The sequence below is a fragment of the Centroberyx affinis genome, unplaced genomic scaffold (genome assembly GCF_046629955.1).
Source record: "Centroberyx affinis isolate AG114_WGS23_722 - 3 ecotype Tasmania unplaced genomic scaffold, CSIRO-AGI_Caff_v1 ptg005299l_1, whole genome shotgun sequence".
Classification (NCBI taxonomy): Eukaryota; Metazoa; Chordata; class Actinopteri; order Beryciformes; family Berycidae; genus Centroberyx; species Centroberyx affinis.
Window position 1 is genome coordinate 39,505 of NW_027282641.1, and position 59,850 is coordinate 99,354.

Below are 59,850 nucleotides of genomic sequence, written 5' to 3' on the forward strand. Positions count from 1 at the left end.
GGTTAAGTATGGGAGTTATTACTGTGTTTATGTGATATAGCCAGGCATTTGCAACATGCAGGACCTATTCTCACTTTACCTTTCAAGATTTATGGACAAAGGGATCGAACTGAATCTGTAAGGCATCCGCTCATTATCATCCTTTGCTCTATAAAAGCTGTAATTTGTTGTTTTTTTTTGTTAATAATCAGCATTCAAAATGTAAAATGACTGTTTGAAAAACCTGTAAATAAATATCTTATGAAAGACGGCGTTGCCTGAGTGTGTGGTGTTTCAACTGGGAATCCTCATTTAAAATCAGGCACCATAGGCCTCCATAGAATATTACATATCATACTTATTTCCCCTTTAAAACAAGCATTCGCCTTGATAAAGCATCTCACCGTTCCTCTTATACCGTCTGTATCTTTCCCCTCTCTCCACCAGCCTTCAGCCATACTTCACCATCACCACCACCACCATTGTTGGTCTCCCATAGCGACCGGTCTGTTGGAAAATCACCCTCTCCTCAGCGCTGCGGTTGCCATGGCGATATGCTGCGACAGCAACCCGTCAGCATCGGACGAGTAATTGTAGATGGACGGCATTATCCCCTTTTATAGAGCAGACATGTTGAAGGCCTACAGTGAGAGAAAACAGCCCCGTATGGTGTGATACTACACATACTGGCATTAGTGGTGGTGTTATGTTAATGAGGCCAGCATGGATAGGCTACCACTCACAGGACAAGCTGGTTTCTTTCAGGTCCTCAGTAGACGGGATCTGCCAGTGCTGTTCATCGAAAGGCTGAACTGGATCTCAGTGGATGAGATTTTCAAGACAAATATGACTTTACTCTTTCTACAGTTACTTAGTTCTATAATGAATCTATGCCTTCTGCCCAGTGCATGCTGGGATAGAAAGTCTATTTGTGGAATGAATGTGACAGAATACAGCAGGCCTGAACTCACCAGAGGAAGTGATGAAAGCTCTGCATACTGTCCATGTTTTCATAAATGTATTATCATAAATACTACAGTGTGAGTCATGGCTGGTGTCCTTCGACTTCACTCATTCACTTCAGTGTGAATGGATCTCTGCTGTCCTCCACTGCCTTGAATGACAGTCAGGATCTACTGTACAGAACAAAATATTCTCACAGGAATAATCTCAATTTAAACCATATTCAAATTAATATGTATTATTTTAAATTACAATAATATAATGATAGATAATAACAGTTGTATTTGTATTTTTCATATTATTTTATTTTCACAATAAGTATACATAATATAGACGTTATATTAAAATATATAATACAATTTCTAATAATAAAATATTTAAAGTATAGTATAGTAGTATGCATAGTATAGTTTCATAGTATGCCTTGCTTTCTGGAGAATATTATCCATACATACCTTTTTAAATTAAGTATTTCTAACTTTTTTATTTTTTTTATTAAGTATACGTTAATATATAGGCTAATAATAAAATGTTTACAATTTAATATTAATTTTAATTTATTTTTTCATATTATTATTTGTCTTTAGGCTTCCTGTGGATCATATATTATCCACAAATATCCTCATTTTTTTCCAAATGAAGAATAGCCCACAACACAAAATTGTAACAAAATCATATAATAATAATGATAATAATAATCACAATCATAAGAATAAGAATAATAAATTAGTAGCCTATTTATTAATATTAATTTTAATTTTCCAAATGATGTCTCATATTTATGCTTCATGAATTATACATGATCTATAAATATTCCTTTATATATTTTATTGATTTACAGAACTGACTTTGGGTTTTCAGATTCCCTTTCTTACCATTGAACCATTTCACAGTTTTGGGGTTTATTTCTTTTTGACGCAAATACTCTTCCATATCTTTTCAAACGAGTCGGACACCGCGTCTCCTGTCAGGAAGAAAAACATGAATGTGGTGGTACAGTCCTCTTCCTCCTCTTCCTCATCTTCCTCCTCCTCCTCCTCCTGTCAGCATCAGTCCCAGTGAGGACAACACACCGATCGACCATGTCTGAATCCACGGACCTTCCGCGGCTTTTCCATACGCAGTGAATCCCGAGATAAAATGCAACCTTTACCTTTCTCTGGACCGGTGAGTGCGTTTCTTTCCTATCCGCCTATCGTCAATACAATACTGATCGATACTGACATGTATGACGCTGTGCGGTGCGTTTTTAGTACAAATAACAGACAATCATGCCAGCAGCTGTGGCGGAATATCACCGGTTATTCGTCTTTGTGATGGTTTCATCATCTGATTTTTTTTTTTAACATCAGTTATCCATAACAGTGAATCAGAATCAGGAGAAATGATGAAGCCTATTATAGGCCGATGGATGTTTTTTTTCCCCTCCTTCCCCTGCTTTGCCTTCCATGGTGTGAAATGATGAAATGGCTTGTTGGGCATCTTGGTGATGTGGGTTTATCTCAGATGGATGGATTATTATATGATATTGTATGATGCTTTAAGGTAAACATGAAGCCTATAAGACAACTAGCCTAATGCCCACTACATATTTAAAAACGTAGACCTATTTTTTTTATCATTACCCAGTAATGGCATTTGACCAGTTAAGGGTTTTTAATAGGCTATTTGTCAATGCATTATTTTTAAATGTCGTCTACAGTCATGTGTACAGTAAATGTGGCAGATAAAGGCTCCATGCTGCAGGTTGATATATAGTGTTGTGTTGTCCAATAATATATCCTATAGGTTACTATGACAGCATGGTATCCTGCAATGGTGGAAGTAACTACTTGCATTACTGTTGCATTAGATTTTTTGTGAACTGAGTATGTTTTGAAGTCAGTAATTTTACTTTCACTTAACTACATTTTGAAGTATCTGCTACATTGTAAATCACAGAGTAGGCTAATTTTGTAGTCTCTCCATAAGCACAAACATCTGAATAAAAACCTAATAAAGCAACTAACTCTAACATTATTAGGCTAATGTAAATTTAATATCATAAAATCCTCAAATTTATCCATGATAGCATTAGTTAATGTACATCCAGCCACAGTATTATTGGTTTGTGTTGGTCTGTAATTGTTATTTGCTAGCCTTGCTAGCAGCAAAACAAAATGTCAGTGTAGCTGCTAACAAGGATGGCCATTTTCAGTTAATTTTTATTACAGGTTAAATAATGACGTGGATTTCTGATAAATTTCAGAAAGTTCTTTTTTATAAAGCACATTACAGTCTATAAAACATGTAGAATATCACATCTGTAATATAAGTCAGTAACTTTTACTCTGAGTAGGCTACATTTTACATTAGCTACTTTTTTAAAACTTTAAGTCGATTTTTACACCAGAAATTTTACTTAAAGCCGACTAAAATTACTTACTAGTACTTGAGTAGGATTTTTTTATACTCTTTCCACCCACAGTGTCCAATATATGACTACATATGACTAGTTTTTTATTGCCCAATATGTAGCCTATATGACTACAGTGTTGTGCTGACCAATATATGAATATGACTACAGTGTTTTGTTATCTAACATATGAATATTACTACAGTGTTTCGTTATCCAATATATGAATATGACTACAGTGTTTTGTTATCTAATATATGAATATTACTACAGTGTTTCGTTATCCAATATATGAATATGACTATAGTGTTTCGTTATCCAATATATAAATATGACTACAGTGTTTTGTTATCCAATATATGAATATGACTATAGTGTTTCGTTATCCAATATATGAATATTACTATAGTGTTTTGTTATCCAATATATGAATATGACTACAGTATTTTGTTATCCAATATATGAATATGACTTGTTGTGTTGTCCAGTATATGACTACAGTATTGTGTTATCCACTATATGAATATGACTACAGTTTTGTGTCGCTCTGGTTCACGGAGGCCTGCTAACCAGCAGACAGACCTGGGTGGATCAGGTTGCTAAGGGGAAAAGCCACCAGAGTAAACACGAAGGCAACGATAAGCAGAAAGCTTTTCCCATGCGAGCTCCTTCAGATCCTTAATGGCCGACCCCAGAGAACAGCTGGATCTCTATGGACGCCAAGCTAGATCCCTGTGAAGGATTAATGAAATCAACTGGCAGCGCAGGTTGTGACTGTAAATTAGCCGCCGCTGAGGGTTTGCTGACGTTTCAGGCGGTTAACCTCAATTCATTCCTCGTCAGTGAATAAAGTCACATGAATGTTTCCAGGACATTTAAGAAAGCAGTTTCCACACAGTCACTATTGCTAAATAAATGCATCCATAGAAAGTCCTTAATGAAGCCTTCAGTTTCTTGTGAACTGCCATGCATGAAGATGGTGAGCGCAATCCACGTTTTCCCCAGAAGTGATTTCTCAAGTGTGCAAGTATGACTTCATTAGACATTTCCCTGTGTTATTTCGGAGTCATTCCTATGTTCCCAGGGTCCTATGTTCCCCAGATTTATATGGCACATAATGGGAACATGACAAAGGGTCCTATGTTCCCAGGGTCCTATGTTCCCTAGCTCTATATAGCACATAATGGGAACCTGAAAAAGATGTTCCCCAGCTCTGTATTCGCTTAATATGGTTAGTTAGGGTTAGGGTTAGGGTTTAGGGTTAGGGTTGGGGTTAAACATAGGACCCTGGCAACATAGGACCCTGGGAGAGCACATATGTAGATCTTGGGAACATATGACCCTGGGAACATAGGACCCTTTGTCATGTTCCCATTATGTGCTATATAAATCTGAGGAACATAGGACCTTGGGAACATAGGATCCTGGGAACATTGATACGCTCCCGTTATTTCAAGTCCCTGACAGCTAAGGCGTTTTGGTGGCTCAATCAACAATGTTAGGATTCTTAATTAGTAGACAATCCTGTCATCCCCTGTTAATATCTCCATAAAAGCTCTGCTCTAACCCACAGACATGTAGAGATAATCTCATAAGTGTTAGCATGGAGTCTACTACCACTCAACATAGTGTACGCTAAAGTATTAGCATGGAGCTACTATCACTCAACATAGTGTAGGCCTATGGTAAAGTGTTTGGTGTCTATGTTCTCATCACTTAACAGGGATTAAGCTGAATATTGGTGTATTCCTTAAGATCTCATAAATAACTAGAAGGGCACTCGGAGAGCGCAGACCTCCGCCAAGGTTTGTGCTCAGATCCGCTCTAAAAATTTAATGGGTTCTTCCTTTGCCCATGCTACACCCTTCCATGAAGTTTCATGAAAATTGGGCCAGTAGTTTTTCCGTAATCCTGCTAACAGACAAACAAACATACAAACGGCACCGAAAACATAACCTCCTTGGCGGAGGTAATAACCCTGGTACAATGTGCTAGTCATTCTGAGTGCAGGCTGCCACTAACACGTTTGAAACCCAGGTCAGATGGGGCTTCAGCTTGACCTCATCACCATTGTATTGAATCAGAGACCATCATGGCCCAAGGGCAGGCATCCTCACCAGGGTCCTTTCAGCAATTACATTACTTTGAGGTTATGTAACCAGCAGATATTACAGCCAATGTGTGTTTCTCATGGGAACAGAGACATCTTGGTCTTTGTTAGAACAACATTATGCAGTTACACAGATATGTGCAGATAACAGAGCTCTCTAATACCAGTATAACTTCATGACCATATCTGTTTTTTAGAAGATATTCTATCTATTTATCCATCTATCCATCTATCCATCTATCTATCTATCTATCTATCTATCTATCTATCTATCTATCTAGAAAAGACAGAGAATCACAGTTCTGAAAGTTACAATTTCAAGGAATCAAATATTTCACCACACAGAGAGGATTGCTGTAGGGGGGTTTAGTGTCAGCAACCTTACAACCTCTTACAAAATAAAACCTTACAACAATGATCTTATTAATGACAAATATGCATTTATCTGTTTCTGTCTCCACAGCTCCTCTCTGTGGCAGTATAGCCATGGTGTATGCCCAGTCAACGGATACAGTCGGTGTCAATCCCTCCCTTTACTCCCCATCTTTCGCGTATCACATGTCCTTTAACTTCTCCGAGAGGGAAAACTCGACTGTCCTGGCAACCTTACCCACAACTCCCCTCTGCGACCAAGATGGCTCGTCCGGCAGCCAGCAGAACAGGACCTCAGTCCCTTACGAGCTGACTCCAGGTGAGGTAGCCGTCCTGGGCTTGGTGTTCGGATTTCTCTGGCTGGTCTCCATCCTCGGCAATGCCCTCGTCTGCCTGGTCATCCACCGGAGCCGGCGGACTCAGTCCACCACCAACTACTTTGTGGTGTCCATGGCCTGCGCAGACCTGCTGCTGAGCCTGGGCTGCGCCCCCTTCGTCCTTCTGCAGGTCATCTCCGGCCGATGGCCTCTGAGCGCCGCTGCCTGTAAGGCCGTGCGCTATCTGCAGCACCTTTGCCCCGGTGTGCAGATCTATGTCCTGCTCTCCATCTGTGTAGACCGCTTCTATACAATAGTCTATCCCCTCAGCTTCAAGGTCTCCAGGGAGAAAGCCAAGAAGATGATCCTGGCCTCCTGGCTGTTCGATGCAGCCTTCGTCTCACCCTGCCTCTTCTTCTACGGCTCTACATCCACAGACGGCAGCGCTGGTCATTGTGACTTTTTCCTCCCGGACAGCTGGGGCAGTATAGCCTATGCTGTGGCTCACCTCCTCTTCGGCTTTGTGACCCCAGCAGCGCTGATAGTGTCCTTCTACCAGCGGGTGGTCCGCTACATCTGGAGGATCAGCGCTGATGGCCACACGGTGCGCCGGACAATGAACATCGTCCCAAGGACTAAAGTCAAGACCATCAAGATGTTCCTCATGCTCAATTCTGTGTTCCTCCTCACCTGGACACCCTTCTATGTGGCCCAGCTGTGGCACCCAAGGGAGTCTAATGGCCTGAGCAGGCAAGGGGCGCTGTTCTTTACAGCCATTGCCTGGATCTCCTTCAGCTCCACAGCATCCAAACCCACCCTGTACTCTGTCTACAATGCAAACTTCAGAAGGGGCATGAGGGAGACCTTCTGCATGTCGTCCATGAAATGCTACCGCAGTAACGCTTACACCATCACAGCAAGCTCTCGCATGGCCAAAAAGAACTATGTCGGGGTGGTGGACATCCCGGTGCCAGCAAAGACCCTCACTAAGGACTCTGTTTATGACACCTTTGACCGCGAGGCAAAGGAAAAGAAGCTAGCCTGGCCCATCAACGCTAATCCTCCTAACACTTTTGTGTAAGCGAGCCAGGTTTTGAAACTGTGAACATACAAAGATGAATTAATCAGATACTTTGTTAAAAAACTATTCAACAGCACAGTATCAATGTCGGGTGAGTTAGCTGGGGTGCTAACATATTAGCTCTGTATATTCAGTTGTAACTTAGAGCCAAGCCCCCAACAGAATAAGTGTTTAATTTGTATAGAGGGCTTTCTGGTGATGTAACGCACTCTCTGGCAGCCATATTGGAGGTCCACAGTTCTTTGCTCTTGAAACTGACAACTCAACATCATTCCATAGATGTGGTTCATTTCTGAGCAGTTTTTGAACTGATCATTAGCTAGCTAACCACAGTATCTGGTCAGCTAAACACATCTGATCTAGGGCTAAGGACAAAACAGTTTACTCTGTCACAGTGACCTAAATTTGGAATGTACCATATCAAACTATTAAGTTTTACTTCTAACATTACTGAATTGGCCTACATCCACACCACAACAGTCTTTTTCAGGTGTGTCTCTTTTATATATACATTCAGACAGTGTTTGGGTACAGCTAATTCTCCAGTGGACCTCCATGATGGCACCAGACGTGGTTGCTGGGAGATTTGTGACACAACTGTAAAGCCTCTACATGTTGGATCACCAGCCGAATCTCAAATACAGTACATGTAGATTTAATGTGTATATTGCAGTTTAAGGGATTTCTCAGGTAGTGCAGTCTGTGTTCAGTAGCCTACCCTTTTCCAAATGTTGCCACCAGAGATGTGGCGATATGGAAAAGACAAAGGGAATTCATTTGTAACATTTGTCGCCCATAAACGTTATGTTCACTTGTATTCTGTTTTATTCTTGTGATTCCCGACTGAGCGAGGGCTAAAGCCTGTATAAGTCACATATTACAGAGTGAGAGAGCTGAGATCTGCACACTTGTGATGTCTATGCCAGATCCATCTGCCTGAAGAGGACACTGCCATTCCCTCATTTTCTCACCTTTTATAATGCTATACCCGCTTGTAAAAAGATATCTAACATTGTGTAATGATACACTTGTGAAATGCCTAATTTCTGTATACTGTCAACTACTGTGATTTCAAGGTCCATGCTTTATACAGAAGTGAAAATAAATTCAATTAAAATATATGATGCATATACTATCCATATGTGGGTCTAATGTTTTAAACTATAGCCAGAGAACATGCTATGAGAAAAAGATTATTTGAAATATGCTTAGTAAGATGACCAAAAAGCAAAGACACAAATGGCTTGAATGCAGCGTACATGTCTGTTTTATTATATCACCATTGTTGCTCTTACATGCTTTGTCTTTAAAGGAAGCAGAGACAAATTTACATGAATATGGAGTTAGAAAATACCCAATACTTCCCATTCGTTGATTTCCATTTGTGTTCTGGTGCGTGAAACCTAGGGGCTCTTAAGACAGCCATAATTAATATTGTTGTTTGCAAGTTTCATCGAATTAAATTTAAGACTCTTCAAGACCTTTTAATGCCAGTTACAATGAAATATAAAACTAAAATTTTGCAAAAATGAAAACTGGGGGTCTATGAGAATATAGGTCTGACTGGACTGATTTCTCACTGGAAAAACAGCGCACAGAGAAACCTCCTAAAATTGATTTTAAGATTTAAAATCCTATATTGAACTGTACTTAAGACTTTTTAAAGCCTTGAGTTTAGATAACAGCTTCTCAACCCAATCATCTCAAGGGTCTTTTTTTTTCTATTCTTTCTTTCATTTAAATAAATTCTAAATTCTTTATTCGTTGTGCGTACAGAGCAGGGTTACAGAAGTAGAGGGATTGCTGCAAAGTAAGTGCCACAGAAAGAAACCAAACCCCTGATCTACCTGCATTACACTCTCAGTTACTTTACTTATGACTGCGTGAAACAGAAAAGTGGAATTCGGACAAACATCATGATGCACACCTAGACCCAGAATCAGTTAAGTTGACCTATTACTTCTGCCCAATTTAACAAGGTGCAAATATTTTGATGGGGCTGAAGATTAGCTCAATTTGTATCCCGGGAACACAGACAATTCTGTTGATTGTATATAAATGAGTAATCCCCAGTGAAAGAGATCTTCCGCGCTCTTAGATCCAGAGGTGGTTTTAGTTTTACCATTAGGCATAGGGCAGCCAGGGTCCCACAAAAGACAAGATTCTCATTAAAAGACGGACTGAAAAGGGTGACGGTTGGGATTCAGGGGGCCCCGTGCTTGCCTTTCCTAGGGCCCCCAAATCACTACGTTCGCCCCTGCTATGATCCATTCAATTTCCGGAAGCTTAGCTGGGATCTAAGTGAGCGGAAGATCTTTTTTAACGGTGGATTCGACTGGTAACTCCAGCGCATTAACAAAAAATCCCAGGCTAGTAAACGGTAGACACTCTACTTACATAAAAGTAATACAATAACATTAATTTTGCTGATCTAAATACAAAATAATGAGAAGGCTGTGAGCCACCAGATGACTGAATCATATCAACTGGGTACAAAGGACTTTCTTGGTCAAGGAAGGAATTTTGTAAAACAGTCTTGCAGTTTATGCAACTGTATAATTCATAACTCTGTAATAATTGCGTTCACAAAAAGCAGAAGCTATTGCATGAACAAAATAAAGTGAAAGCACAACTTGCTCTGCTAAACCAACAGATCCGATCTAGACAATACATTCATGAACACAGTAATCCACAAAGTGCTTTCTCTGAGCCGATATAAAATACAAATACAAAAATATATCCAACATATATCCAATCGACATATCAACATTACTGTACATTTTGATTCCTGATGCATGTTTGGATATACTGTATATCCAGCACTTAGGCAATCTTGGCCTTGCATGCCCCGACCTCTTTGCTTCATTTTAATGCTACACCAGGAGGGCCATCTTTTGTTTGGCAAGCACTTCTAGGCATAATTCATTCATTTAAAAAAGAATCGTATTCGTAAACTACGTCCCTTTGGGCATTTTCTCATCTATAATCATCTAAAATGTTGTATAAATAAACTGATAAGGGCAGGAGCAGAGTGAGAGAGAATGGCTTCTTGATTAGACGCCTGAGCAAACTAAACCCACTCGCATGTATAACAACATACTTGATTTCCTGTTTGACATAAAAACGTCAAAATGAAGAATTTTAGGGGTTATTTAGGAGTTGGGTTCCTGACATAAATACAGCTTCATTCTATATTGGTGAAACGACAATCAAATCTAAGTTTAGATAAAGAAAGATGTGTACATATCTAGGTTGCATCTGAATAACTAGTAAATTTAGGCAATATGTAAATAAGGAATAATCATGAGCCTCTTGCGTTCTTTACTGTAACGACGTGCATGTTCCTGTGAGTCACTTCAAACAAAACCTTTTTTTTTTTTCTAAACCAGATGAAGATCGTATGGACTGAAGATGACGGACACCCCGACAGTTCTGCTCTAAAGCCTTCTTCTTGTCGTCAGTCTTTGGCCTCCTTCAGGGTGGAGGTTTTTCCGTTACTGAGGGCCTGGAGAGCTCTTCGGGCCGACTTAGCCTTGGCCATTGCTGGTTATGTTGTTTTTCCCGTTCTTGGATGCCTTGGTGCTGCTGCCTTGGGGCATTTTCTGCTCGTCGCCTGTGAGGAGGGCCTTGATTTCTGACGGGATCTTCCCCTGGTCCATGGCTGAGCACCACTGTTTGTACTGGCGGGGGAAAGAACAACACGGGTTTGTGAGGAGAATATGCGTAAGCACTGCAACCGGGGGGCTGAAATCACCAGCACCAAATGCCACTACATTTTTTTTTTTTGAGATGATAACATTTGAACACTTCCCGTTATGGAGTTATTCCTATGTTCCCAGGGTCTTATGTTCCCAGGGTCCCATGTTCCCCAGATTTATATGGCACATAATAGCAACATGACAAAGGGTCCTATGTTCCCAGGGTCCTATGTTCCCCAGTTCTAGGGTCAGGGTTAGGGTTAGGGTTAGAGACCTTCAAAATCAAATAAAATGATAACCATTGGTTTTGTTGTGTTTATATAGCTGTTTTGAAGCCTTTTTCCAATAAAAAAAAAACTGGATAATATTAATGAAATATTTTAACTTGAAACGGGTCAAATTTGACCCGAACACAATAGTTGAACTGGGGAACATAGGACCCTGGGAACATAGGACCTTGGGAACTTAGGACCCTGGGAACTTAGGACCCTGGGAACATAGGACCCTGGGAACTTAGGACCCTGGGAACATAGGACCCTGGGAACATAGATACGCTCCCTTGGTTATACAGTCTTTGGTCTGCCTGTTCTAAAACTTTGTCCCTGCTGACAACTGCACACTCTCTCAAACTGTGAGCCAATCAAAGCAAAGCAAAACAATAGCTCTGTATCAGCCATGGCTCCCGATTGGCTGCCTCTTATTCAAAGCAGTAGCATCTAAACTTCCTGGATGGTTAACTAATTTAACATTCACGTTACTCCCATGTGGTGAGTCACTTCATAATGAATGACAAACTTGATCCACTGTATAAGTGAAATTACCTGATTCTAGACACAAAGTAGCATTGAAAACGGGTAGGGTGACATACAGTATATCTATGAAAAATGTATATTTAGGTGAGATAATATGTTAATTTCAGACACTGACTACAACATTTGCTGATTAACCAAAGCACTAAAGTTCAGTCAATATCAGCTTCTATCTGTCTGGCTGGGAAGGTAATGGCTGAGGAACTAGTTACCATCTCCAGCTCCTCCCGCAGAGCACAGATGGCTCTCTCCTTACTGGAAACCAGCTCCTCCAGGTACTGGTACCGCAGCTTCTTTCTGGCTCTGCATTCCCGCGCGCTTTGTCTGCTCCGTTCCAGCTTGGCCTTCAGATCGATCTTTGCAGGTTTGCGGCCTCGCTTACCGGGTTTTTTCACTTTGCCGCCCACCATCTGTCAACAAAATAGGTCCATAAATTACTCATTAGGGTTCGGCCGATATAGAGGCTTGTCGATATTGACAATACTGGCCTTTTATTAAATACAGTATCAGATATTGACCAGTTAGTATCATCCACCTCTGGCTCCTCACTGACTACAACTGCATAAAACTCCGGGAAAAACTGCAATGACATCTTATTTTTGTACATTTTATTTATTAATTTAATTGTTCAATAATGTTTTTTGTAATTTAATTCTTCATTTAAAAAGGCAGCAATGTATCCCATTGTTTCCCCAAGCATGAGGGTCAACCTACACGTCCCTATTATTGATAATATGAAATGCATTGAATGTATCCTGTCTGCCTAACCTAGTCAGCCTCCAATTCACTTTGAGCAGAGTGACTCATCCTGATGACAGAGTCTTGGTTCTGGGTTTTGAAAGACGGTTGTTTTGTTTACAAGTATAATTTAACTGTCTTAGAAATAAGGGTTATGCAACACCTTAAACTGGAAAAACTCTGATTCACTTTATGAGATTCCATTGAGATGTTCCATAAGACCTGGCAACCCTTCATTGATTATGTAGAGACTAGGCAATAAACATCCTCTAACTCTTTGCTACAATAACTAGGTTATACCTAATGTAAGATGTCAATAATCACCATGTAAAGCAGCTTGGTACCTTGATTGATATTTATACTGTATACTGTATATGTTCTGTACGTGTCTTTTTTTATGTGTGTCTGTGTATGCAAATTCTGTACTGTTTTTGTAATATTTTATATAACTTGTATACACTGCTTACTGTTTGTTTGTTAACTAAAATACCAATAAACACACGTTAAAAAAAAGAAATAACATAAGTATTAACATGCCATTTCCCACAGTACTCAGCGTATGAATACATGAGGTTAACATCCCAAAGCATTTGTATACAAATTCACACCCTCTGAAGGTAATAACGTAGCGGATCTCTGGTTTGATTTAGACCTAAGTTATTGTTAAGTAACGAATTCAGTTCATGGTCCGATTAGCAATCATGAACATACAGTATATCTGGCCTAGTTACAGGCCCGGGTACTCTACAACTGATAAGGCTCCGTCAATCAGTAATATATTCTACCAAAACTAGGTTAGCAAGGCAACGTTAGGGAAGTTATTAGCTTTACCACAAAGCTTTCCGTCCTCAAATGAGACTGTTCGGAGTGTAGAACAAAACAAAAATGTAGCTTCAGAGCAGCGGCTCGCCTTCTTACCTTGTTGTCATCCATTTTGGTCAATCCTGACGTTTTGTTGGTTAACGTTAGCTAAGGTTAGCCAACAGCACAAAGAGAAAGGGTTACTGCGGACCAAAGTGTTGATATAAAGAAACCTCAAGTCAACCCGTGTGTTTCTTAACATGCATCACATTGTCCTAAAGACGAGTTTCATAGCTAGATAATCCGTTGTTGTGTTTCTGTCCAGTGTTTACATCATGTCGTGTTTCCTGTTGACGCACGCCAATTCGTCTCGTCCGCTGAGCTCGCGATACTACCCAGCCAGCCCAAACTGTTAAGTGAAATGATAGGACAGGATATAGCGTGATAGGTTTATCCATACATTGTGAAATCTGGTAAATGACGCCGCGCGGCCAGGAACGATCCCTATGAATTCTGGGACTTGGTGTTTTTAATTGGTGTCAACATCATATTAGGAGAACTAACCTACCAACACCTTTTTATCAACACCTTTTTATCTAAGTCTCTTAAGTCTTGCCCATTTTTATAGCTTCTATCATGTATACAATCTGGATAGCACTTCACGTTTTGGTCATATTGAAAATAGTTGGCCTACAGATATTCACAAACAATGGTTGCATCAAGCTGGAATTGCATTTGTATATTAAAGGAGACAGTTATTTGTGATATTGTTATATATAGGCCTATTTGGCAAAGGCTTTTTAATCAAGACACTGTCAAAAATAAATATTTGTTTTATAGTTGTTACATTTATTTAAAAAAAAAAAAAAAAAAAAAAAAATCCAGTCTGGCATTTTTTAGTGTCTAAGTTCAATTCAGGACTCCACAGTGTCCACTCATCAGGTTCCTGCATTGTTACTGTTCAAATTCATTCAATAAGTGAACCGTATTTGGTTGAACAACACCATTAAGCAGACTATTCTCACTGTGAGACATAGTAGCTTTCACAAAGGCTTCATTGTATCATTATTTCATGTGACCTGCCACCTGCCATAGCACTTTCCTAGAAACATTATCTTCATTTTAGCAAAAGTACGGGACGACAAATATTTCAGGCACGCTGCCGAGTCATTGAGGTTTGGGAGAAAAAAAAATTGTCAGCGATCGCGACCGTCGCGTGTGTACACAGAAATATGAAAGGTCACGCAGAGCCGAACGGATGAGCGTGGGTATTATGTGGACCACAAACAACTGGCAGGCGAATAAAAACCCGCCATTGTTGTTTCAGATCAGGGGCGGCAGCGGTGGGGAAACTGTGGGCAGCTGATGTGGCATCTATGGAATATCTAGCTCCCCCGATGAGAGTCACAATACAGTGCTAGGTGGCTCATTGATGCTCTGGATGCTTCTATTATCACTCAGACAGCATTCACTACCACAATGGCTGGGGCGAGATCTTGTGTGGGCAACATTTTCATTGATTTAGCAAAGGCTTTATTGGCACCTCCAGACACGAGACAATAGAACCTGTAAATGTTAAAAGTTAAAGTCGCAATGAAACGGCATTTTGAGAGCATCTCGCTTCCTTGATGTGATGTATTTCCTGTTGAAACAGGATGTTGGGGTTGAACATAACGCGGGGAGGCATCGTTTAAAAGCGTAACACTATGGGAGATCAGTTAGGGAGAGAAAGGCAGTTTTGTTGGATGGGTGTGGCAGAGGGGCGGGACTGTTCAAAAATCGGTGATGTTTTATTGGTTGGAATTTTTTGGTACACAGTGATGTCACCACTAAAGATTTTCCATTTCCAAGGACATAAAAGCACTGAGATTTTGTTATAGAAATACAAGAAAATTAAGTTTGTCTTTTTTTTGGGGGCATAAATAATGAATCAAATAGGTGTACAGTATGATAGAATGAGCTTTTTTTTTTTTTTTTATTTCAATGTGACTTTAAGTTCTGCCACTGTGTTTTCCATTTCCACCAGTAACAAACATAACAATCAGTAGGGAGTTCTTTCATGAATTTTTATGTAGAATACATGGTTTTGTACTCAGTTTGCCTCCATCACAGAATCTGTTGCTTTCAGGATAAAAATATGATTTTTGTTGCATTCCTCTGGCTTTTGCGGTCCTCGAGGACAAGGTCATGTGATTCGGCAGGAAGTCCCAAAAGCAACACTTTTCCCGGGACACTGAATATGACATGACATGCATAAATGATTCCACATCTTGCCAAATGATTATGTTAATTTATGGAATATGAGGACATTTGATTACAGACACCATTACAGTTGATAATACGCAAGGGAGAGCTGCAAGTTTGGAGTTCGCAGCAGTCCCACTGGTGTCTTCCAGCCCGGCAGCCGCTCTCCGGGCTTTGATCGTTTCATTCAGATTCAGCAGTCTGGGTTAACCATGCATGCTAATTGCTCCAGTATGAAAAACCTTTCTGTTTTCTTCTGCTCTTGTCACGTCCATTGTTCTCAACCTGCTTGCCCTCGTATCGCATGCTCACTACAGGGAAGTGACATGTTGCCCCTCAAAAAGCTGCATGAGAGTCAGCTGATTCTAAAAACCCATCCACCAGGAACTTCATGATTAATTATTAACTTAATGATTAATGAGACCGACCAATATTTGCTCAGGGTGAATCACCGAATAGCTGCAATCAAAAGTTCAATAGAGGAAAAAAGGTGCCGACTGCAATCATACCAGGATATAGTAAAGTGCATGCTGATTTCAGATACAGAACACTCTTTTGCACAAAAAGTTCCTGTAATGTGTTTTCCTTTTTATTATAATGTATAAGTTGTGATTTCAAATCAAACATAGCAGAATGACAGAATATGACAAAAGGATTTGTGTAGCACAGAGATTCTCAACCTTTTACATATCAAGGACCCTAATATAGTGTCTCTCTACCCAAATCTGAGAATATTTTTATTGTCAGATATGATTTTGTCCAGAACTCCATGACTATCTGTATTGTAGGTAGAGAGATAACAGAGAAACTATGATCAAAATAGTCATTCTTCTACATTGCCTAATTGTGTTAACTTAAATGAAATAATGGTGAAGTTTAACAATTCATCAATTTGCTGGGGACCGCCTGGAACCCCCTCAAGGACCCCTGGTGGTCCCCGGACCCCACGTTGAGAACCACTGGTGTAGCACATGTTTCCATGTATGCTGTGTGAATTAGACCCAAGCACAACTTATTATTTGAATCCCACTATATACTGTATATATAGATACAAATATGATTCAATCCTCAACTCCACTCCACCATCTTTAATGTTAAAGGTGCTATGTCAGTCTTTCCCAGCATGCATTGCAACATAATATGAAACTTAGGTTGTTGTAGCAGCAAATAAATAGTAATGGAAGTCAACAGGGAAAATGAAAATAGAATAGAGGTAGATGATATAATAAGAAATAAAAAACAAAATAGAAATAAAATAAATAAAAAATAGGAATAATTAGAAATGAAAACAATACAAAAATATTCCATCGATTTAGTTCAAGTAAAAAAATGTTGATATGTTCAAACATTTGCATTTATGAATGAAAAAAACAATCAAGAAGTTCATAAAAGATTCAATAGTATGGAAGAGAATTAGGGCCACCTGTGAAAAATGTATTTGAGTTCTGACTTTAAAGTCATAATTCTGACTTTAAACTCATAACGCAAATACATTTTTCACACGTGGCCCTAATCCTCTTCCGTACAAGTTTTTTCTTTGTGATGAAAAAACGATGTGACCCAAAATATGCAAATTTTGGGTCACATAAACCTGGATAGGAAGTATAGAAGAGGCCTGAGGTCGGTTAGTTAGCAGTGTGTCCTCCGCCCGGAGCTTGTACTCTACCTAATAACCAGGCCTTCAGAACAACATGTGCGATTATACGTAAGTAGACATGACAGTTTATGACATTTCTTTTTTATTCGTCAAACCAGCGGAGAGTTTGTATTGGACTGCAGGCCGGTGCGGGAAGGCTGCGTGTGCCTTTAAGAAGCCTGTTGAGTTCATTTGACTGGAGCTTCAATGACGGCATCCTTTTATTTTTATCGCAGTGACCTCATCTCTTATGGCAGGACTTTACCAAGCAGTCAGCCTCTTTCTTCCACAACTTTACTGCTCCTAGCTTCTCCCTTTTACCGCTTTTTCATCGTGAAACCAAGCCGACCGTGTCTTTAAACCAGCCCGGACGGCGAAACGGTGTTTTTTGTTCGGCAAAATTCTCTAACGGTGAGTTTCCGAAATTTCTCGCTAGTTAAAGACCAAGTCAGCAGCGGCAGCAGCATCTGGTTAACGGGGCCTAAGTTAAAGTTTTGCCCATGTGTCTCTTAACACGAAGTAACACCATGTACAAATGTTACGCGACAATACGCCGAAATAGTAAAACGACACTTTAGACTGTCTTCATATGAATCGGCCTGACAGTCGGCTGTTTGCCTTCGATACAGACTTAACAAAATGTCACGGAATAGAGAAAATGTGTCTGCAAATGTCGCGCAAACTCCATTTAACTCCTATAAACCGATATTGAAGGTTATAAACGTGAAGAGGGTCAACCTAAATCTCAGTTTACACTCCGTTTTTACTTGTGGAATAGAGTTTAACCACCATTTTAACGGCTGACATAAATCTTTAAGCGGTCAATTCGGAGTATACATCAAAGCAAGTTGCGTCAAACTAATGTAAGCTATATGTGGATATGGTCTTGTAAGGGGGGAAAGCATAAATTTATGTTTTTTCTGAACATTTTTACTCCTGTTGGTGGTGGTTTGCCTTTTGATAATCACCAACTGAAAGTCAAGAGTTTACCCTCCTTTTTATGTACTGGATGTAGGCTTTTAACAGTTTATTTTCACTACCTAGTTATGAAGTAATAATACACCATTATGTTAACCATAAGGCTCAAACCCAAGCCTTCCCATATTATGTAGCTTTATTTTCACTTTCACAATGAAGCAATGAGGATGTTCTCCTGTGGTTTAGATACAATTCAGTTGAAGTGTAGATTGATGTGATCAAACAGTCAGTGAGTCAGCTGTCATGTCACGTACACTCTGGACAAGTTTAGGTTGGTCTGGCTTACTTTGACAGATTTCCATTCCACAGCCTGGTAACAGTATGAAAGACTTCTGCTGTTTAGTATATGAGTGTTTGCTCCAAACCCTCAGAACTACATCATAACCATAACAACATTTTATAGTATCCTGTGATTTTATTGTCTCTGCTGATTGAGGAAGTCTATCTAGAGTTCTGAAAACTTATGGTTTGGGGATAATAAACCCTGGTCCATGTTAAGGATCATACTGATTGTAAAGTCTACACAGCAAACAAGAGAGTGATGAAGATTGGCTGTTGGAAGTTGTTATATCTGGTTGTATGTGATGAGGTAGGTAGATTAGTCTTACAGCAGTGGCTCTCTGTCATAACACACTTAAAGGAATACTTCACATTTTGGTAGATTGTCCCTTTGATCAACTTAGCCACCAAAATCCTCCATGTGTCCCCAGTAAAACGTTCAGGCTCTGATGCTCCATACTAACACTTAAGCATATACTATGTTGAATGATAGGAGGCCATGAGCATTATCCAAAGTAAGTAGTAATAGTAATACAAATTGTTTTCATTAGGCTTTATTCCACAGCTTTGTTGAATACTCCATTCTGATTGGCCAGTGAACACATTTCTTAATAACAGGCTGCTGTTTGACATCTAATCACATCACTACACACTCAAGAAGTCCGGTAGATTTCGTTAATTTCTAATCAAAATCACATTACTCTTCGTTTACTACAGATTAACACTTGGCTAACCAAGTTTAGAAACATGGAGAATTTTTTACAATATTTTCATTTATTTGGAGAGCGCAAAACTTTCCATTGCTGATTAGAGGCTGAACAACAATCTTACCGGATTTGTTTATGTTTCTATGGTTACAGTTCTGCTACAGTGTAGCTGTGGATGCTAGCTACAGACGTTTCTATGGTTACAGTCCTGCTGAACTATTTTTTGGAATAAAATCATTAAAATCAAAATCTTGTGTCAAATGACAAATGTCTGTCATAAGTAGCTGGGTAATAAGCAGGATAATGTCTTCCTTCGTGTCGGGGTCTTGATTCACCCTGTTTATTTTAATGACCGGCTTGCTGTACATTATCCCATAAATGTTGATAGCTGTAGATTCACAAAATGAAAAATCATTAACTCAATAAAGCGGATGTTGCCAGGTTTATTTTTGGAACTGCTACAAGTTCTCATTTTCTTACTTTTGAGATAACGCTAGTGGCCTGCTATCACTCAACATGTGTTAGCATGGATCTACCAGGGACACAAGGATGATTTTGGTTCATATGTTCTCATCACAATGGGTAAATGACAATCTACCAAAAATTTGGTGTATTCCTTTAATGTCTCAGACAGATGGATCACAGTATGGCCTAGTGATTTAAATTAGACTAAGCTGTAGTACATGTGGTTTGGTAGGGTAGACGTGTGTGCGAGGTATTTTCCATTGAGTTGAGTGTGATCTCACTGCGACACACAAGGAGGAAGTGTCTAGAGCCATACAATACGTGTCATTGTGATATCACACCTATTGTAGACATGAACAACCTCAGGTCATTATAGCAGACAGAGGGTGATGGAGGCATGTAGCAACTGATGACATCATAACTGCTGGATAATGTAATACCTTGTCAAAATGTAATCAGAATGTCCCTCAAAATGGGTTAAAAATGTAATAAAACTTGTTAATGTTATAAATTACCAGACATTGTAATAATGTGTTGAGACTGATATTGTAATATATTTTTCTCTGATAATATATAAAATAGTTACATTATACGGGGGTGTAATATTATAACATGCACATGAATGCCTTTGACATTGCTGATGATTTTTATGACTTGTAATGATTGACTTGTTATGATTTGACTTGTTATGATTAAGTCAATAACATCATAATTTAAAAAGACAGTATCTTACACCTCTTTTATAAAGAAATAATCACTTCATGTAATACTGGGATGTTATTGCATCATCCGGAAATTCATTACATCAGTGTGGATTATTGCATTTTTTAGAGGGACAATTTACATTTTGACAAATATTGTTACTGTCCAGTAAAAAACACCTATCTGCAAAAATATGCTTCTAAGAAATGAGGATAAAATGCTTATTCTCTCATTGGAGGCCATGTGTTTTTTTTTTTTTACACAATAATATTTTTAACCAGTTTCAAGGGTCAACTCACTCACTCAACACGTAAATGAGCATGTAAGCTTTGATGTTTTGATGGTATTTAGTTTTGTTATAGTGTTGTGTAACCCAGCTATACTCAGCTTTCCCACCTTTTTTAGGCTGACATAAATCTTAATGATATAAATTTACAGTAAACATCATAGTAAATAGTATCAAACTGATGCTAAGTTATATGAGGATAGTGTCTTTTGAAGGGGAAAAAGCATAAATGCTGAATGAATGCTTTTCTGAAAATATTTGCCTCATGATGATCACCGACTGGAGGTCATAGTTTACCTTCCTTTTTATTTACCACTACATCACCGGTTATTGTAGTATTAGAGTTATTCGAATCTTCACAAATGCAACTTTCTTTGGAAAAGTGGTGTGTCGGTGCATAAAAAGGGGCTTTTTTGTGTCTTTGAATACTAACTACCCACATAAATATATACGACATGCAACACATTGTGTCGCACATAGAACTGTAGGTGTTTCAGATTTCAAAAGGCTCATGTTTCCTGCTAAACATCAGCTTTGTTCGAATGTGAAACTCATAAAAGAGGCTTTTAAACCGGAGTAAAAGGCTCATGTCACCTATTTTGCGCCCACTTGAGACCCAAAAGGATCTTTCTCTCGCGAAACACCTCGGATTTCCATCTAATTCTCTCAAAAGCGCACCGATCAGACGACAGAAATCTAGTTTCTAGCCTACGCTTTTGATAAGAGCAGCTATTACCTGTACCTCGCTCTCAACAAAGCTCGTACCCCATCCACCTTGATCGATGGAAGGCGTCCCAGACTCCCACGGACTCTCTTTGCAGTGGGAAGGAAACCGCAGGGTCTCATGACAGCGGTGGGCGGTGGAGCAGGACTGGGGTGCGACATAGCACTGAAAGAGCACTTCCTAATTTAAACCCCCTGTGCTCTTTCTCATTCACAGATATGTGTGGCTTATATATATGGTCCTGGTTGCCGTAGGGTAATTTCCTAAAGTGGTCCTATAGGGAAGCAGTCCTGCTCGGTTACTGACCGGAGATAGCAGTTAGAGAGGCTTAAATGTACTAAATGATCATGCAACAATCTGCTGACTGGGTTGTCAAGATGGTGTGTATGTTAAATATGGAATAATGAGTGGGTGGGTTGTGTAGAGCATTTTGTTTAGACTATGGAAAACTAATAGACAGGCTCAAGCTTAGAATATAACCAGGGATACAGTGGAGGGTAAACCCATTTAAACCCAGTTTACCCATTCTATTTGTCAATGTGAGCAAATCTGTAAGAGGCAAGAAATGAGACAAAATTAGACAAATCTCACCTACAGACTTTGTGTTTATGAGTGTATTCTCTTTTTCATAACTAGCAATATTGCAATAACCTGTGCCTGATTGTGACTGTAAATTTAACCTTCCTTTCCCAAAAAGACTCTATCCTCTTATAACTTACACCAGATTGATACTACTTACTATGATAAATACTATGAACTGAGGTCCTGAAGATTAATGTCAGCCCTAAAAAGTATGTGAACTCTACAAACTCTGTCCCCTGTTCATCATTTGTGGCGAAGCTCCCAAACATCACAAATTAAAGCCTGGATTCTGTGGTTTCTACCTTGGGGAAAGGGCTATTCCTGTTCCCAAATATTGATTGAGCTGTCGCGGTTCATAGAAACGGCATGTGGATTCTGTTTTAGCGGTGGTTTGCTTCAGAACGGCTTTAAAAAAAAACAACAAGATAGCTCAGTTTTTCGGATTGCTTGCGAGTGTCTTTTAAAGGAATAATCCGTGACATTTTTCACATGTAACTTCTTGTAAACTGCGAATGGAGGAGCAGCCCATGAGGTGTGTGTTGCCAAGCAGACATGCTGTTCCCATCCAGCGCTGCGTGACATCATCCCGCCTCTAGCCTGATGTTCCTGGACTTTATTTCACATGTGTATACCTACATCTACGCCTAGAGTCACTACACTGTAGATGAACAGTTTGGGTTTGAACAGTTTGGGTTTTTGAAGTCCGGTAGCAATATTTTTGGATGAAGCTGCCAACATTCAATATCCAATACAATATAATTACCCCACAAATAGCCCCACAAAATTTTGGCATGTAGCAGCTGATAGTGTAATAACTAACAAATAATGTAATAACTTAAAATGTAATAAAACTGTTTCCTCTAAATGGGTCAAAAATGTAATAAAACCTGTTAATGGAATAAGTTGCTGGATAATGTAATCACATCACATCATTACATGAACAGCTGATGATGTTATAATTATGTTGTTTGATAATGTGATCACTTGAGTTAATACTTCTTCTTCCCCGTACGTGTTATTACAGTGGTTCTCAACGTGGGGTCCGGGGACCACCAGGGGTCCTTGAGGGGGTTCCAGGGGGTCCCCAGCAAATTGATGAGTTGTTAAACTTCACCATTGTTTAATTTACAAAAAGTTAACACAATTAGAGAATGTAGAAGAATTACTATTTTGATCATAGTTTCTCTGTTATCTCTCTACCTACAGTACAGATAGTCATGGAATTCTGGACAAAATCATATCTAACAGTAAAAATATTGTCAGATTTGGGTTCAAGAGACAAAATCTCATCAAATGGGGGTCCGTGGCTCTAATGTGGACTAAAGTAGGGGTCCATGATATGAAAAAGGTTGAGAATCACTGTGTTATGACATTGTTAGTCAACATTATTATAACATCATGAGTTAAAAATATGTTAACGTCTGTGTGGTTGATAGGAGAATTGTGACGCCACTGCACAGCGTGTGTATCACTGCTGCAGACGTTACACAGCAGCGGGACGAGCGTGTTCAGACTTGGGCTTGCCGGGATGAGATGCTGTCTCATCTCTAGATGTAGGATTCGTTTTCAACACCTCACACCTTCTGATGGAAACCTTAACGCCGGGCCCAGAGCCGCCCGTAGCTCATGCGGCTCTGGGTTTCGGCCCGGCGGATTCCTTCCATTTTAGTCACGCTGCTTCTTCCTGGTTCTTGTCTGCGGGCTGTGAGTCAGGTGGCTAATTGAAGTGGCTTGTGGAGCCGCCGTGTGATGGGGTTATTTTATTTGATACACGAAAATATAGAGATAGTTAGTGGTGGTGTTATTTCGAACTCGTACACGTGTAAGGGTGTTTGCCGGCAGATCGGAATCAGAAAGTTGGTGGGTTGCTTGCATAGGCCACATTAAACCCAACACTACATAAAGCTATAAAAGTAATATATCAAAAATAAAAATGTAGGAAATAGGTCTCTCTTCTATACAGTATGCATATGGTTGCAAGGAACCTCTGGAAGTCAGTCATATAAAACAAAATCCACAGAAATATTTAGATCTACAGAATATTCCGCTGGGCTCTGAGTGTTTTGGACACCGCATGGGAAAAAAAGAACGCTGTAAACACGATTTGGAACGGTATAAACAGAGTACATATGTATATAAATATTCATATATCTATACAGCCATTGTAAGCCTTGTTCAAGCACACACTCACCACTGACACTAAGCAAGCACCGGGGCTGACATCTCTGCCGCTGGTTAGGTAAATGCTGAACTATTTCGCCTCTCTCAGGACATTCGTGAATTTGCGACGTTGCCAACGATGAGCTCAACCTTGGCACCGTTTCCTGTTCTTTCCTCACACTCGCATTTTTTAATACTATAGAGCTGGAACCAATTGTGCGGCATTTTTACTGCTTCCCCAAGAGCGAACGCTTGAAAGAAGAGCGGATCGGACTCACAGTAGATCGTAAGATTGAATTTCTTTCAAACAGCTGCGCAGGGTGTTCGGATGCGAGGGTACTCCGTGCGATTGGCGAGGCTTATGGGTATTGTAGTAGAAGCGTATGTGTCTGATGATAAAAAAAAAAAGGTGGCTTAATTCCCTCTAACAAGTTTTGAATCTCCATGAAGACCCGAAGGAAGACACTTCAAAACAGCTCTGTCGTGTCAAATGTAGGCGATTTTTTACCGGCGGTGGTTTTGGCACAGGTTTCAGCTAGGCCTCTCCCTGTATGCGGCTGCCATTTAATTCTCACCGAGTTGAATCTGGTTTGTCTTTTGATGTCAGCGAGGGGGCAAAGTCCGCTGATTGCCTGCTATCGCTGCTGAGCAAGTTATTAACCTTTGGTCGCAGCCAGCCAACAAGGTTTAACTCCCACACCTACCGCAGATAGTATGTTTGAAAGCCTCGGGGGAAGCGGGTAGGCTGCTAATTCTCGCTATGGAGGCGTACTTTGATTAAGGTCAAGCATTCATATGGACCCGCTCCCCACTCTCTAGCTAAAAGTTGAGATCTTGTTTCCCCATGAGCCGTTCGGCGTGGAAGTGGCCAGTCACACTGCGCCCGTCGTGAGCCGATTCAGGCAAGAGAATGTAAGAAATACTGTAAGATGCACTGCCAATCCATCATGAGAATGCATGCTCATACATATCTTTGTACTTAGTCTTCCCGCGGGTCGGTCGTCTGAACGGCGCTGAGTCACCTCGCTTTTACTAGTTGCAGAGGAAATTTGAGGAAAGCTCTCTTTTGAAATTTTAGTGATCAAAATGATTCAGTCGTCGTTTATGAGCCCCTGGAGACGAGAGCAGACGCCATGACTATGATCCTGTGAAATTTCATATATCAAACGTCCCCGCTTCCGATCGCACACACACACACACACACACACACCAGGGTATCCGTGGGTCCTGAAGAAATCTGAAAAAGTAAAATTATCTCAATTTAAGGCCTCAAAAGGTGTTAAAAGTATTAAAATGTCTTAAATATACTAACTTGAGGGCTTCGTTTTGTCATGTTTATTTTTTGATTGTTTCATTTTGTGGAACTATACAATTAGTGAGAGGTTTTAATGGATTCTTTTGATTCAGTGATATCTAGTTGAGGCAGAGTTGGAAAGTAAGACACCCTTAACTTTTAAGTCTTTCCTGTTGTCCTTTTTCTGCTACTGATTTTTCTGATACTGTTTGTTAAATTGGTTATAAGTCAAATTCCAGACAACATTCTGAAACCTGTAGATACCTAGACACACACACACACACTCACACACACACACAATCCCAGGCCCGTCAGATCAGCAGCGATGTCCTCGTCTGTCCCCCCCTTCAAGGTGGGAGCAAAAAGCAGCAAATCACTCTTCGTGATGTTTTCTCAAACCTAACATAACGTTATATAATGTTTTTTTTGAACACCATGGTAAGACACGATCTGATAGGGCTGCAATTACATTAGACTGATGCCATCTGTTCTGAAGCCTTTGCAACTGGTAATTTGACTTGGGATCAGATGTTGTCTGACAGTTGTAACCTCATATTCATGTGGAATGCCCCAGCCTTAAAAACATCATAGGAATACCACTTATTCCAGCTGAGAGTGTGAAGTGGAGCATGATGAGTGGAGATGCCGCCTGAGGCTCTCCAGCTGCTGTTATGGAGCTTGAAATGGTATCTGGGTGTTGGATAGAGGAGGCCAGGGGTTCAACTAGTTGTGCTTTTAGCGTGCACACATACTTAAATTTAAACTGCTTTTTCTTTCCTTCTTTCTTTCTGTCTTTCTGTCTTTCTGTCTTTCTTTCTTCTAACATAGCATACTTTTAACATACTTTTTCGTGTTGGTGTTAGATCTAAAAGGGGATGGGTCACCCTCGGTTTTAGCCTCTCTCTCCGCCTACTGCGCAGTTTTGAAAAAAAATCCAGAAGAAGTGGGCGTGAGAAGCGGCGGTGGAAAGGGAGGGGGGGTGGGGGAGGGAGGGGGGGCGGGGTTGGGGCGGGTGTCACGTAGGCACACGCATGGGCCTTATGAAGGAAATGAAGAGGGGGTGGCAACAACAATGTTCCACACCAGCCAAAACGTCATCATTCACATAAAGTCATTCCGACCACTAGTATGTGTATGTGTTCATCTTCATGTGATTGCCATGAGCATTGATTGAACAACTTAGGGTGTCCTATTGCTTTAACGGATGTTAAAGTCGCACTAGGCACAATGTTAATGTAAACTCCACCCATCTGATCAGCCTAAGTCACTCTTACATTTAGGCTGATGCGCATTCTTGAAATCGGCCTAAATCACAAAGTAATGGGGACGCTGTAGATTCTCCCTGTTTGCCCAAATTCACTTCTGGTGTCCGTTTGGTCATTGGCAGGAAATCTTCTCCGCACAGGAAGTGATGAATCAAAAAATTAAGAGCAAAAGCCAAACTGTTGGAAAGTAAGACTAACAAAGCAAGACAGATGCCATGAATTGTGTTGTTTCACCAAAAGATGCGAATGGGACCAGCAGTAGTGTTGGTTTGATTTTCTTATGTTGTGTTACATGACTGCACTTCCATTTGGCCACAGTAAGTTTGACCCACATGCATGTCCACTCTTGGATTAATACAGAACACAATTGATTTGCTGGTGTCCTTTTTCTTATTCTGCACATTTATAGTTCCTCTATAGTCCTTTTATTAGCTATGTTCAATCAGAAATAATCAATTTTGACAGCTTTTTGTTTCTTTATTTTGGATGTTAAATTTGTCTTCGATCCAGTTCCAGTTAGCATTAAAAAAAGGTCTTTAAAAGTCTTAAATTTGGCTTTCTGATACCCTGCTAGATGAGGTGAACGGTTCTGTACGGTGCTACACAGCCAGACTGGAACTGTGAGTCTGCCATCCATTCATTTGAAGGAACATGTCTGGGCTTCTGGAGTCAAACAGCGGGACCATGGAACCTCTAAAAGCAAACTTTGGGTCCGGTGAGACACCCGGTGCGGTTAAAGTGTCAAATTTAGCGGAGGGGATACAGCAGAGGAATTAAACATTTTTTATTGTTTTTGGAACCCGTTACGGATTTTCTCGCCAGACGATCTGTGTAATCGTGCCTGGTGTGTGGTCTGTTTGAGCAGAAACGTGTTTGGGGATTTTTTATTTTTTATTTTTTTTTTTTTCACCGGCGTTGCTCGCTGGAACTGCTGGTTTTACGGCACTGGGGAATTTCCTGGGCTCATGGTTTGCAGCGTTCTGAGTCAGGGATGCTTTAACGGGAAGTTGGCGACTCTCAGTCACAAGTCTCGCACAGACCTCAAGCTTCGACCAGAGAAACGCACACTTCTGCATATGTACATACTGTATACACACACACAAACACACACAAAAAAACACGTCATTCATCCATCCAGGCTTGTGTCAGGGTGTTGAAATTCCAGTTTTTACAAGGCCACGCATGGCATCATAGATCATCATCATAGATTAAAGATGAAGTGATCAGATAGAGAAGAATCTGTATTGCTCTCTCTCCTTTGGAAACCCCTTCTGGGAAAGATCATGTGACCCTGGCTCCGTTTACATTCACACTGTAATACGACTATTGTCAATACTCCGAGACAATAGTGGGATTGAGCTGTTTACATGATTCTGGAAATGACTTTGGATTTTTAATTGTCATTTCTGTTTGAATACTCTCAACTGAAAACCCACTTGAACCTTAAAGTGGCAATCTGCGAGTTCCTCTTTTATTTCGTCTTCATCTTTGGTACTAAACTTCCCAGAGATCACCTGTCAGTCGAACAGTGTGTCCAGTACTGTGACGTCTGTTTCCTTGGGTTTTTCTGTCGATGCAGTTTGAGTTTCACGGTGGCTATATGTTTATTCCAAACAAACCGGAAATGTAAAACACATCACTTCCTGTATGCAGGGAAAGACCTACCACAGTGATTCTCAACCTTTTTCATATCAAGGACCCCCTAATTTCCACATTAGAGCCACAGACCCCTAACTTGATTTTGTCTCTCGGACACAAATCTGAGAATATTTTTATTGTTAGATATGATTTTGTCCAGAATTCCATGACTTATCTGTAGTGTAGGTTGAGAGATAACAGTGAAACTATGATCATAATAGTCATTCTTCTACCTCTCTAATTGTGTTAAATAAAATAATGCTGAAGTTTAACAATTCATCTGTTTGCTGGGGACCCCCTGGAACCCCCTCAAGGACCCCTGGTGGTCCCCGGACCCCTCGTTGAGAACCGCTGACCTACCAGACACCGGGTCGGGTTTAGAACAGCAAACATAAAAGCTTTCATGAGCTGAGCTATAGGTTCCGCTATATCAATCGGTGATAGAGAGTAGCAAAAGGGACATTTATTTATATGAAAATGTCACAGATTATTACTTCAGGCGAAATTCTTGTAGAGCGGCATGTAGTGTTACAGCAGAAAAAAGTTCCTAATGAAACCGATGCTTGCTCGGAGCCAAGTGGTGAATCTAATTCTCCGTGTCCTTTTTGTCTCCTCTCTCTCCCAAGGCTGATAACCACTTAAGCATGAAGACGAGGAGCGAGGTGCGGGGTGATGTAATCGTCGCTGAGTCCAGGAGAAAAGACCTCTTTTGTCTCACGCCTGCAATGGTGTGAATAAGACCTCCCCTCCCCCCTCCCTGCACACCGCCAAAAGCCTCCTCTACTTTCAGAATCGGGCTGTTGTGGACACACCGTTTGGCATACATACACCCCCTCCCCACCCACCACCCCCTTTACACACACACACACACACACACACACATACACAAAGTCTCGCAAACATAAGAAAGATAGTGGGGGTTTAGGTTTTTAGTCTTTCAGGGCCATAGTGAGGCCTCTCTCTCTCTCTCTCTGTCTCTCTCTCTCTGCCCCTCTCTCGCTCTCTCTCTCTCTCTCTCTCTCCCTCTCTCTTGGCCTGGGGTTTGGGCTGCCAAGCGCCATCAGGATGACATCATACCCGGCCGACACAATGGAGCTCTTCATCTCCTGAGGGCCCTCGCCAGGCTGCGTCACTGCCCTGGACCGCCGGCCCGGGACGACAAGGAGGAGGAGAAGAAGAAGGAGGAGGAGGACGACGACGACGAGGGAGGGAGGAGGAAGAGCGGGAGGAGGAGGAGGCGGCGGAGGAGGAGGAGGGGGTGGGGGGGGTGGGGCGGGAGGGAGGCGGGGGGTCGGGCACGGGGGGGGGGCTCTCGGGGCGAGCGGAGAGAGAAGTAGTTTGTCATGTCGGAGCGTCCCGCGGGAGCAGGAGCCGGGTCCGGGGCCGGGGCGGCGGGGCCGGGCGCGGTGCGGCCCATCGGGGCGGACGGGCTGGTGGCCCTGCTGGAGGGGGGGCTGGACCGGGTGCTGCTCATCGACAGCCGGCCCTTCGTGGACTATAACGCCTCGCACATCCTGGAGGCGGTCAACGTCAACTGCTCCAAGCTGATGAAGAGGAGGCTGCAGCAGGACAAGGTGCAGATCGCCGAGCTCCTGCAGCACTCCGCCAAAAAGAAGGTAAAGACCACCGAGGTCACAGAGTCACCTCTCCTTTGAGAACCTGTACCATCTTAAAAAGTCTGAAAAAGTCTTAAAATGAATGAGCTAAAATGTCTTAAATCCAGTTATTAGAAGTCGTATTTGTTCACCAGGGTTAGAACAGAGTTAATAGTACAATATGCATCATATCTGCTTCACTTAACACAGTTGGACTTCATGTCCCTTAACATTTAATTTTCTGTTGTCCTTTTTCTTATATTTCCTATTTATACTTTCAGAACTTTCACTAGAAGGTTTAAGAAGATATAAGTTTTGTTTCTTTATTTTAGCTTTTAAAAAGGTCTTAAAAAGTCATAAATTTGGCTTTCTGTAACCTGAAGTTACCCTGCTCTCACTTCTTAACGCTTCTTAAACTTGGTTGCATGTGGGCGTACGATCTAAGGGCAATATATATTTAACAAAGAGATTTTGCAAGTTGCAGAGCTTAGTCCTCCCCTTTTGTGGTCTCGCGTTAAATTGGAATAACAGCTTTAAGGAAGCTTGCCTGCTCGTTTTATTACTGAGGCAACATTTTCCTATGATTGTGAGCCGTAATTAATTCTGTGCGCAATGAGGTAGAGAAAGTCTAGTTTCCTCAAGTTTGTAGGACTTGCAGTGCAGCCAAGCCACAGTGGTTTTGCCTCTGTGTTCAGCTGAGAATGGGAGGGTGTCTACTGCCAGGGACCCCTGACTGGTACTACCTGCATAATGAGGAACCATTGGCATCTGATGTGTGGTGACAGACGGGTAGCTGCTAGGGTTCGACCCATATATGTTTGCTGATATATCGGACCAATATTGGTCTTTCATTAAAAATCAGATCTGGTCCGTCCACCTCTCATATGGTGGATATGATGCAGTTTGTTTTTGACATGTTTTAACATAATGCTCAAATTTAAAGATTTTGACTATTGGCACACAATGTCAGCTATCACCAGCTATCAATCCAAAAGTATCAGTATCGGCCTTCAAAAACTGATATCAGTCAAAGATTAGTAGCTAGCATAGGTGCTAAAATAGACACCTTTCATGTATTCCTCCTCCTATGTATTGTGGATATCTACTTCTGTTGGAAGCTCTTTATAACCAACTGAGAGTTCAAACACAGCTTGCCGTTCAGGCTACTGTGGGATGCTTTGTGCTGTTGTGCTGAAGTGAATGGCTAACAGTGGGATGGGTGAATGAATGCAGGAAACAGATGTGGGGATGACAATACCACGGGATGTAGGAAGTCACATTTTTACCACGCTCCAGGTGTTAAGCTATACAAATGATGTTATAACAACACTTAAGAGAGCTTGTGTACAGCACTGTAGACCCGCTGGCATCACATTATTTGTTGTCATGGAAAATGAACCCGCTATTCCAAAACAAACACTGCAGCTGCAGTAGCTGCAGCCAGCAACTGATGGGCGCTTAAAGGAATGCACCAAGTTTTTTAGAGATCGTCCCGTTGGTCAACTTACGCTTAAGTGATGACAACGTAGGCACCAAATCATCCATGTGTACCCGGTAGATTATTGGCTCTGGTGATCCATGCTAACATTTTGGCATACTCTGTGTTGAGTGATAGTAGGCCACAAGCCTCATCCAATATAAGAAGACTGACCTTTTAGTAATAAAAAGTTGTCAGTATTATATGGTCTATATATTACTAAATTTTAAAAATGAAATATCATTAAGCCAGTATGGCTGGTTTGTTTTTGGAACTATTTCAGGTAAGCGACCACATATTCATCCACTGTGTAGTGATTTTTAGCTGTACTGTACTGTAGTCTCCCACTGCCCACCACCTTCACTTCCTATGGAAACAGGGAAAGTAGTCCCTGCTAGTTCAAAACGGTATGTTATGTTTATGTCATATTGTATCATTTGTGTACATTTTACCAATCTCCCACACAAAACTATCAGACTTAGCCACATGTCATTTACGATTACTTGCCATTTAGCTTTAGAGCTGCTACAAGTTCTTACTTTCTCACTTATATAATACTAGTGGCCTACTATTACTCAGCATAGTGTATGCTAAAGTGTACAACATGGTGTGAATGGACGGTCACTGGTTCAAATCCCTAATCGAAGGGGTAGGGAAAGTGAATGAGTAACACTCTGCCTTCCCTCAATAATCACCATTGGGGTGCCCTTGAACAAGACACCAACTGCTGCCAGTGGAGCCGCTCAGTGGCCAGCAGTAGAAGACTGTGGTTGTACTGGGTGGCTCTTAGTGTGAATGTGTGGAACTGTATGAATGTGAAGTAGAGTGTTGCTGGAAAAGAACTTAGAGCTCAGTTGACTTTCCCTGGATAAATACAGATTAAAAGCTTGGAATTATGAGGTTCTGTCTGCAGTTGTTATGAGAAATTTAGCCACGAAGTCCTGTCCAGTAAGCTGTGTATAAAGTCCTAGCTGAAGCACATGTTCAGTAGTGTATCAAATTATTCATACATGCTGTGTAATTGCTGAATTTGACTCTGATTCCAAAGCCCATGGCACAAATCTGATCTATTCAGAGGCAACGATATCAACATAGTCATCAAGGTCGTACATGCTTAAGGGGACCACAGCACAATGACTAGCCTAGTTTAAAGTAGAAATATTAGCCATGGTTATAAGTTGCTGTGTTAACTGGGACTGGTTCTATCCTGCCAGATGGACTGGACTGATCTCTGTAAAAGGCCGTGAAAAAGACTCCCTCCACACTAGGCAGGCTGATGGGTTGTTGTGCTGGGTCATTGATAGTCTGTAGCCACAGACAGCTGAAGACTGGGAACTGCTCTGTTTCTACAGTGTAAAAACTCATAGTAGATAATTGTATTCAAGTAATTTAGTGAACCTAACTCATCTTTATTACCTCCGCCAAGGAGGTTATGTTTTCGGTGCTGTTGGTTTGTTTGTTTGTCTGTTAGCGGGATTACGGAAAAACTACTGGCCTGATTTTCATGAAACTTCGTGGAAGGGTGTAGCATGGGCCAAGGAAGAACCCATTAAATTTTGGAGCGGATCCGGATCCGACTCGCGAACAAGCAATAATAGCACGAACCTTGGCGGAGGTCTGCGCTCTCCGAGTGCCCTTCTAGCTCATTAAAGTGCTAGAGGTATCATTTTAACATCAATAAATCATTTTGAGACATTAGTATCATTACAGTAAACAACAAGACCATCACCAAGAAGATTGGCAGAATCTACTGGCCTCTACACTGCATTTTACATTGTGTGACACTAGTTCAGATTTCATGGGAAATCTGCTGTATTGCTTATGACACAAAGGGATATTGCTTTACAGCACAAAACAGGAACCGTTTTACTTTGCCAGTAATACACAACTTTATTCCAGTTCCACTGTTCTAACTGTATGGTTTCAATTTTGTGTGAGCTACCCTGCATACTGGCTGTTATCAAGGCTGTTAACAACTCTAATCCTCCTTCTGGCTCTTCAAAACAAGCCGAGCGATACCGGGGAGGGGGAAAGGGGACAAGCAGCAGCATCCCCTTTGCAACAGGAAGCAACAGTGTTTATGGGAAATGTGGTTTTAATTATGAAAACCACAAGATGCTACCTGTAGCACCTTTATGTATACAGACGTGTTTGTCAATTTCAACTTCGAATTTTATGAATTTTGACTTAAATTTATGAGTTGAAGAAATATTTTACCAAGCATTCACGAAACTGATCATGTAACAGTTTAATAAACTTATAAACTATTAAATGTACAGCTTATTAGGATAATTTGCAGCACACATTGCACTTGAGTTAAGTATCCATTTCAATCCCTTTTTTCCTACACTCAATAAATCTTAGAATATCTGTAAGTTGGAGTAGCCATTCTCTATTTTAACATAGCAGTAGTAGTAGTATCCCCTTGCACTCACATTAGTGCAGTTTTGTATTTCTCAGCATACGGTATAATCATTCTGTTACACATGGACAACTGACACTAAAAAGCTACCCACTAGTGAAAGAATAAATAACAGGGGAATACAGTGCTGAACGTTTCTGCTCAAAATGCTTATGGAGCTCTTGAGTAGTGCTTGGCTCAATGGCAGTCGGTGTTGCAACAGCAATAAACAAAGATGGAAGTAGGTCAGCATCCGAGACACTCACTCTGTAAATTTGATTAAGCTTCATTCCCCTCTCGTATGTGTCTGTGGTTTATGTGCGTGTGTGTGTGTGTGCGTGTGTATGTATTCTTGTTCTTCTATCCTTGTGAGAACCGGTTTGAGTTTTACACCTTCAGAGTGAGGACATTTTTGCAAAGTGAGGTCATTTTGGCCAATCTCACTCACTTCTTCAAGGGACTAGTTTAGGTAATAAATGTAGTCAATGGAAGGTCTTCATATTATTTTGTATAGTGCGTACTGTGAAGCGAGTTTGTCTTTGTTATTTCATAACGGCTGAGTTTTATGGTTTCAGGCTCTCCTCATCTCAGTAGTATGAGTGGGTGTCAGTGAAAGCCTAATGGCAAAGCACATTCACATTGTTATGAAGATCTGAATGATCTGAGTGGTTCATTTAGAAGTAAATGAACTGATAGCAAGTACCTTGAATGCAAAATGGGATTTAATGGGAGTGGAGGAGGACCCTAGAAATATTCTAGGGAAATATTCTTTCCTATTTCCAGAGTCCTCCTCTCCACTTCCATTCAATGCTGCCTGAAGCTTTGTGCTTGAAACGTGTTGCATAGCTGCATGTATATAAGCCTTTTTATATTCACCCCTTGCTCACTCATGCGCTTTTGTTCATTTGTACGCTTATATAGAACATTAATATTTATATACTTGCTTTTTGCATTCAAGGTACTTCCTATCTGTTTATTTTTTGATTTACCTTTGGGACCTTGGAAGACCTTTCCCCCTGTTTTTTTATGTAAATGAACTGAAATGAAATGAGAATGTCTATGAATATGTGTGTGTGTGCATGTGTGTATTCAACTCTGAGGAGCTGAGGAACTCTGAAGAACTTTTGGCCTCAGTTGATGCACATTGCTGTATAATTAACTCCACCTTTCCCTCTGTGTGTTGCAGTTGGAATTGCAGGGTGGTCAGGAGGTGGTGGTGTATGACCAGAGCTCATCAGACCCGGCAGCTTTGTCCTCTGAGGCCTTCCTGAGCGTCCTGTTGGCCAAGCTGGAGAGGAGCTTCCCCTCTGTCCACCTACTCTCAGGTAAGCCCCGCCTGCCTCCACCGTCAAAGATAGATCAATCCGCAACAGAGAAGGGGGTGACCCACCCCGCAAAGTGAGACGCCACAGAACTGCCCTATTTGCCCAAATTCTTATTATTATTTGCCTCACAGGAAGAAAGATGCAGGTTCAATCCACGGTCCTTTCTGTGTGGAGTATCCTGGGTATCCTCCCACAGTCTAAAGACATGCAACAGGGTATCTGCAAATTTCAGCTAGTTAAAACCTTTTTAATGCTAATGAGAATGAAATGCAAGACCAATTTGCCACTGAAATGAACATGAAATCATGAACAAACCTGTATGATTGGGTTTATTTCTTAACAGAAAACCAAGAACAAGAAATAATTTTTAAGCTATCTAAAACTGGATTTAAGACTTAAAGGCTGTATTTAATGCTATTCAAAAACTTTTGAGGCATTGAATTTAGATAATCATATTCAAGACTTTACCAGGACCTGCAGACACCCCGATTAAGCTAGGATTAAGCGGGTGGAGAAAATGAATGAATAACTAAATTTTGACCAAAATGTTAGATGAAACCTATCTCACATAGTCATCGTATACTAGATGGGTGTGTCTTTTTCTGTCTGTGTCTCATGCCCTGTTTACCTGTTTATCCAGACCCTCCCTCCCTTATCAGCTGTCTTAACTAGGCTGGTGACATACATTACATTCAGCTTTCACAATGAAACTCATGCTTCCTCATTCCTCGCTTGCCTACCAGAGTGTTCTCCACTTATTGTTGTCTTCTACAATTAGGGCTGGTGATAAGTGGTGATGAAAGAATATTTGCTCGAAAATACTGGAAAAGCCATCTTAACTCGATGTTTCTCAATCACTGAAATAACGTCTTGAGAACTAGAAAGTGCTGCCTCTTGCATTTTTGAATGATTTTTGTGCTACTATCCAAGTTTGAAGGCTTTGCCGACTACTACTGCCAAGTGGGTAGCCATGCATACCTCATTGTTAAAATGTCAAAGTTATAAATGATTGTGATCCTCTTTTTCTATGATGGGAACAGAACTTCCCTTTGGCCAGCTTTGTTTTGTTATCTGTCAGGGAAATACATGTTCCTCATTCTGATACAACAAATACAAAATGCTGTTGTGTAACTGTTAAACCCTTGACCTAGTGAGCATAAAAGAGTCGGATTTTGGAACCCCAAAAGGCTTTAGTTTTTTACGTGAGAGGGTGGAGTCGTCAATCCAACATTACATCATGGTTACATAACGTAACCCTCAGTGGAAAGAAGGGAGGAGTTCTGCAGTCAGCCTGCCTGTCGGTCAACCTAATAAACAATGCAGTGAAATGTCACTGGGCTGAAACTTAGTATGTTCATCTATCAAGCATCTTCACAGCTTGAATACCGAAGTGCAAGTTGAAATAGATGGTGCTGCTCTCGCACAATAAAAATAGCCTGCACAGTTCCTCAGCTCCCTTATAGACCACTTATAAGGAACATGGCTGCCTTCTTTTTGGACATACTTTGTTACAGTGATGGCACAATTAATAATAATGTGGTAATTATATTTAAGAAGAGCATGGTGTTTCTTGAGCATTTTTTAACAGGCAGATGGATTGGAGACTCTAAATTTCCCATAGGAATGAATGTGAGTGTCTATCTATCTATCTATCTATCTGTGTTAGCCCTGTGATTAACTGGAGACCTGTCCAGAGTGTCTCAATGCATGCTGGGATAGACTCCAGCCCCCCACTACCCTGAAATTGATTAAGTGGTTAGAGAAAATGAATAAGCCATCTTCAATTTAAGAAAGAAATTAGAATTTTATATACACAGGCTAATGCCATCACATTAGTTCTAGATGCGCAAAATGATGTTGAGATTGCATGATTTGCTCGGAGGAAGGAACATCACTTCATCAAGCCCATAGTGGCCGGCAGAGCTGAAGAGGGCTGCAGAGACTCAATTCAGGGGCTTGTTGCTAGGCAACAAGTGTAGAGCATGAACCAGTCTGGAGCTGGTGGCAGCAGTCTGAGTAATGCTGAATAACTATAAACTAACTATACATTAGGGCTCAACCGATGTGGATATTTGAAGGCACATACCGATATTTTTAGGCTGAAGTCACCAATAGACAATACTCAGTAACCGGATGATATTCATTATCTTTAAATTTGACTGTTTTCATGCCAAACAATTACAAGTATTCAGTGTTTCTCCCAGAATAGTATTCTTGTCAGAGTGGAAAAGCCTCTGAAACAGCATTTAGACCATCATGGGACACTAAAACTCTCCGCTGAAATGTAGACTAATGAAATTCTTTTGGGGTTAGAGGCTCCTTAAGACAGGGTGACCCATCACACCTATTCAATAGTAGGGAAACTCTGGGATACATTATTACCTTTAAATGAAGAATTAATTTACTAAAAGCACTATTGAACGATTAAATGCATAAATACAATGTGCAAAGAAAATAAAATGTCATGTCTTTCCATGGTTTTCCAGACTGTTTTTCTGTAGCTGTGGTTAGGGAGGAACCTCCATCATATCAGAAGTGGACCACATTGACTGGATGTTATCTGATATGTAATAAAAATCTGTTTAACCGGTACTGTCTCTGTTTGCTACAAGACAGCTGAGGAGTTCCCTGACATCATCCAACCACTTGTATTTTTCCACAGTATTTTTCTTGTCTGAACCAAGAGGTCAACATCTGCAGATAATGACGTGAGATGAGAAGATCTGAGACCCTCCTTTGATGTGAAAGAACACTCCTCATATGAGCATTTGATGTTAAGTGTTTGTGTTTTGGGTTGCCAGGTGGCTTCGCTGAGTTCTCCCACCTCTTCCCTGGCTTGTGCGAGGGCAAGTCCACCCTGGTGCCCTCCTGCATCTCCCAGCCCTGCCTGCCGGTGACCAACGTCGGACCCACCCGCATCCTGCCCCACCTCTACCTGGGCTGCCAGAGAGATGTCCTCAACAAGGTAGTCTGGCCGTACAGCAGGCCTACACTGACGACCTAGATCAGTGGTTCTCAAGACATGTGCCAGTCGAGGCCCAAGAGTCTGCAGGTTTTCATTCCAGCCAAATACTACAGCAGCTTTAGGCCTCGATGGTTAAGAACTACTGTCCTACATGAAGCCACCTATCATAACCTTTTTTTAAAGCAACATCAATGAGAAACAAAAATTTACCTTGGCAACAGTTGATGTACACCACTGATTCTCAACCTTTTTCATATCAAGGACCCCTAATTTAGTACACATTTGGGCCACGGACCCCCATTTGATAAGATTTTGTCTCTCAAACTTAAATCTGAGAATATTTTTTATCATTAGTTATGATTTTGTCCAGAATTTCATGACTATCTGTATTGTAGGCAGAGAGATAACAGTGAAACTATGATCAAAATAGTCATTCTTCTACATTCTCTAATTCTCTAATTGTGTTAACTTCTTGTAAATGAAATAATGGTGAAGTTTAACAATTCACCAATTTGCTGGGGACCCCCTGGAACTCTCTCAAGGACCCCTGGTGGTCCCTGGACCACATGTTGAGAACCACTGATGTACACCAAAGATTAAAGATTAAACATTAGATGGGAAACACTGCCAGTAGTCCTGTTTCTGCATACTCCCATCTTGTCAGTATCTCTGTATGAATAGTTTGAACAAAGATTTGATTTCTCCCCCCTCCTTCTCTCAGGATCTGATGCAGCAGAATGACATTGCTTATGTCCTAAATGCCAGTAACACCTGCCCCAAGCCTGACTTCATCCCGGAGTCCCATTTCCTTCGCGTTCCTGTCAACGACAGCTTTTGTGAGAAGATCCTCCCTTGGCTGGACAGATCAGTGGAGTTCATAGGTCAGCAGGCAAAACCATTACGGGAGGCCCTGACCTCTGAGATAATGAGCAAAATGTGGTCGTTATGCCTGTGGATAGTTGGTACAGTGTGTGGATTTGTAAAATGTCACCTAAGTACTCTGTTATGTAAGATCACTGCATGTGTTGCACTCTGTTTGCTTTTGAAAATACAAAGGGAAACAGTCTCTCTCTTTCAAATGCCTTAATCTCTCGACCTTTGTTTAAATATTGGCTTTGTTCAGTTGTGTATCATGGAAATACAGTTTCCTTATTCATATACAGCAGATACAAAATGTTATCAAATGTAAACTGTTAGGCTGTTCTCAGTTGAGTCTGTGCTTGTGTATTTCAGAGAAGGCAAAAGCCTCCAATGCTCGGGTCCTGGTCCACTGTCTTGCTGGCATCTCCCGCTCAGCCACGATTGCCATTGCTTACATAATGAAGAGAATGGACATGTCCTTGGATGAGGCATACAGGTGAGATTCAAATCACAGCAAAGCATAAACCACAGCTTTTACAGTTCCAGTTTATGTGTATGCCACAGGCCAAATTCCTGTGTGTGGAGATTTCTGGGGTCTTTTATTATGCACATTCTCTGCCCATAGGTTGTAACAATACAGAATGTCTGTCCTAATGAACCCAGATCCTCGTCTGCCCTCTAATTAAACTGTCCTCTGTGTCACTGCCAATTACAAATCACATCATGATATCCACTAATGATGGCCATAGAATGAGGACTGAGGTTATTTCATGTTCTATAGCCTCTACAACTTCTATTTTTCCCTCTCTCCCCAGGTTTGTGAAGGAGAAAAGGCCAACCATCTCCCCGAACTTCAACTTCCTGGGCCAGCTTCTGGATTTCGAGAAAAAGATCAAAAGTCCCCACGGTACTGAGACTAAGCTCAAGTCCTTCCATTCAGAGCAGAGCGGCGAGGCCTCCGCTCAGCCGGAGGGGCAAGGCGGCGCTCAGGAGTCTCCGGCTAGTCAGGAATCTGCAGTTGGCCCCGGCCTGGCCCTACTGGAGCCCCTCACCCTGCCCTGTGTGTTAGCCGACGCCCCTGAGGAGCGGCTCCTGGCTCAGGCTCTGAGCGGCCTGCAGCTGGCAGAGGGGGCGGAGGATAACGCCAGGCTCAAGCGTTCCTTCTCGTTGGACATCAAGTCGTACGGCGAACCGGGCAGCAGCGCCGCTCACCGAGTCTTCGTCCCTCACGCCGGAGCGGGGGACGCCTCGGAGTACTTCAAACCTTCCGCCTTCAAGGAACCGGCCAGCAAGCCCTGCCAGTTCTCCCCGGTGGAAGAAGTATCAGAGCAGTCCACTCCAGAACAAAGCCCCGACAAGGAGGAGGTGGACGGGCCAGACCCTGTCATACCTCCACCGGCCTCCAACGCGTTCTCCACCCCGTCTACCACCAGTACCGGCACCAAGCAGCCCACCGCAGCCAAGCCTCCGGCGCCCGCGCCGCATTGTTCCCATCAGCTCCACCGGAGCGGCAGCATGGAGGAGAGCACCCACGCCGCTAGCTTTCTGTTCGGCCTGTCCCGCAGCCAGCAGCAGCTGGCGAAGCCCGGCGCCGGCGGCACCCTGAAAGGCTGGCACTCGGACATCCTGCTGGGACCCGTCACCGTCTCCACCTCCTCGCTGGCGGGCGGCTGGTACCTCTCGTCCGAGTCCACCCGCCTGTACTCCACCTCGGCCATCCTGAGCGGCGGGGGCTTCGCGGCCTACGGCTGCGGCCACGGCCTGGAGGCGGTGCGGCGGCGGGGCCGGCAGAGGAGCGGCGACCGGGGGGACTCGCGCCGGAGCTGGCACGAGGAGAGCACCTTCGAGAAGCAGCTGAAGCGCCGCAGCTGCCAGATGGAGTTCGGCGACGGCATGTCGGAGAGCCGCTCCCGGGAGGAGATGGGCAAAGTGGGGAGTCAGTCCAGCTTCTCCGGCAGCATGGAGATCATAGAGGTGTCCTGAGAGGGATTTTTCCGGACGTCTTCTGGACAGTGTCCCCATGTTACCCAAGGATTTGGTATATTTTCAGAAACCTCCCACCCGGTCGGGGATAACACTGCACTCTAAATGCCGCTTGGGCTAGACCTTGAACTCTACTGGCGCTATAATAAAAGTGCTTTTGTTCCAACAGCCTTAAATGTAGTAGAGAGTAACTCTCATCTCGGAAGCAGCTGTGTGTTACTGAATGTGATGAAGAGGATGCATAACACCCTAAAGACATTTTTTTTTTCACTGAGGACTGAGCCTTTGAATGTTTTGTCTTGTTCGTGGATGAGCGTTACTCATCATTCTCTGAATTTGTTTGAATTCTCATCAGCCCTAGGTGTCTGTCAGACATTGTTGATTTTCTTACCAATACAAGGAACCTAAAATGAAGCCTGATGATGTTGAACTGGAATGGGGAAGTTTACCATATTCTTCTGTTCTTCTACTTGCCCCTGAAGGTTTCAAGGTCTCAACTATCCAGTACCTCACAAATCCAAATTAGAGCATTGTTTTTGTGTTATTGTTTTTTTTTTTTTTTTTGAGTAGCTCATTGACAGTTAAAATCTCAGGTGTTATTTGAGCTGCAGGGAAAGACTATTGAACAGTTCCCCATAAAAGATATGGTTGAAAATTGTTCTGATATGACTTTAGAAAGGATTGAAAGACTGCTAGGCCTGCGCTTGAAACCTTTGAATACCTTCTACCACTTCAACTGTCCAAGGATCAGCGCTCCCTTCTCTGATCCAAACAATAAATGTCCTGTGGAAGAGGGTCACGATCAGATCTGTCGTGGCTGGTGTTAGGTAAGAGGTCGTACTGGCGGGAAGATTGATTTAGCAAGTGCTTTTAATAATAAAGAGGCTGGGACTCTTGTTCAAAGACCATGTAGCCGCAACAGAGAGCATACAAACATCGGTGCAGATGGCAAAGTATTGTTCAAACTCCGATCGGGTCTAGAAAGTCAGTGCCACGGTTGGATCACTCACAATGGATTATTTCATTTAATGTTGCACTACTGTGGTTTGAGAATGGTTTTGATTAAAAAAATGTACGGTATAAGAGAATAATGCTGTGCTTCTGAGTGTGTATGAGTGTGTGTGCATTATGTTTGATGCCCTCAGGCCACTACCTACCTTAAGGTAACAAATTAAGCAAGCGTCACCAGTCCTGATATCAAGCTCATTGGTGTTATTTCTCTTCAGGGACAGGAGATGGACGACAAAGAGCTAAATAGAGAATTGAAACAGTTCGGTTTCTGGTCCGCCGCCGCCTTGAAAGTTGTTTTCGGAGGAGACGTTCACTCACAAATGGATTCGTGGCTTTTTTGGAGTGCATGCGGTTGCTGTGCGCAGTACATAACTGGAGTTCATTCCCATTGGCTGTTCCTCAGATGTTCCTTGGAAGCTCCTCGTACATCTTCACCCTGAAATGTCAAAGGAGACGTTTTTATTAGACAAATCGGCCTCCCTGAACCAGACCAACAGGTTACGCCAGCACTTTACATCACTCATATGAGCGACTTCTTCACAGACGATATCATAGCTGTAGGACATACGTAACTCAGTCTGGGACGGTAGATTATTTCGCCACCTGCTCCAAATTCAAGAACATGCAGTCTTCTGTCAATGTGATCCCGTACACAGGGGAAACCTATCCCACTTGGCCCTAACTGGATTTTAGGGACATTATTAGGCCATGATCACATAGAATGCTTTTTGGATTTTTGTCAGTTCTTTTCAATGGTTTGGTCATGGAAAGTGAGTGTTGTGAAGTCCTCTTCTTAGAGCAAGCAGATCGCGAACTTTCCCTCGCCCCTTTGACCTCCCGCCCTCTCTGTTAACCAGCGACACCCACAGCTGAGCTTTGAGAGAAAAAAAGCCTCCTATCTGATCATGGCCTTAGCTTTGCCAAAGCTCCTCCTCCCAAGGCTTTACCATATTTCTACTTTACTTCTACTTATAGAACGAAGAGGGACAAAAGCAGGCAGAAGTAGCGTCCGATCGAGCGTGAGGTTTGGATTGGAGAGAAGACTTTGACTACTTGCTTGCTGAATCCATGCTGAAAACAAGTCGTTTTTATGCAGCTTGCGTGTACAGGATTAGACACGGAGTGGGAAAACGAATTCACATACGGCTACTGGTGCTCTCAGTTGCTTTTGGAAGAGTTCAATGTAAACCCAAGTTCATATACATCGTCTCTGCCTACAGATTTTCAGAAAAAAGCGGTAAAAACTTTTGGTGATGTTTCAGATGTGCGAGTTTGGGACAAACCTGAGGGTTAACACTTCAGCTATAACATAATAACTGCCTGTAATGTAACAATAATGTAATGAAACTAAATGCAATAAAGCCAAAACATAATAAAAAAAGCCAACGTCATAAAATCCTGAAACAACAACGTAATAACTTTTTACGTTAACCATTTTTTGGCCGAAGAGTGTAATAACATCAACCAATAATGAAATTCTTACACTCCGATATACTTTTATATGCCTTTTCTACATCAAGTCAACAGTAAGAGTGACACTAACAATAACATTCAGCTGCTGTTACGTTATCGTTTCACAATTTTATTACATTATTGGCTTTTTATTATGTTCTTGGCTTTGTTGCGTGGAGCTTGATTACATTTTTTGGCATTTGTTACAAGAGTCGGTTCCCAAACAGCTTCATATTCCTCTTGTGCCTTTAAATCAGATGTGTGATGCTGGGATGTCTCAGTTCATGTTTTTGTGTGATTTTATTTCTTTTTTTTTTTTTCTTTTTTTTTCTACAGAAGAACGGTGTGAGTTGAGAAGTAAACGTGTCTGTACGGTTGAAGGTTTCTCCAAAGCTGTGAAAATGTGCCTGTATGTGGGAGTTCAGGAGTAAACACTAGGGTTCGACCGATATGGGGTTTTGAAAGCCGATACGGATCCTGATATGTTTGTATCAAAGCTGCTGATATTAAGTATCTTTAAAGAGTAACTAAACCCCACCCGAATCTGTGCTGAAGCCTGACACCACCTGTTGTACTCTATGGAAGGTGACATCACCTGGCACAAAGACCAGCCAATAGCAGATGGCCAGTTCAGCACCCTACTTTTCACCATTAGGTGTCAGGCTTCACCGCAGTTTTTGGTTTGGAGTTTAGTTACTCTTTAAATTTCACCATTTTCATGCCCAAAGAATAGAAGTATTCAGTGTTTCCCCACAGACTTGTATCTTCATCAGGGTGTTAAAGCCTCTGAAACAGCATTTAGACCAGTCATTCTCAACCTTTTTCACATCAAGGACCCCTAATTTAGTCCACATTAGAGCCACGGACCCCCATTTGATGAGATTTTGTCTCTCGGACCCAAATCTGAAAATATGTTTATTGCTGGATATGATTTTGTCCAGAATCCCATGACTATCTGTATTGTAGGTAGAGAGATAACAGAGAAACTATGATCAAAACAGCCATTCTTCTACATTCTCTAATTGTGTTAACTTCTTGTAAATTAAATAATGGTGAAGTTTAACAATTCCTAAATTTGCTGGGGACCCCCTGGAACCCCCTCAAGGACCCCTGGTGGTCCCCGGACCCCACGTTGAGAACCACTGATTTAGACCATCACGTGACACTAAAACTCCCCATTGAAAAATACATTATCAAGCAATTGAATGAATAAATAGCTGTAGTCAGGGACGAGCCTCCATCATATCGGCAGTGGACAACATGACTGGACAATATCTGATATTTAATATAGGCCAGTATCAGCAAACCAATCGGTCTAACCCTAGTAAACACAACTGGATAGGGATCTATCTTGAATGAGTTATGAACTACACTCACCAGAAAAGATTTTCTACAGTTCGCGATATGAAACAGACGTCCATCGGTCGATATTTAAAGCAATGATTCCAAACTTCACTCTATCCAATAGATATATAAACGAAGCCATTGATTAGCTAGCTGATCACACTCCTGGATTGGTAAAGGACTGACAGTGTAGATGAATGATTTGTAAAGGACTTCCAGAGTAGATTCCAGATGGTACCTGTATGAATCAGTGTGAGCGTAGGCCTGTGTCACTGCGTGAGAACATAGCTAACTTTACTTTTGTCAACGTGCACAGTTGTATGAAGTTAAAAGCAGTAGATGTATGATGACTGTTGAAATAAAATCTGAAATGGTACACAATATGTATTTGATCATTACCTGGGCTTGCTTCATCCTTTTTCCCTCCAGTTTCACAACACTCCTACACTATTATATGTCATCAATCTGTGTCAATTTAATAGTCATCTTTATAAACTATTAAATAATGTATAAATTAATACCTTAGTTAACATGAACACCATTAGTAAATGATTACCAGACACATTAGTTAACTGTTAATTAAGGGTTAGTTAATGTAACTAACCCTTAATTAATGTGCCCTTATTGTAAAGTGTTACCAAGTTATTTTGCGATGAAGTTTTTTGGTGGACCCTCTTTCCCTCAACCTGCCTCGTCTGCTTCTACTTTAGTTAGTCGTTTCCTCCGTTTCCCAGAATGCCTTTCAGCAACCTCCAGAGAAGGGGCGTGAACTTGTTGCTTTCAATCAAAGGTGGGTATATGGGAATATCAATATAGCTAGCTAGCCAACTAGTTCATGAACATTGGGTGTCTTGTGGTTGCATTGCATTCTGGTCTATTTTCTGCTCCTGTGGGTGGAGAAATTGGTCTCTCTCCTCTTCTACGATGGATTTCTTCCTGTATGATTGTTGAACGTCGGTGGAAAATGGCGGCTCTAGAAAGAAGCCCTCGCTCTGAGGGACTGACACCAAAACCTGACGTTTACTGTTGATGTTTTAGATGGCAGGAACATTTTCTGCTATCAAACTCCATTGTAGCTGCTGGAAACATCTAGATGTGACCTCACATTGTCTGCGTTTGGCCAGTTATCCACAGGAAGAAGAATAATACACCAACCAACCAATGCATCCCAATAGCTGTTTTTTAACAGTGGATTTTTCCTTTAAGTAGAGCTGCATATGGTTTTTTTGTCAAGTGATTTTGTGCACGTATGTATGAAATGGACCTTTAAAAATGATAGCACAGTCAGTATGCAGTGATGTAGTGGAAACTGAAGAGGGCAAACAATGACCTCCATTCACTGATCATTATATGGCATATCAAATACATTTTCAGCATTCATTTTTGTTGTTTTTGACGATTTTTTTGCTTGCAGTTTTGTTAGTAATGAATGTTCACAAACGTCATGTACAAAAGAAAAGAAGAAAATAAGTTTCATGATAAAATGCTTTCTGGGATACACAAATGTAGATAATACAAGTATCAACGCAAAATAGTCTTGCAGTGTAGAATAGCCTTGCTTCACGGTGACATGTTTGACATTTGAGGTGTAGCGCACAGTAAATAAATACCTACATTAACAATTCATATGGAAGGTTCCTATTAGCCTTTCCAGTGGAAATGCATACGGGTCATTTTTGACCCATGGGTAGAAATACAAACAAGTAAAAAATGTAGGTACAAATCTGATTGGGGGAATATCAAAAACAAGATTTTGAAGTGATGCTTGGAATATGAAATGATAAAATGTTAAAAGATAGTTATTTTTAACCCACTTACCCATCTAAGATTTAAAAGGCCCTATCCTTATATGACCTCATCAGACCACATTGACACTACTTATATGATCTATAATATAAGATTCACTACGAAACCAAACCAAATGTCTCATTACATAAACATTAATTAGCCATAAAAAATAACATAGCTTTCAACAAGTAAGGTTAGTATCATGGGTTTTTAAGGGATTTATTCATGAGTTGATTCATAGAGACACTAGTAATTAAGGGATTTTTCATGCCTTTTATGCATGGTTTACAGGGTTATTAATTTTTTTTTATGACCAATTTTTCATTGATTCATTCATACATGACTTTGGCTGCTATCGTTCCCCTTCCCCATTCCTCCTCTCAGGCTTCTTCAAAATAAATAAATAAATAAATGAATAAATAAATAAATACATTTAGATGTACAAGTTTTGTGTATGACAGTGTCAAACTATCAATAGTATAACATTGTTTGGCCTATTATCTATAAAACATCTATATTACGTTTACAGGGTTATTAATGAGTTAGTTCCTGTCTCCCTGAACTTTACATTAAACATTAGTCAAAAATGAAGGGGGTGTTTAAGGGGGTTTTGATGGGATCTCATCCATTAATAACTCCCTTAATTAATTTTAAGGGGATTTTGCATTAATTAAGGGGCGAATTGGTGAAAATGTAAGGTTATTTGAAGAGATTAGTGGTTTGTAGAGCAAGGTCAACTCTACTGAAAAGAAACACTAACATCCTCATTTTATTAACACTCTAGGTACAGTATCACTTATTTACTGTTGTGTTGTTGTTGTGCCCATATGACTGCTTGTTTCCAGACTGTATTAGGGAACACAGCAGCCATATTGAATCAAGACAACAACAGTGGTACTTCCTGCATCCTTGCTACTTTCCAGCAGGGTTATTCAATAAAAGGCCAATATCGGGCCCATATATCAACAAAGTGATTTATCAGTCTAATTCTACTTTCCAGTGATGTCAACAGTCTTATCTGACCCTTGAGACAGCAGTGATGAAAACACAAACCAGAGCTGGAAGACACATCTTTGACCGCCAGTGCCGTTTTCTTTTGCCATTATCTATAAATTATAATGATAGAAAAAAAAACATGCGATGGTTCATTGTGGGTTGGGATTTGAACAGGAAGGTCATTCTAATTAGATTTTGATAACAGATGTTGCTGTAAACAGTGGACATTTTCCTACCCATCTTCTTGGAGTATACTGTCCTCTAGTGGAATTTGTTTGGAACTGCCTTATGGTCCGAGAGTAGAACCACCTAGTGGTCTACTGTACCTGAACTAACCTTGTTGTATAGATCAGTGGTTCTCAACGTGGGGTCCGGGGACCACCAGGGGTCCTTGAGGGGGTTGCAGGGAGTCCAGAGCAAATTGATGAATAATTAAACGTCAGCATTATTTCATTTACAAGAAGTTAACACCATTAGAGAATGTAGAAGAATTACTGTTTTGATCATAGTTTCTCTGTTATCTCTCTACCTACAATACAGATAGTCATTGGATTCTGGACAAAATCAGATCTAACAATAAAAAATATTCTCAGGTTTGGGTCTGAGAGACAAAATCTCATCAAATGGGGGTCTGTGGCTCTAATGTGGACTAAATTAGGGGTCCTTGATAAGAAAAAGGTTGAGAATCACTGGTCTACTGTACCTGAACAAACCTTGTTGTATAGATCACTGTTTCCCAAAGTGTGGTTCCAGGCTCTCTAAGGATCATGGAAAGGGTCCTCAGCAAAATGAAAGAGTGTTTAAAGTAATAATCAGCAGCATTTCTCTCTGTGGCCAGTTGATATGACACAATAGTGATTCAACCTATATCCAGTTCATGAAAGCTTTTACATGTGTTGTTCTGAACACTCGGTGTCTGGTAGGACTTTCCTGGGGTAAAATCCTCTGCTGCACAGCAAGTGAGGCATTTACAGAAGCAGCAACAGTGGTTTGTATGGAATAAATATAAGAAGGTTGAAGAAATATAAGAAGTCAGGTGAGTATTTTATTATTACAGCATTTTGGTCCAGTGCCTACACTGAGCGCAAAACACCCAAGCAATGCCCACTTATCACCAAAGGTGGCGCCAAAATCAAGAAAAACAGGCGGATTATCACTTTAATCTATTTTTAAGAAACATTTTGCTGTCAAATTCATCCATATTAGAGGACGCCTCTAAAGCAAAATAGTCAATGCTAGCCTTGGACATTTAAAGGAATTCATTTACACCCCTTATTTAGGCAGAAAAATTGTCATGCTTGACTGATCTACAGGAGTAAATTGTCACAGATTATGGATATGGCCAGTAAAATTATTGGATAACCACAGAGACAGCTGTCTGAGATACAATATATAGCCCATCGTTCAGAGCAGGCAAAAGGGAAACCTAATTTTGGCTGATAGTTTACATCCCTGTTTTGATGAGTTTAATAGAACTGCCCTCTGGGAGGCGCTATGTATCACCAGACCCGCAGATCCATTACCTTACTGATTTCTTAACCTGAATCTACCAGTTCTTCACCAGGAATTGCATTCTTTAAAATGTTTTTGTAAATATGAACTGGAAAATGTACCAGCAACTTATGCTGTACCATGTCTTGTGGTGTTTGATTATATATTTACTGTATCTTGTCTGTTTTTAACTCTACCACAGTAAAGCCATAGGCAAATTTCCACATGTGGGCCCATGCATTTTCTCTTCTCTTCTGTATAATTACTGTAAACAAATGGTAGTGGCATAGAGACAAATGGTTGCCTCTATCTTGCCAGTGTTATTGCTAGCGCTCCAAATTAAGACCACATTTCCCATGCCCCGCCCTCCCTGAAGAAGATAAATATGTTGGAAATTATTTTTCCATCGGCCTTTCCCTCCATCCACCATCTGCCATTGCCAGAAACTCTGAAAGCTTTAGCTCCGTTTGCTCTGGAAGAACAGCGCCCTCTTCCTGTTTTGTGCCATAAAGCAATCCAGCAGATTTCTGACCCACTGGCACACAATGTAAAATGCTGTGTAGAGGCTGCCAGTCTTCTCTGCAATGGTCTCATTTATGTGTGGTACTTTAACTTAAAAATGTCTCAACATGAATGTGGTAACAATTTATTGATGGTAAAATGTTACACATGGCACCTTTAAATATTAGAATAGAAAGCCTTTATTATCATTGTACAGAATACAACGAAATTAGGAGTGCTACTCCTGATCAGTGCAATTAAAAGAAACAGGGAAACAAAACAGAAACAAAACAAAACAACCTCAGCAAACAAACATCCACAGCCAACAACACAGGTTCTAAAATAATAAGTAAAAATAAATACAATGTAATTTTGCACTAGAATAACTTGTTGCACTAGAATAAATGTAATTATTGCACTAGTATGAAGTAATTATTGCACTAGAATAAATGTAATTATTGCACTAGTATGAATGTAATTATTGCACTAGAATAAATGTAATTATTGCACTATACATTGTAAATATCAGATACATAAAGACAAACATCAGAGATCTGGGAAGTAAGCAATCTACATCCTCACAGTCCAAATTCATCAGGTTTTCTTTTTAAGCTCACTGTATATTAAAGGCAGGTTTTCTATTTGCCATACTGTAATGTTCACAGCTATTGTGGCAATGATTAACGCCGTGTCCTCCTGACTCACTGATGCATGGATTGCCATTTAAAACTGCTCGCTGAATGTACAGCATACGAATGAGAAAACGCTGTCATGCCGTTTTCATTGTTATTGTACCACGCTACCCTTTCACCTGGATGCGCGAATGTGCAAATTGCGGTAGAGGGCGTCGGTGCGGCTCCGGTGATTGTTTGCAGAGAGAGCGAGAGAGAGAGCAGGGAGGGTCGGTGTCGGTGCATCAGGGAGTGCTTTTCCCTGAGCGTCGACTGGAAGGCGGCTACCTCGGAGGCTGCCAACAGAGGCCCTATACTTTCCCTTTAGCCAACCATAAGCCGTGTGGCGCTTTGCCTTGCTCATCTCCTCAGCAAGTGATGAAGCACAAAATTACAACTTTCTACCATTAAAATGCAATGGAAGAACCCTTCAAGTTGGAATTCCAAGTAAGAAAATTGCAGGGGCGTGTCTAGGGGGTGGCCAGGGCCAACCCCTGAAATCTGATTGGCCACCCCAGGTGCCACCCCAAAATCCTGAGTTATGACTGGCTGATGGCCATATGAGAGGCGGGACCATCAAGCCAGTTAATTTCTTTTTCCAAAACTACGCTCCTTGAGTTCCAAGAAACACACCAAGGGGAGCAAAGAGAAAACCAAATTAGGGATCAATGTGAAAAAAACACTATGACCAAACAGAATGCAGCACACACCTGAAGATAAAGACCAAGAAGTAATGTTAGTAGCATACATTGTTTTTTACATGCATACAGTTGACAGTGATGCCTGATTATTCTGGTTGTTTTCAACCTGGGCCTTGTATGGAAGAGGATTAGGGCCACATGTGAAAAATGTATTTCAGTTCTGAGATTAATCTCAGATTTCTGAGAATAAAATCAGAATTCTGAGTTTAAAGCCAGAATTCTGTCTCGGAATTCAGAATTCTGCCCTGGGACCTGCCTACATCCTTCCTAAATGCCGCACTCAGTGCCACCCTTGCTTGAGTCTGTGCCCCACCTCGGCCCCAGTCAAAACGGCCTGGACACGCCGCTGGAAAATTGGAACACTGCAAACGCTACTACTATTAGGCTACTTGTAACATGTTTAGAATCCTCAAACTACACTCAAAAGAACTGGGAATCTCCACTAATGGAACATAGGATAGCATACTTTCCCTCTGCTCTTGGCTAGGTAGTGGCTAAAGGCTAAAACGTTTGCCAAGCAGGTAAATGTTTGGAAAAAGTGATACATGATTTCTTCACCCCCAAAATTGGTGCTGTATTCAGACTGACATTGGTTATGGGGCGGGTCCTGTTAGCTGCGAGGCTGCCTGCCAGTCTCTACGCAGGGCAAAACTCCTGTGCGGAATCGGTCGGGCAGGCTGACTGCTGCTGCTCTTCCACACACAATTCAAAGTCAAGTCTAGTTTTGCAAGAAGCGCATCTCCCGGCGAGCTGTGCCGGGTGGTTCAAACTTTTTTTTAAAAAAAGGAAAACGTTGCGAAATTTGCAAACGCCACGAGGAAGCGTTCAGTTTCTCGGAAATACCTTGTAACTGCAAAACCGTTTTGTCAGGTAGAATAAGCGTTATAGTTTGTGCCATGTAGTAACGTTACAGGAGTTCTTCTATGAAGCCGATAACTGCAGGTAAGATTCTTTTTTAATTATGTTACAACAAGGCACTAAATAGTATTCCTCCATTATCTCCACCTGCAGAGATGTATTATCTGTCGTGTAAATTAACGGCTGCTGATTTTGTAACAGTTTAGCCTATAATAAATAGCTATATGTCCTTTCAGTTCGGGAAATGGGTAACTTAACGTCAGTGTGAAATTATATAGTCTAGCTTTACCACCTGTGCTTGGCAACATCCCGTCTAAACAGGGAAGGTAGGCTAGATGTGAGCCGTGGCAACTTGATCTGCCCATCTACTGAGCAGGAGGACAGGTAGCCCCGATACAAGCCGTTCGCTCTTGTATGGAGAGAACCCGATGCCAAACCTAATTAAAAAATATGTTAATTTAATGTTGCCTAGTTTATCGGCAAACGTGGATATAGGTAGAACACGCATTACGACCTTTTTCGAAGCTATTCGGGTCCGCTCTTCAATTCGGCATTCATCCTCTACAGCAAGCAGCATTTGTTTTAATAAAATGGCATTAAAATGTCAACAAGCAGCATTGGTTTGCCCGTTACTCCCCGAATCTTCTTCAACCAAAATACACCGTGGTGGGCGATAGCGAGCGGTGTGAACCAATTCTAAAAGTTGAGATTTATTGAAATAAAGTGCTCCTTGGTGGGTCACTTCTACGCCGAATTTACTAACGGCTCCTAGCGATTCATAAAAGGTCGGAAATAATCTTGTACTAGGTGTGTACGTTGGCCGATATGCAAGTTCACATTAAATCGCCAGCATATTTGGTGTACTAGTGTCGTGGCTAGAGTAAAGGTAAGCTCCACAGCTGCACGCCTCGCTTGGGGACCCAGAGTTTGTCACTGAAACAGGAATATATTCATATATTGCCCGAATGGAGGACAAGCCCAAGCTATTCCACAGCAAGACTAAAGTGTTAGCCAGCACCTTCAACAGGCTATTTAAACACGAACGCTTCCCATAAGGATAGGCGGTGTAGAGGAGCTGATGCGGCCCTTTGTTTGGCTTGGCACGGCTGGTGAATGGAGCCTGTTGTCAGGGATGATAGAGGCAGCCAGGTCCCTGTTGTTCCAGCCAGGGTTAGCGGAAGGTCTCCTCTGCGCTAATGTTTTATCATTGATTCTGCATTTCCTTGTGTCTTTTGGAAACAAAAGGCTTCCCGCTCGCCTGCCAAACTGCTGGGATCTTGTACTTCACGTTGTAATATGGACATGGAAAGCTTTGAACACAATCTCACCTGGCTGCCTGGGGGATGTGGTATTGTTTTATTTCAGCTTTTCCATCAGTTTCAAGTGGATGCGGGACACCTCATTCATTATTTAACGTGAGGAATATGAGAAATGGACTGAAGCTTCCAGAAAGAAAGGTGCAAATGGTTAACAGTTGTTAATAGGCAGGCCAGCTCATTAGTTCCTCCCTCATGTGACTCTCCAGGTAATTGGTGTTATGAGCAGTGCGGGTCTCTGGTGAGCTAACCTTAATGCCAGCCAGGTTATATAAAAATGTCCAAAGTCACTCTCCATATTAACATTTTACATGTATAACCATCATATTGGATGTTTTACTGCACCTCTGTTTGACTGGATTACAAAAACACATTTTCTTGAGGCGAAGGGCCTTCGAGATCTTGGGACAAAACACCACTTGTTTGCTGATGCCAGACACTTGAAAGACCTTTGATCTAACTGTTGTGTAACGTTAAGCATTTTCGGCGCCTTTGCCCCATTTCAAGACAACACCTAGAAGAGCGTAGGCCGTGTTTCCTGTTTTTCTCTGCAAACAAGATAGCCAGCGAACTAAAAGCACACAGCTGTCTCGCATGGTTGTTTTCAGCTGGGACCACAACCCTCTCCATGTCAAACTTCTCCTCAGCCACTATCCTGGGGGTTGAGGAGGAGTATTTTTAGTCGTTTCCCAGCCTTCACGATCTCTCTCTCTCGCAACAACAGTCACCAGAAACCCCACCAAGCACAAGCTGTAATTCATTGTCTGCAGCAGAGATGGTGGATATTTATCATTCACAGTGAAATATAATTACTTTTTGGCTCTGGCGTGTAAGTGACCTCGATGCTTAAACGAGTGTCTTGTGCAATCCGTCTTTAATTTGGAAGAGAAATAGGCTAGGTGTTGTACCAGCTGCTGCTATACAGTAGATTTGAATGGATTCAGAGTTTTCATCACCCAAACTTTCTATATCCACTCTAACTGTAAGTCTAAGGCATAATTTACTCAAAGGATGTATTATTATCATTGCATTTGAGCGGGCCTGGAATCCCTGAATAGCACCGGTTGGTTAGTTTTGAGGAATCGGTTAAAGGTGGCCACTGTGGGCACAATTAACATTGCAGCAGAGGATCCTGGGTATTAGCGGGGGGGGGGGGAACGGCGAAGCTTAGCTGGAGTTTACACAGTGAACAGATGGTGCCAAGAAGAGTTGTGTGCAGAGTCTGGACTGTCGCTCAACGCAAGCTGGCTTTGGGAGGAAAGTATCTCCATGAGCACACACAGAGTCGCTCTGCCTTAAAGCTGCACCGGGCACGCTTTTAATGTGAAAATCCAGCTCTCTTTAAATCACAAAGTGGGGGCTGTAACAGAGAAGAGTGTCCCTTCCCCACTAATTGAGACCCTGTAGATTCACTCTATTTGCCCTGAAAGAAATTCTGGTGTCAGTTTGGTCACTGGTGGGAAATCATCTTCACATTCGAGTGAAATCCAAAGTGTCTCCTAAATCAGTGGTTCTCAACGTGGGGTCTGGGGACCACCAGGGGTTCTTGAGGGGGTTCCAGGGGGTCCCCAGCAAATGCATGAATTGTTGAACTTCACCCTTATTTCATTTACAAGAAGAACACAATTAGAGAATGTAGAAGAATGACTGTTTTGATCATAGTTTCTCTGTTATCTCTCTACCTACGATACAGATAGTCATGGAATTCTGGACAAAATCATATCTAACAGTAAAAATATTCACAGATTTGGGTCTGAGAGACAAAATCTCATCAAATGGGGGGGGTGTGGCCCTAATGTGGACTAAGTTAGGGGTCCTTGATACAAAAAAGGTTGAGAATCACTGTCCTAAATAGCAGTGAGGAAGTACTCCGTGCAGAGAAAGCTGGACTCACCAATGACAGCTGAACCCCTTCACCACCTCCACACCCCACCACACACTAACAAGACATTTTATACTACGTTCACGTCATGCCTCAGTTACTGTAAATACAAGTTGTCGACTGAGGAAAAAGATGTTCACCGAGATTGTATCACAAATTGCTGAAGTGTGTCAACACAGGTGGCAAACATGGCAGCAAGTCCACTGATGTTGGTAGTCCAAGGTAATAAAAATCAGAATCATCAGTTATATTCACTAATGTAAGGCTGGACAATAATTCAATATTATCGTTTATCGTCTTTCAGTGGGCTTATATTGTGATTTTGGGATATCAAGACGCACAATTCTTCTGTCTGAACTGATGAGAACAAGCAAATTTTATTTAGAAACTCAGACAAAATGAAGTATGGTAGGAATATTATGTGAAAATTTCAGTTTAGTTTGACATCACACCAAACATTACCATTCGGTTCAATATGATGAACATTAATTTGATTATTTAACGTCATTTTGCTTATGTGAGCCATATCGTCATATATATCGAAAAAAAATCCTTATGATTATTGTGATATTGATTTCAACCATATCATCCAGCCCCGGTGTCAACACAGGTGGCAAACATGGCAGCAAGTCCACTGATGTTGGTAGTCCAAGGTAATAAAAATCAGAATCATCAGTTGTATTCACTAATGCAATCAACACTACTCGAATCAACTTGATTGTTTTTTGGCATTAAAATGGTCACAGATGGTTTACAGATTTTGAATATCGTCACAAAATAGTCATCTGCAACTTCAGTCCAAACATATCAGTATTGTATTGGCCTTCAACAGCCTGTATTGGTCTAACCCGAGTACATACATAGGACCGAACAGTATTGGTAGTCTCTCGAAGCACCAAGGCGTCTCCACAGAACAATACTGCATGTCTGACAGCACGGTGATGTAATTGTACCTGCCATGTGCTGCTGTGGCCACAATCTGGTGGAGTACCCCGTCTGGAATTATGGGACTGAAACTGGACCTCCAGAAGATCAGTTTGTCAGGAGGTTGCCTGGAGTCCTGTTACACACCACAAGACAGGGTGTATACCAAAGGGTTAACGGCATGTTCAAGATGACAGATGTCGGAGCTTAAGTCATGTCGTTTTCATGGTTACCTCCAGGTCAATGTAAGGATTCAAACACTGTATATAGATTAGGGACAAACTGGTTTGCCAATATATTGGGCCGATATTGGCCTTTTATTAAATATTAGATATTGTCTAGTCCGTGTTGTCCTCCTTTCATATGATGGAGGTTCTTTGGACATTGTTTTTGTGGTTCAATAATGTTTTTTGTAAATTAATTCTTAATTTAAAGGCCTAATGTATCCCAGAGTTTCCCTTCCATTGAATGGGTGTGGTGGTTCACCCTGCCTTAAAGAGCTGCTAACTAGGGCTGAACAATTAATCAAAATTTTATCGAAATATTTGTTAAAGGCGAAAATGTGTGTCAAAATACCATTTTAAATGAAATATTGTGGTGCTGCAGAGATGTCCTGGCCTACACATCATATTCTACAGACTTAAGAAAACATCTTTGTTTGGTACAGATCCCCGCAAAAATCACACCATAATCGTTTTAATACGTTTTTTAATGAAAATGAGAATAATGATGTAAAAATTATCATTCCCTCTAATATCGCAAATCATATCGCAATTGCAATATCAGTCAAAATAATCGCAATTAGATATTTTTTCAAAATCGTTCAGCCCTACTGCTAACCCTAAAAGAATTTCATTAGTCTGGGTATCAATGCAGAGTTTTAGTGTCCCACGATGGTCTAAATGCTGTTTCAGAGGCTTTTTCCACCCTGGCAAGAATAAAAGTCTAGGAGGGAAACACTGAATACGTGGTAAATTTAAGGATATTGAGTATCAGCGCAAAATATTGTTAGTCAAAAAAAAGAGGAAAAACCTTCTCTAGTCAGTTGAGACGTGGTGATAACGACAAGAAAAGCGGGGCAAAAAAAGCTGTCCTGGGTCTTTTTAACGTGCAGTTACAGCCACAAACATCAGCACTGACCTTCAGACCCATATCAGTGGAACCCTAGTCTAGCCTACATGTAGCTTGTTTGGTGCTAGTTGTGTAATAGTGATTTTTGCTCTGAATGATGTAGGTCTTGCCTGTTCAGTTGAGGACGATCACGTGGCGCGGCATGTCAGAGGTTCAAAGGGCTTAGTGTCATTTTAATAATGTTGACTTCTGGAAAGGAGACCAGACTCTTAATCCACTGGCGTTGAAATAAGAACTTGGTTGTACTGTATACCATGTGTCTAGCTTCTTGTTATGCCGCCCAATTGTGTCCAGCTGATATGTGTGCTGGTCGTGTAGCCTACAGTCTAGCGGCAGTGTGTTGTTTTATTTAGGAGGTTAGGCCTTTCCCCTTATCACCCTAGGGCTCGGTATTGTTTTCTGTTCTAATCCCTTTGCTGTGGCTTTTGTTCTTATTTCATTTTCCTGGCTGTGGTCAGACCTGCTCTTTGTTTTGAAGAAAGGGCCGATAATCTCCCTCATCACATGGCTAAATGTATCTCTAAGGGGAAAATGTACTTCTGCCAACATTCAGCCAACACTTTAGAAAAAAAGATCTATCAATACTAATTGCATGCTTATGTTTCCCTGTTGAAATACCCTTTATTAGCTTGCAATATTGTATCCAGAGAACCTTTTGAACTAGTGTTAGCATCTGCTGAAGTGGTCAGAAATTGAGTTACAAGGTAACAAAGTGGTTGGGATGTTTATTGTCTTTCGCATCATCTGACTCATGCTTATGCGAAGCTCAGTGTGCCAGTCAAGAATTTATCTTGTTCTCTGGGCCTATGCTAATATGATATTGTCTCTGCAACCTTCTCCACATTCCTCTTTTACCTTTAATTCTCCACTACCTCCACTCCACTATTTGCTTTCTGATTAGGTTTGCATTCTCCAGCTCCACTACTGCTCATTTCCATAGAATAACACCCAAATCCACAAGCTACATATTGGAAATTACATTATAGTAGACTGTCAGATATAGTGAAATATTTTGAGGAATATTGTGGAAACACTCCTCAAGTACCACAACCCTGTTGGTTTTTTTATCCTACCAGCTAGCTATTTACATTCACCTGGTGTAATCAGAGGGTGAATGTAATTAACTACCAGCAGGAACCTAGCGGGAACTTGACCAACTGAGGGGGAGGAGGGCGGAACTGACAATGCACTTTCTTCCTCAAGGAGAAACATTGCATTATTGTAGCTTTAAATTCCAAATACCATTCTGTTACTAAGTGTTTCAAAACAATTCTTTAGTTCCTGTATTAAAGTTCCAAATGGCACCAGTATAATATATGGCCTTAATACTATCATATGGGTTCTTCATCATGGTTCAGTATCTAATAAGCCTGCTGTGGTAGAGGTTGCCTCAGGAGTCTCTTCTCTGAGAAGTCAGTCAATGACCTTTAATATTGCAAACCCCATTCCTCCTGGCTCAGCTGAAGTCAAGAGTTTTCTCTTGTAGATCTCAAATGACATTCAATTTTTCCCCTCATTAGACTCATTAGTTTCAGTGTTTAGGTTCTCACTTGTATGACAGTCATGGTTCAGGTAGAGACAAGAGAAACAAGAACAAGTATGAATAGAGCTTCCCTACCTGTACTTTCAGTGCCCAGGGGAACTCCTATCTTGTGCTAATGTTTGCCAACTCCACAGTGCAAAATACTGGGCCAGTTTCCAAGTATAGGGTCGACCCGTGGCAGTGCAGTCTGCCTTCTCAGCAGTAATGGCCTCCCACAATTTGAAGAAGCTGATGTCTAACAGTGACTACATTTACATGCACAGTGTAACCCAGCTATTGTTCATACTCTGGTTAAGGTCCTAAATCCCCTAAACGTGCACCGGCCCGTTTGCGGGAATACAAGCCGAAGGGGTGTTATTCACATTCATTATGTTTTTTAGGGTGAAATTTCAGTCAATCTGGCCATGCAATATACTGTTTTAAAGTGTGAAGGCTCCCAATTCTATATCAGTCAAAATGGCGACTCCTTACCTTCAATGACTTCTAAAAGTCTGTGTTTTTGAAAGTCTAGCTTTGCTGTTCTTTCTTTTCTTACCGCTTTCCTTCATTGTTGTTGTTGCTGTGACTTCCCTGCTCTGTGGCCGCTAGTCTCACCTTGATAGCCGCAACCAGCTCACCACCGGCCACACCCGTATTACATGCCCCCCCCCCCAACATCATTGAAAAGCCAATTTCAGGCAAATGGGGGGGCATGAACACACAAGGTCACAGACGGACACAAACTGATAATGTAGAATATATCCTATTTGTTTAGTTTTATTTTAATGTAAAAGAAGTTGCATATTGCAGCTTTAAGGTTAAAGTGTTTTAGTGACAAAGGTGAGTGTGGGGCAGCAAGAAGGCTGTTACACCGGTGTATGTTGTTAGGTTGTTTTAAGATGAAGTTTTCCATTGCAAAACAGAATAGGTTTACTGTATCTACAATACTGTACTGATAATATGAATTTAATACTTGCATATCACAGCTTCTAAAGCAGAGTTTGTCTGTGAGAAGCTCTCTGAAAACCCTTTTTGTTGTAATTTTATAAAGGAAGTGGATTTACGAGGTTGATGCATACAAAAAACTATACTGCAGTGGTCTTGATACCTTTTTTTTTTCTTTGAAATTGTTTCTTTTACAATATTGATGGTGAGCTGAACTGCTCCAGATTTGTTTGTTGGTCCGACTAAACCAACACAGAATAAATTAAGTGTCAAGTTCAAGGTAATAAAAGTTTATTGCTCTCCATTCCCCACTCTGTTAACTTGCAGAAGTTCTTAAAAATGCTTTGACACATTGAGGGCAGGGTTGGACATTTGTGGATCCTTGGCTATTGATATATCAGATTTACATAATATCTTCTATCTTTGCTCTAGTTTTTGCACCGGTCTCAGGTTCCCAGGGGTTACAGGGTCAACCGCTTCTAATCAC

At 41.3% G+C, this 59,850-nt stretch overlaps 3 protein-coding genes across 4 annotated transcripts; 2 read left to right on the forward strand and 1 right to left on the reverse strand.

Annotated features, from left to right (window-relative positions):
* Positions 1 to 5,933: 5,933 nt before the first annotated feature.
* Positions 5,934 to 7,217, forward strand: gpr19 (G protein-coupled receptor 19). The gene has a single exon (XM_071546517.1). It carries the CDS (start codon positions 5,934 to 5,936, stop codon positions 7,215 to 7,217), a length of 1,284 nt encoding a protein of 427 aa, XP_071402618.1.
* Positions 7,218 to 8,461: 1,244 nt separating this feature from the next.
* Positions 8,462 to 13,615, reverse strand: crebl2 (cAMP responsive element binding protein-like 2). 2 transcript variants are annotated; one of them, XM_071546514.1, is made up of 3 exons: positions 13,381 to 13,615; positions 11,937 to 12,134; positions 8,462 to 10,897 (listed from the first exon to the last, which is right to left on the reverse strand). In XM_071546514.1, the coding sequence occupies exons 1-3, from the start codon at positions 13,393 to 13,395 to the stop codon at positions 10,745 to 10,747; spliced, it is 366 nt and encodes a 121-aa protein (XP_071402615.1). In that variant the 5' UTR covers positions 13,396 to 13,615; the 3' UTR covers positions 8,462 to 10,744. The 2 variants fall into 2 exon arrangements, with proteins under 2 accessions (XP_071402615.1, XP_071402616.1); XM_071546515.1 differs by having other exon boundaries at positions 13,294 to 13,382.
* A 15,951-nt stretch (positions 13,616 to 29,566) lies between these two features.
* dusp16 (dual specificity phosphatase 16) lies at positions 29,567 to 45,010 on the forward strand. Its single transcript, XM_071546516.1, has 6 exons — positions 29,567 to 29,839; positions 34,883 to 35,021; positions 37,823 to 37,986; positions 38,708 to 38,867; positions 39,220 to 39,343; positions 39,663 to 45,010. The coding sequence occupies exons 1-6, from the start codon at positions 29,567 to 29,569 to the stop codon at positions 40,828 to 40,830; spliced, it is 2,028 nt and encodes a 675-aa protein (XP_071402617.1). The 3' UTR covers positions 40,831 to 45,010.
* Positions 45,011 to 59,850: the final 14,840 nt, after the last annotated feature.

Excerpts from the sequence above, each read along its gene's own strand:
- dusp16 (XM_071546516.1), top strand. The coding sequence starts at position 29,567 with ATGTCGGAGCGTCCCGCGGGAGCAGGAGCCGGGTCCGGGGCCGGGGCG. Across the intron at positions 37,987-38,707 it reads AGAGAGATGTCCTCAACAAG|GATCTGATGCAGCAGAATGA; the intron begins GTAGTCTGGCCG and ends TCCTTCTCTCAG. Across the intron at positions 39,344-39,662 it reads TCCTTGGATGAGGCATACAG|GTTTGTGAAGGAGAAAAGGC; the intron begins GTGAGATTCAAA and ends CTCTCTCCCCAG.
- gpr19 (XM_071546517.1), top strand. The coding sequence starts at position 5,934 with ATGGTGTATGCCCAGTCAACGGATACAGTCGGTGTCAATCCCTCCCTT.
- crebl2 (XM_071546514.1), bottom strand. Across the intron at positions 10,898-11,936 it reads TGCGGGAGGAGCTGGAGATG|TACAAACAGTGGTGCTCAGC; the intron begins GTAACTAGTTCC and ends TTCCCCCGCCAG.